Source organism: Pholcus phalangioides, unplaced genomic scaffold, assembly GCF_987345545.1.
Source record: "Pholcus phalangioides strain wild (caught in Gottingen) unplaced genomic scaffold, Ppha-v1.0 ptg000024l_1, whole genome shotgun sequence".
In the NCBI taxonomy this organism is placed as follows: Eukaryota; Metazoa; Arthropoda; class Arachnida; order Araneae; family Pholcidae; genus Pholcus; species Pholcus phalangioides.
Genome location: NW_028301616.1, coordinates 2,444,512 through 2,516,600, shown reverse-complemented (window position 1 = coordinate 2,516,600; position 72,089 = coordinate 2,444,512). Strand labels below are relative to the sequence as shown.

At 38.9% G+C, this 72,089-nt stretch overlaps 1 protein-coding gene across 1 annotated transcript; it reads right to left on the bottom strand.

The window, feature by feature from the left end:
* Positions 1 to 23,822: 23,822 nt before the first annotated feature.
* On the bottom strand, positions 23,823 to 68,772 carry knk (cytochrome and DOMON domain-containing protein knickkopf). Its single transcript, XM_089250812.1, has 16 exons — positions 68,557 to 68,772; positions 60,664 to 60,807; positions 57,640 to 57,712; positions 57,440 to 57,548; positions 55,354 to 55,519; positions 55,181 to 55,253; positions 46,063 to 46,237; positions 40,526 to 40,631; positions 39,251 to 39,387; positions 38,970 to 39,111; positions 36,725 to 36,835; positions 36,452 to 36,634; positions 35,450 to 35,643; positions 33,658 to 33,718; positions 26,488 to 26,657; positions 23,823 to 24,064 (listed from the first exon to the last, which is right to left on the bottom strand). The coding sequence occupies exons 1-16, from the start codon at positions 68,672 to 68,674 to the stop codon at positions 23,915 to 23,917; spliced, it is 2,112 nt and encodes a 703-aa protein (XP_089106938.1). The 5' UTR covers positions 68,675 to 68,772; the 3' UTR covers positions 23,823 to 23,914.
* Between the last annotated feature and the right edge of the window lie 3,317 nt (positions 68,773 to 72,089).

Below are 72,089 nucleotides of genomic sequence, written 5' to 3'. Positions count from 1 at the left end.
CTTCTGAAAAAAATTTTGGAAGGAAATTCTCCCGAAGAATTCTTAGATAAAAATTTCCTCTGAAAGAATTCTTCAGCAAAAATTTCCTGTCAAATAATAACTGGAACAAAATTTCCTATCAAATAATTACTGGAATAAAATTTCCTATCAAATAGTTACTGGAAGAAAATTTCCTGTCAAATAATTACTGGAAGAAAATTTCCTGTCGAAAACATACTACTACTAAGCCACACATGCACCTCGTTCATATTCCTCTGCGCAACTTCTTACGAATTGGAACATGTTGGAAACTTGCGTGCATGTGCTATGAACCTAACTGGAAGTTTGTTTGTGTGCAATGCTTGTTATGTTTGGTGCTGCCATCTGCCATCAATTTTTCTAACTATGAGGTAAGTGTAATAATTGAATGTCGAAAAATTAGTGAAAGAAAATTCCTTGTCGAGAAATTACTGGCAGAAAATTTCCGGTTGAATAATTACTGAAAGAAAATTTCCTCTGAAAACAACTTCAGAGAAATTTTTGCAAATAAGAATTTTCTCTGAAAAGTTTCTCTTTAAAGTTTCTTCTAAAGATATACTTGGAAGGAAATTTTCTCTAAAACTTATTGGAAGAAAATTTAATCTGAAGAAATTCTTAGAAAAATGTTTCCTATTGAATAATTACTGGAATAAAATACTATCTTGTATTCCTATCAAGTAATTACCGACAGAAAATTTTGCCGTCGAATAATTACTGAAAGAAAATTTTCCCTCAGAAGGAATTTTTCAAAGACAATTCTCTCTGGAAAACGTCTTCGGGCTGGAAGTTCATTTACAAAACTTGAAAAATTCAATCAATAAGGTTATCGATTACATTCGAGCAAATGCAACCAATGCCCTTATTGGGTGAATTTTTTATAAATGAACTTTTTCGTGAAACTTTTTATTGTGTAATCATGGCCTCGGAAAAATTCTGACTCAAACAATGCTCGGCAAAATCTAACGATGTTACTGCTTCATTTTCCGAAATTTCGAAGGTCATGAAAGCATCGCATTGGCTGTTCTGTGAAATTCCAAGAAGTACAATTGGGAGAAATCCGATTTTTCTCATCTGGAAAAGCCGCCTTCAAATGCTACTTGATACTGACGTCTGAAAATCTGTCAAGTTGTTTTATGTTTTGTGTCCATCACTCTTTTCCGGCTTCATTTTGTGTCAATAGATTCAGAGTTGGATGAGAAGACCCACTGTTTCATTCCTTTGTTATATGCAAGCGTGTATAACAGTGTTTCTTAACCTTTTTTGCCCGTGGCCCCCTTTGAACCATTTCTTTTCCTCGTGGCTCCCCGGTCTTACAGATTTTTCGACCCTCATCTAGAAGCAAGATCCTTTATACGTATTGAATTGATTTTTTTCAGTTAATTTATACTGAACGAAAATTTTGCCAATAAGATTGGCCTCCAGACCACTGGCCTAGAATTTATTGATCTCCCCGCTAGTCCGAGTTCTATTCAGGGCGTCTCAACATTATGGGCGCCTTAGGCAAAGTGATGCTATGGTAGTCCCATACTTAGCTGGAAATAAACAACCTACATATTTCCTCCTTATTTTCAAAATTTATTGTGCTATACAAAATATCATAAGGTGGGGTCACTTATGGACATGAGACCCCGGGCATGACCCCTCACAAGAGTGGGACTGACAGAGCTGCAGCCCGGGGCCTGATATGGTTTTCATCATTTTTTGTTTTTCACACTATAAATTTAATATAGAGGAGGGGGTCTGTAAAAAACCCCATTCTAGGGAACCTGCCCCAAAATGTAGGCGGTGAGGCCCAGGTAGGTCCATGCCCTAAGACGGTCCTGGTTTTATGGGTGTTTTTGTTGGATTCTGTATAAGTGTATAGTCTCTAATATAAAAGCTTCATATTTCTTCACACCTTAATTTTTCTTCTCAGCTCTTTGCAGCCCACCAAACCACCTGCCATAGCCCCTTTCTCCATTTTCTTCCGTGGCCCCCTTGAAATATCCCAGTACCACTAGGGGACCATATGGCCCCCGGTTGAGAACCACTGGTCTGTAACACCCCTATGAGATGATTTTTGGAAGAAGTCATTTTTTGGAATCGATCTAAAGTAGCAAATTTGAATTGGACCACAAAGGAAAAAAAATTAACCTCTTCTGAGAACTTTTTCTAGTTCTTATCTGTTAATCTCCCTATTCAGTGGATCACCCTGGTGTATGTGAACAGTGGTAAAGGCAGTTTATGTTTTGCACACTATTGTTGGACAAAGTGAGATAAAAAGAAAAAAAATGAGAATTATTATATGCCTAACCCTTGAAAAAAAAGAAAGAAACGTACTTTCAATCGATTCTTTATGCCGAAAAAAAACCCCGGCTTCCAAAGAGCCATAAAAGAGAAGTCCCACCTCTAGTTTTCACATAATAGTTAATCGCTAGCACACAAATAACCACCATTTTCGTTTCTTTACCTGTGAAAAAGGCGAAAAAGCACGGTTTTCAAGGGAGGAAAAAGCCCGATGTGAATTTTTCGAACGTTGTAAGCGGGAATAGCAAACTATTCAAACGTTGTATCCGGGAAAAGTTAACATTATCAATATAGGAAAAAATTTAAATTCTGAAAAAATTAGTCGTACTAATCGGGATCGACTGTGTATACAAAATAAGGAAGAAAAATTCTATGTGCTTCCATAGCTTGGGGGTAGAGCACTCGTCCGGCAAACGCGAGACCGGGATTCGAGTCTTCGTGGAGGCAGAAAGGAATTTTCCTCCCAAAGCCATCATCTCCGAATACAACCAGTCTTCCGTGGAATCTTGTATTAGGTTCACCATAACTCATCAAGGAAAATACGATCCTAAATACAGGATATCACTGATTGTAGCCAAAAGATGCAATTTGTGACATATTTGCTAATTACTGCAAAAATGGATGAATGGTGGGGGAAACAAAGAGCTGCTACAAATCGTAGTAAATAAAAGTGTATTTCAAGATTGCAGCATGGGCAAATGAATGGAGCATGACGTTTAGCGTAGATAAGTGCATGGTCGCTCATTTTGGTTCGAACAACCCACGGTTCTCTTACGAGTTGAATGGTGTCACTATCCCGGATGCAACTAGAGTCACCGATTTGGGAATTCTCATTGACGAGCGACTTAAGTTTTCTGAACATTGTTCAGCGGTTGTCAAAAAATCGAATAGAATGCTTGGTCTCATTTTCAGAAAGGTCTCTTCGCGTTCTCCTAAAGTCATTCTTCCGCTTTTTCGAGGCTTAGTTCGTCCTGGACTGGAGTATGCTGTAAGGTTTTGGAGACCATACCTACAGAGGGACATAGACTTGGTTGAAGGGGTGCAGAGAAGAGCTACGCGTGTCCTTATTGGCACACGGGGCTTGAGTTATGAAGAAAGACTTCATTTTTTGAATATGTTTACATTGGATGAACGCAGGTGTCGAGGAGATATGATCGAAGTGTTCAAAATTTTCAATGGGATGGATAGGATGGACCATGAACTTTTAGTACACCGCCAATCGACTGCTTTTACAAGGGGACACCAGTATCGATTGGTGAGGGACAATGCAAGGTTATGGTGTCGCAGGGAATTTTTCTCCAATAGGGTTGTTAATAAATGGAATAGCTTACCCCCGGAGGTAGTAAATTGTAACACAATTGACACGTTTAAAAAGAAATACGATAAACATGTTGGGGTAAATCGAGAAGCTATCCATTCTTAGAATAAGACAACCATAAGTATTCTTTATGGGCATTGTATATTATTTTATCATGTGTATATATTGTTTGTAATTTGTGTTAATTGCATTTTTAATTGGGTTGCTGTATTTTTGAAACATATGACAACCATATTTTTATGGGCATCTTTTTATCAGCCACCTCGTTGGGTATTTTGCCTGTTGTGGCGTTGTATTTGTATTTGTATTTGTATTTGTATTTGACGAAAGAAAAACATTCAAATGAATAGACGACCATATTTCATTGAGAAAAAATGTAAGGGGAACTCGAATCTATATATTACATATATATAGGCCTAATGTAAATTACGGGACGTCACCAATAATCATCAAAAGCATTGCCATAAGTGCGCAAAATCCTTAATTGCTGTTGAAATAGCTGTAAAATTGAAGAAAACCTTAAAACCTGGCAAATACGCAAGATGAATATTTACAGCCATAATTATATTAATTATGAAAACGCTGTTTATTCACGATTTTAGTAAATATTACAACTTGAAATAAGTATCGTTGAAACTAGACAAATGTATAAAACAATTTGAGCAACTGAAAATACTGGAATGTCCCGTAATACGGAACAAAAGTGGTCCGTCGAATCGTTTGAAATATTTTACTGGTCCTTGGTTTAGAAACTCTGGCATAAGTGACAGGAACCTGGGTGTACCTGGTTTTTCAGTTTCAGCAGGAAACGTTTCTCGCGTTCATGTATGTGTGAAAGACTTTTGTGTAACACCAAACTCCGCATTAACAAGAAAGAAAACCTGTAATTCCCATTAATTTCGAAATTCCCAGAACATGGACGAGATTAGAATGAGAGGCAAAAAAAAAGGCGGGTAGAGTGTTCGGGAATCGATTTCGGATTTTCGTTAACGGGAATCAGGAACCAGACACTCGTTACATTTGATTGAACAAGCCATCAGCATTTTGCACCTGCGCCGTGTCTAGAAACGTGATCTTAATTTACCTTTTAATCAGTGATGTTCGACTAAAATGTTGAAAAATAGCTAATGATTTCTGTCTGTTTTCAAAAAAATGCTATCACAAATGATACATTTTGTAGAACTTTCAAAATCATGAGTAAAACCATATTCCGAACTGTCACGGTACAATCTAAGAATGGTCGCTAATTTCACGATCGAATCAAACACTATGATGCAAAATATCGTGACCCAATCATATAGCCATAGTTCAAAATCTAATGATGAATTCAAACTATGAAGAAGAAAAAATTTCTGGATCAAACCTAACACTTTGGTGTTGTATCTCATGATCCAATCAAACCAGGGTCGATAATTTCACGATTCAAATCAAACACTATGGGTGCAGAATCTCGTGAACCCCGATCATAACCATGCTTCGAAATCGCGACATAATAAATTCAAACTATGGGAAAAATGCCTCGACCAAATCAGACACTTTAGTATAAAATCTCAAGATCCAAAATAATATCAGGGTTCAGAAATTTCACGATCCAATCAAACCAGGATCCTTAACTTCAATGATCTCACTTTTCAATTTAACATTAAATGATGATTTGATTTGTTCGTCATTAGTTTTCAATACGTAGTTTTAATGATCATCGTATTATCATATTTTCTTTCTTTTGATGATCACATGATTTATGGTTTTTAATTCAATATAATCACGGTTTTTCTATTTAAGATTTAAGAATCATCAGATTTTCAATTCAACATTTTATGATATCATCAAAGATTTAATCATCCATTTGATTTTGGAGTTAATGATCATAGATGATCGAATAAACCTAAACCAACTAATACAAGTATTTCTGCGTAAAATGAGCCTGGAAATTAAAATAAAAAAATTTACCAAACAAACAAACATCTATTAGTATCAGAAAAAAATAACTCATGATAAATACTGTATGCGTAAAGCGCTGCAACATGTTACTAATGCTGCAACAAATCTATTTTATTGCAGTATGGACATTTTTTTACTAACTGTCTGTGACCACATAACGTGATTTGTTTTGTTCACGAGTTGATAAAGGAAGGTGGACAAAAAACTATCTTCCGCGAGAGGACAAAGCGCAAGTTGAAATAGGGCTTCCGCCCTAGAAGCTTATGTTTTGTGAGGTGTGCAGTGAAGACACGTTTCATTGAGTTTCTTTGGTTATCTTGTGAGATATATACAGATAGAGATTTCATCCCCACCCCAACATTCAGTCACTAAAAGTCTTCCACCACCGAGCAGGAAATGACATTAGGGTGTGAACATAGTGCGTCCGTATTTCCGATTCTGGAAAACCGCGTCGTCTCCGATTGGCTAAACACCCGAATTTCAAGCTATAATAGGTGAAATTCAGGTTTTTGTAACAATCGGAAACGACGCGGGTTTCCAGAATCGGAAATACGGACGCACTATGTCCACACCTTTACTCTATAAAACTTATTTCTAACATACAGGGTGTCGCATAAATTCGTAAATAGTTAAAAAAATTCATAAAAACTGAAAGATTTTGTATTTTGAATGCGGTTTGCGAAAAAATTACTTTCACGAGAGGTCTTTTTCGTACAGAAAAAAATAGTTAATATTTTTGTCGATAGAAAGCGCTGCATGAAAGCAAATCATTGGAAATATTTAAATCAGTGTTCTTTCCAATGCTGGATTAACACCGCATTATTAACACCTCTGGTCCCATTAACACCTCATTTCTGAATTTCCCCGTTACTGCCACTTACATGAGGTTTTCATGGTGATTTTGACATTGGTGAATAAAGCACTATTTACGAATGTTTCGGACACAGAACAGATTGAAGAAGCTGTTTTCCATGGAATCCTGTGATTTCATTTTGTGCAGGGTCCACTATCGACAAAAATTTAAACTGAATTTTTTCCTAAACCAAAAAAATCTCCCCCCCCCCTTCGCGAGAATAAATTTTGTTTGCAAACCGCATGCAAATATACCAACTCCCCCAATTTTTAAACTATTCACGAATTTATTGGACACAATGTATTTAATTTGTATACTACACTGAAACAATGTGAATAAATATCGAAAAAAAAATCAGATTACGAAATTTTTTAAACTTAAAAGTAATATCGGCACAAACTAAAGCATCTGGAAACATAAACTCGCTAAAATATAGAAAAAAAAATCAAATTTTTTTAAATTTCATATTTTCGTTGAAAAAATTTCTCTATTTTCTATTATATTTACTTGGAAAAAAAATTGTCATTTCTGAAAATATATTTTAATATTAAATATATGTTCTTTACGTACCGAGTCGTGGAATGATTTAAGTAAATTTAAAATTAAATTCGCCCGAGTTGGAAACGTGAAACATTTTATAGATATCAAAGAACGCCCTTCACTTCAGATATCGCAAGTCGTTGGAGTTTGTTATTACTATATTACTATAGCGATATAATATAACGAGTACAATATACTTTGAGTTTAGTACAGTATATATATAAGAGGCTTTTCAATTTCGTGTCTCAAAGAATTCGACAATTTTTTTCGAATCAGAAATAAAGTGTTTCTTTCCAGTTTGTGATGAAATTGAAAACGAAAAAAGTTTTATATTCGAATCTAATGGGGAAAAGAAATAAGTTTTCTTCAAATAAATAAACTCCAGTTGAGAAGAGAGAGAAGCGAATGAATCCTCCCGTGTTTTCACGAAAGAATCCCTTTGATTTCTTAACACTTTCTTTCCATTTTTCCGAGGATTCATTCCCTCTCCGAAAGCGTTTTCTCGAATGAGAATCGTGAAATTCTTAAATTTTCGTGTTTCATAATGCGCTTCAAGTGCTTGTGAATAAACTCCAAAGTATTTCGAGAAGCTTCTTACTTTTGAAAAGAATCGTTTCAAAGAAATCTCAAATATTTGAGGAAGGGAACTCGATTCTTCAACGGAACGAAATTTTGAGTAGAAATGCAATATTTCTCAAAGTTATGCATTATTAAGGCCGGGATCACTCTATAAAAGTTTTGTAAAAGCTCTTTGATAAAACTCCAAAAATTCAACCAATATGATCACCTGTTGCATTTTCTCGAATGTAATCGATGCGTTGAATTTTTCCCGTTTTATAAAAGATATTTTATCGAAATTTTAGAGTGTAATCTCGGCCTAAGACATGTGAAAGGAAAAACGAATGCTTGAAGTAATCAGAAGAATCATATAAGAGTGTATATAAAATCGCACATATGAATCAAAGCACATTGCGCATTTGAACAAGGTATGTAGTAAGTATTTGTAGGTGAAAACGAAATAAGAGTTTGCGAGTGCCTTGCTGGTTTAAAGGCGCATATAACGGTTAGTATTGTAAAAATTTTAGTATGCCCTCATTAGGATTGCAATAGAGGTCTCAATAATTTTGTCACACATTGAGTGTTTGAAAACTTTCAATTTAAATATATCAGAGAATGTCTCAAACTTATAAAATGCCGTTTTTAAATGTTTGGATATACAACCTTATTATTAGTGTTTGACTGGTTTGGATATATAGCCTATAAATTAGTGTGAGTACATGTTTTAATTTTGTAACTTTGCAAGAAAGTTTTTTTACAGGAACTCTCAAAAGTAAATTTCTTCTGGAAGAATTCTTGCAAGAAAATTTTCTCTGGGAAAATTCTTGGAAGAAAATTTTCTCTAGACCAGTTCTTATAGGAGAAAAGTTTCTGTAGAACAATACTTGGGTGAAAATTTCTTCTAAAAGAATTCCTGATAGAAAATTCCTTCTGAAAAAAGTCGGTGCGGAGAAAATTTCCTTGGTAACAATTCGCCAAAGAAAATTTTCTCGGTACGAATTCTTTAAAGAAAATTTTCATTGGAAGAATTCGTGAAAGAAAGAGAAAAAAGTCTTTCTGGAACAAGTGGTCGAAGAAAATTTCCTTGGCAAGCATTCTCTAAGGAAAATTTCCTGTTTAAGAATGCTTGAAATGAAATTACCTTCCGTTGCTCGGAAGCTTGTTCTGAAATTTTCTTTCTCGATTTCTTACGCCTTACATTTACTAAAAAACGAATTAACGAAGTACGAAGAAAGCCCACCAAATACAATCGGCCTATGTTCGCGTTTCAGGATGACCAATCCTTGTACTTATACATATGATCCTAAAATCATCAAGCTCATATGATATCCTACCGTGGTGAATCACACCAGAAAGTACAGGGTGTCCCATAAATTCGTAAACAGTTGAAAAATTAAAGGAATTGGTGTATTTTAATGCGGTTTTTGCGGAAAAACTATTCACACGAAGAGGGATTTTTTGTGTTACGAAAAAAGAATTTAGTTCAAATTTTGAAGATAAAGATCGCTGCACGAAAACAAGTCACTGGAAATGCACAAATCAGTCCTATGAAATTCAGGGCGTGCGATTAACAGCTTATTTCGAATTTTCCTGCTACTGGCGCTTACATAAGGATCTTATTTGGATGTCGATATTGGTGGATAAAGCACTGTTAATGAAGTTGTTTTATCTCAGCCGCGAATCACCGGTTGAAGTTTTACGAACCTTTCGGACACCCATTAAATATTGAAGAAAGGTTCAGATGCAATCACTCCTGTCTCACTTCCGTGAAGCGCCGTCTATCAACAAAAATTTGAACTGATTTTTTTTTATGCACCAAACAAAAACCCCTCTTCGTGAAAATTACTTTTTCTCAAACCGTTTCAATTGTACCAATTCCTTCATTGTTTATGAATCTGTAAACCAGTGGTTCTCAACCGGTGCTCCACGTAGTCCTTGGGTCTCTTTGTGCACTCTCCAGGGGCTCCTCGGCCGGTCGAGGAAAATTAAAAAAAAAACAGTAAAATTTAAAAAAATAATTATAAATATTTTCAAGTAGTAAAAATAAATCTGTAACTTTGATGAATAATTAAAAAATTGGCCACCGGGGCTCCGCCATAGAATTTTTTTACTTGAAAGGGCTCCGTGAGTCAAAAAAGGGTTGAGAACCACTGCTCTAAACTATTTACGAATATATGGTACAGCGAGGATCCGGGTTCGAACCCCACCGTCACCTCAGTGGTGGTTGGCTGAAGTTGATTTTCTGTGGTTCCCAACTTCGAGGCGCAAATGCGAGCCGATCTCCCCATTAAAAAGTCTCGCCACAGAGAGCAACAGGCTTACAACGATAAATTATTCAATCATTACACTTCACTCATAGTTAGAAAAACTGGTGGCAGATGGCAGCACTACGCATCACAAGCATTACACAGAAACAAACTTCACGTCAGGTTTCAGTACACGCACATTCCCGCATGTACCAATTCGTTAGAGGTTCCGCAGAGGAATATGGACGAGGTACATATGTGGTTTAGTAGTAGCCACTAGATAAGTCAGTATCCTGTATCAACATGGTTACACAAACACTATACTATACTACTACTAAACCACACATGCACCTCGTCCATATTCCTCTGCGGAACCTCTAACGAATTGGTACATGCGGGAATGTGCGTGTACTGAAACCTGACGTGAAGTTTGTTTCTGTGTAATGCTTGTTATGTCTAGTGCTGCCATCTGCCACCAGTTTTTCTAACTATGAGTGAAGTGTAATGATTGAATAATTTATCGTTGTAGGCCTGTTGCTCTCTGTGGCGAGACTTTTTTTATGGGGAGATCGGCTCGCATTACTATACTACATGCAAATGGCCCAACGGGCCAGGTGAAGTGAAACTTATCAAATGCTTTTCCAAATTCTAAGAAGATAACGTCAAGTTTTCGTCCTTGAATATCAGATGATAGTGAAAGCAAAGGGGGTCAGTTCCACGTGTCTTTCCTTTAAAAAACCAAAGCCCTTTTATCCGACAATACGATATTATCTTCCATATATTGCACCAGTCACCGTTTGGTGACAATTTCGAGAGTGGAATCATTACACTTATTTGCCGACAATTTGACTCTCCTCTCCAGAAACTCTTTTTTTTTAAATTGTGTCGCGTCATCTATTTTACATTCATGGAAGATAATACTCTCGGCAATATTATTCCTGTATTTTGGATTAGTACGTGGTACTGATTCAATGGAAAATAATCTATGCATGGAATAGCTTACCGTCTGTTGTCTTGAATTCCCAAGACAACAGACGGTATTAAAGATTGATAAGCACCTTCGGGAAGAAATATAATGAGTTTTGTGGAAGAGAAATCGAGAAGCTATCGATACTTACACAAATGACATGATATTTTTATGGGCTTATTTTTCAATTATATATATATATTATTTCTTTATTTTTCTTGAATTTTATATTTTCTTATATTTCTTAATTTTCACTTTTTTTTTCTTTCTTTCTTTTTAGCTACTTCTACTTCTATAACGATTTGTTTGTTCAGGCTTCAGATATTGTATTTGCATTTCAAGCTTAGGTCACAGCTGAAGAAACTTGTCATAAAAAGAGTTCAATTAGTGGCAAAAAATTTCAGCATTCAGAATATTCCACATGATTAGATTGAAGTAACTAATGTTCAACATTAAAATTGTTGTTCTAAAAACCAACACATATGCGAATTAGTTCTAATCTTGATCCAGACAAACATTTCGCTGTAGATTCGTTCAAGTCTCGCCACAAAGATCAACAGGCCTACAACAATACAATTATTTAATCATTACACTGCACCCATAGTTAGAAAAAATTGGTGGCAGATGGCAGCGCTACACATAAAAAGAACGCAGAAACAAACTTCACGTCAAGTTCAGTTCACTACACATACACACCCATTCCAACATGTACCGATTCGTTAGAAGCTCCGCAGAGGAATATGGACGAGGTGCATGTCTGGTTCAGTAGTAGTAGTAGTAATATTAGATTCGTTCAAAAACAGCTTTCAACTGTAGACTATAATATTCCTATGAGCTCGTTTCTTCGACAAAAGATGACAGAATCTTGTGAAATTCAATCCTCTCAGTGGCAGTGACCAGCCTAACTTAATATCTTTGGAAGAATTCTAAAAATAAAATTTTCTCTAGAAAATTTCTTATAAAAAAATATTTTCTGGTAGAACTTGTCAGAGAAAATTTCCTTAAGCCGGGATCACTCTATAAAAGTTTGATAACAGTACTTTTATGAAACTTGAAAAATGCCACCAATAAGATTATTGGTTACATTCTAGAGAAAATGCAAACGATTATCTTATTGGTAGCATTTTTCAAGCTTCATTAAAGTACTTTCATCAAAATTTTTTAGTGTAATCCCGGCCTTAGTAAGAATTCTTCAAACAAAATTTTGTGTAGAATAATTTTTGAAAGACTTCTCTCTGAAAAAATTGGCCTGAGAAAATTTCCTTTGTATGAATTCTCCAAAGAAAATTTTCTCTGTTGCCCGGAAGCTTGTTGTGAAATTTATTTTTGGTTTTTTGCTTAACACATTCACTAAAGCATGAATTGTATTTCGGCAATTACGGGATGTCTCGCCTCCTTAAAAAACACCTTTTATTTTGACAATGCGAAGCCCAGAGATCTTTCCTAAAGCTGGTTTTTTTTCGTGACATTATGTTTTCCATTCCCCTTAACTTATCAGATCAACTGCCAATAGGTTAAGTCAGATTTTATTCAAAGTTTGATAACAAAAGCAAAGAGAGGTGTTCTTCCTGCCCTGCTGGAAGAAATTTTATGAAAATGCATACAGTATAAATAATAGCCGCTGTGGTGGTCGAGTGGCCACAGTGACAGACTCGCATAGTTTGGACCCGGATTCGAACACCAGCGTTGCCACAGTGGCGGTCGGTTGAAGTTTGTTTTCTGTGGTCCCTAACTTCGAGGCACGAATGCGAGCCGATCTTTTCGATAAAAAGTCTCACCACAGAGACCTACAACGGTACAAATAATATTGGCCTACAACGTTACAGGTCTTCAATCTATTACACTTCGCTCATAGTTGGAAAAATAGATGGCAGCGCTATAACATGCACTACACACAAACTTCACATCAGGTTCAGAACACGTACAAGCACATTCCAACGTGTACCAATTCGTTAGTAGTTCCGCAGATGAATATAGACGATTTACATGTTGGGTTTAGTAGTAGTATAACGAGAACATACAGACTATTCCTCTGTGTCTTCATTATTCTAGGAATTGGAGGGGAAGCACTATCACCTGCACAAAATCAAAAAAATATATATTCCTCTTGAAGAAAAAAAGTTTGGCATTTTACATAATTTGGCATTTTCATAAAAAATTTTAAATAAATTTTTAGAGGATTCTCAAATAAAAATCACGAAGAAAACAAATATTCAATTTTTCTTCACGAATGTATCGATAAACTGATTTATTCTTCGATTTCAATCCACTCTATACATAACGTGCATTTTCGGAATATAACGAGATAATCTCTCTCGAAAGAGCTTTCCTTGTATGTATACATACATACGCATTCCACAGAAGATTCTTCGGAGAGATGTCTTAGATGGAGCGTGTCTTTATACGAACCACGTATCCATTGAAGCAGGTAAAAGTTCCCCGAATCGTTTTGCTGAAGGTTTTTTTTTGACAAAAGACATCGCAGTTGAGAGGAATCCAGGGAATAACCATGAATATGCCGATATAATACCGTGCCGTGTATTGAAAAGATGTCGTCGCAAAAAAAAACTCTGTCCCTCCCTTTTGTTATTATCTTTTCCATTTTATTTCTGTTGCACATGTTTTTCATCTTGTATATATACATCTTTTTTTTTTCTGTCAGTAGAGTTCAAAATTCCCTTGAGGAGCTCTCAAAAAAAGCTTTCTCTCCCCACCCCCCTTTCTGAACGCTGGATATATCGTGTATCCATGAGATACAGCGGAATTTTTCCAACCAGAAAAAGAATTTATGGCTTTTTTATTGGCTTTGGTGGAAGGAAATATACATTCGCTTTTTGTGTCCAAATTTCGTTGAATAATTAAAAGTTCCACGAAATTTCTACATTGAAAATGTTTTTTTTTACTGTAAAGTCTGACCGTTTGGTATATCAATGTTCTTGATTTCTAGGGGAGAATGTGGGGACTTGTGTTACTTAGATCAATGTTCTCCAACCCTGGTCATATCGCTATTTACTTCCATTAATGAGATGGGTTGGAAATGAAGGCGTTGTCTATCGGTGGTCGCTTGAAGCTCGTTAGAGAAAATACCTTAACTATATCCTCTCCCGGATTCGAACCCGGGACGTGACAGCAACCTTCACGGTGGTAGATGCGCATCTTACCACCACGCCACTCGAGCGAAAAGCGACGCCAACAGCACGTGGTATTCCCCTTCCCAAATACTAACCGCACCCGATGCTGCTTAACTTCGGTGATCGGACGAGAACTGGTGTTTTCAGCATGTTAGGGGGTCATTCAAGTATTTCGTCAGCATCGAGGGGGGTTTCGGATTTGCTGACTTTTGATGACGGTGGGGGGGGGGGGGTTTGAAGGTTGCTTACGTCATCAACTACCCCTTTTGAAGATATGATATATATTCTAAGCTGCTGACGAAATTTTTCTGATGGGGGAGTGGGGATCAGTGTTGTGCTGACTTTTGCTGACACGGGGGGGGGGGTCGAAAATGGCTGAAAATCTTCTTACGTAATACTTGAATTGGCCCCTTATGGCCGTTGGTTTCTCCAACCAATGGTTCGTGAGGATTTCCTGCCGGTCCGCAAAAAATTTCGCCCAATTCATGCAGCCGCTACATAATTTTAGTTTGAATAAATAAAATGCAGGTCACATACATTATGTATTTCGTGCCGTGCGGTCCGCAAATTATTTCTACTATTTCCTTATTTTTTTCCTGTCCTCAAATTGTTCTTATTCATCAATAAATTTCCAGTCCGTAAAATGTTTCTTCGATTTATGTATTTTTTGCAGGTCCGGAAAATATTTGTCCTATTTACGTATTTTGTGCCGGTGTCGGCGAAATGTCTCTCTGTTTATTCCTTTTTTGCCTGTCCGCAAATCATTCTTCCTATATGTAAATAAATTGCCGGTCCGCAAAATATTTTTCCCGTTTATGTGATTTGCCTGAAACTAACGCAAGAAATAATTTAAGAATTGGTGAAAGCATCCGATAATTTACGGCAAGTGCGGGGTGGGGGGCTCACAAAGCGTGGGGCCCGGTGCTACCACAACTGTCGTAACCGCTAAGGGCTGCTCTACTCGTGACAGACAGCTAATGAATAGTAAAATACATTGTGAGGGTGTCGAAACAATTCAAAAATGTATCCGTTAACGATAGGTATCCGCTAACTGGGAGTGTCTGTTATGGGTATCTAGCACTATATCTTTCTTTTCAAGCCTCGCACAACTTCGGTCTATCGCCATGGGCAATTTACGAAAAAGTTGTCACCGAAGATTGTGCACGTGTACTTAACGGTCTGAGGATTCTAACATTTTGTCATTTGTTTCCGAGGGTCAAATGTGGCCCGCATTAAAATCACCCAAGTCTCCCACGAAAGATTATCGCATCACTTTAGTGGCCCGCGAAATATTTCCAGATCACTTAAGTGACCTGTGGTTGGTTCCACATCAATTACGTGGCCCGCGACACATTCCCAAGTACCTCAAGTGACCCACAGCGTATTCACAGATAACTTGAGTGACCCTATTGCACAGTTCCAGAGCGCTGAAGGGACCGGCGGCACAGTTCCAGTTCACTAAAGTGGCTCGCGACACATTTCCATTTCCAGATCAATTAAGTGACAGGCACCATATTTACAAATAACTTGAGTTCCAGAGCACTTTAGGGTCAGCGGCACATTCACATATCACTTAAGTAACCCACGGCATAGTTTCGGATTTCTCTGGTGGCCCGTGGCACATTTTCATTTCACTTGAGTTACTTGTGACAGCACTGTTCCAGACCACTTATTAAGCCAGCGACACGTTTCCAAACCAATGAAGTGGCCCGCACTCTCTAAAAGGTTGAGCACTCTTGCCTTAGAACACTTTGTTTTCCTCACTTTTTTGGTGGTAATTAAATTGCATGTTAGAGTTATGCGATGAATAAGAAATTCATTTGTAACCCTACGTTTCATTGCAAAAATTATTTGTCTTGACATGTACTTGCTACTGCCAAAGCCCGAAATTATTGCTAGTTGACTTTGCCAATGTCCGCGTTTCGGGCTTTCACCGTCCCCAGATACCGCGATCCCTGGAAATCCCCGTAAATCGTTCCCTAAGATATCCATGTGAAGATTCCTTAGATCGTTAGGGTTTACATGGCTAACCATAATTAATAACGGCTATAACTATCGTAAGAAAATACTCCAACGTGGTTATGACCCCGAATCATAAGCATCGATATACAGGGTGTCCTGTAAGTCCTAGTTCGGTCTTTGTCTCATCAAACATCCGTCGTAGAGGAGTGATTCGAGTCTAAAAAATGTTCAAAGCGTGTTCAGAAATTACACTGTACTAGTTTTAAGAGTGAAAATACAGTGTGTCACAAAATAAACAAAATCAAAATTTTTATACGGTTCTTCCCCCCCCCCCCTTCCATCCTCTAACTTCCAATTGCAAAGTTGTTGCCCTGTCTTTTCTGAGTCTAACAAAAGATATCCTATGTTTTCAAGAGCAATATGAGATATTCGAATTTAAAAATCGGAGAAAAGTTACTAAAGGACAGCATAAATGATGGAAAGGAGCGTCGCGTGTGTCCGTTAGTTTTTGCTGTTCTTTTTCAACTTTTCTCCGTTTTTGAATTTAAATATCTCAGTGACTATTGCAGTTGACACATGAAGTTTTTTTCGTTAGGCTCAGAAAAGGCAGGGCAACAACTCTCCAATTTGAAGTTAGAGGATGGGGGACCATATAAAAATTCAGATTTTTTTTTATTTTGTTGCACACTGTATTTTCACTCTGGTACAGAGTGATTTTTTAAAGCCTTTTGAACATTTTTTAAATTCGATTTATGCCTCCAAGACGGACGGTTGATGAGATAAAAGCCGCATTAGCACTTACAGGACATCCTGTATAGATTGTTCTGATATATAGGGGCCGGCGAAAGCCCGAAATTCGGAAATTGTCCGGAACAACTAGGCCGGCCAATTCCTGAACTAGACAATTTCGGGCTTTTGCAGTAATATACTCACACCTCTCTAATTTTGGGAGCAAACGCCTTATCGAAGGAAGCTTAAGCATATTGTATGCTTAAATATAGAAATTTCTTTGAAACGATCCAAACACGATGATCATCGCCCACAGGTGTATTTCTTTATGGCGATTGATTAGTTACGTGACTAAAGATGAATCAGCCAAATGGCCAACTGGAGTAAACAAAATAAAAGCGGATTTAACGGCTTCATTTTTGTTCCCCCTTTTTTGCCAAGAAAAGACATTGCATAATTTGTTTACGTAATCAATCATAGTTTTCCTTGAAGTAATAATCGTAGAGCCTCGGAGGAGCCCGTCGTTATCGCAAAAAAAAAAACCGAGGCGACATCGTCAGTCGAAGGTGATAACGATAACAACTAACACGTCCCTCGAGTGAAAGGCCCGGGTAATATTTATCGACGGATCAATGACCGGGTAATTACGTTACCTCGGAAAGAGGGACGGCACATTAACGCGCATTGGCTTTGTAAACTAAAAAAATACACTATGGAAATTATTTGCAAAAAGTTGTTGCGATAATCTATATTTTTACATGATGCTCCAGGCTTGGAAAAAAAAGCATTAATAGACTGGATCTAAAAGATTTATTACCTCCCGATTTAAGTCTCTTCGTTCTAAAGTAGACTAGAACTCATTCATGTTACGAATGCGCATCATTAATATTCTAAATATAATAAGCGTGGTGGCCTAGGGATAGGCCTGGCGTTTGTCGTAAGAAGTCTGCAGGTTCGAAGACTCGGAGGATATTTATGGATCGAAAACTGATTCTGTGAACTCGAGAAACGTTGGTTCGTCCTCTGGAGATGATCGATGGCATCCGCACCACCAAACAAATTTAATACAAAGGAATGAGAGTGTTGTGGAGATTAGAGGAACTCCTGTAAGGTAAACGTTTTAAATGGGCCCGAGAAGAGCGTTTGGGCCCCTTCGTTGCTGTCCAGTGACTCTAATTACAGTGAACCCCTTGATACTAACAAAACATGAAAAATTCGAGCATTTGCGATTTTCATTTCAAAATATAGAAGACACCGGACATCAACTGCATAATCCGCTGTGGTGGTCGAGTGGTCGTACTGACGGTCTCGCATCGTGAGGAACCTGGATTCGAACCTCACCGTCGCCACAGTGGTGGTCAGCTGAAGTCGGTTTTCTGTGAGTTCCCAACTTCAAGGCGTGAATGCGAGCCGATCTTCCCTTTAAACCATAGTTTTCCGACCTTTTTTGTGTCCCCCATCGCCCCTTCTTCAGAAATTTTTTTCTGCGATCGCCCCCAACGCAATCCAACCCAACTCGTATCTTCTACCGCTCCCCTGAAACATTACATCGCCCCCAGGGAGCGTTAACGCCCACGTTGGAAATCACTGCTTTAAACAGTCTCGCCACAGAGAGCAAAAGGCCTACAATGGTACAGATATACAATCATTACACTTCACTTCTGGAATATAGATAACAGCACTGAAAAATCAGGCATAACACTATATACGCAGTCAGACTGTTAGGTACTCACACTTCTGGCACAACTCACTCGGTAGTAAATAGCCCATGGCGATAGACCGGAGTTGTGTCAACACCATCTATAGTAGAATTCATCCGAGCGAAGATCGTGACGACGCATGCGATGTTCTTATATTTATTTTCAGTGGCGTCGCGAGCTCCGCAAGGAGGCCTCCCGCTATAGATGGTGTTGGTTGTATTCGGTTTGAAAGGAAGCACCAGCGTATAACACGGGACAAGCATAACTGTTACAACACTAGCACCTTGGAGCCACGCTTATATACACAACACGCTCATGCATGTAACCAATTCGTAAGAAATTCCTGAGGGTAATATTTACGAGTTGAATGTACAGTTAAGTAGTGTGTAGGCATTATTGATTGTTGGAGCACTGGCTGTGCGATTCCGTGCGCTGCATGTGACGTCACAAATCTTGTTTAACAATCAAGAGGAGGAACAATCCTAAAGAGTTAACAATCTTTAAGAAATCATTTTGTCTGCTGGGATTCTTGTTTCACAGAATCAAGCGGTCTATTTACTCTGCGCAAGTTCTCGGAATAACAGGTGTTATACGATGTGAACAAAGAGACAGTACGCTTTTAAAAAAATCATAAAAATTGCATCAAGCTGTCGCACGACTGTGCATTTCACACTAACATTTATATCATGAATCCAGTTCGTCAGAAATTAACTTGAATTCGCTTTTGGAGGCGCCACTTCAGAAGAAGCATAGACATGCACAAATGAGGGTTATCCACATCCACAAAACTTATTTTTTTTGTTCTAGTTTGTATTCGCGGATTTTGAAGGAATTCGTGTGAGTTGAGGATGAATGATAAAAGGAGCACCGCTGTTAAAGTTAGTGTTTCGAATCAGCTTTTTCGCAGTTTATTGTAATGCATTAAAACGTCATGTGAATGTCAGAATGGCAGTAGCAACGCCACATACAGGCAAAATTTTTAAACCTTTTTTTTTTAACCGTATAGCCGCACTACGTGTTTTGTAATTTTTGAAAAGTACTAGGGCTTTTTTTTTGTGTCACAGCCACCCTTAGGCCCCTTTCACACGGAGCGGATGCTGACGCGGGTTCGCATACCCTTTCAAACGAGCACTGAAGATGCATCTTTAGTTCGAAATTCGTGCATAAAAACTGTTTTTTCGCAATTTTTGTAATTATTTTTCTCCTTCACCCCTGATTCAGTGGCCATAGGCAGCCTAGAGGCATTCTTTGGTGGTTTTTATCATTGAGCCTAAAGATGCCTCCATTCCGATCCTCACAAGTAGTCGATGGGAGAAAATATCTTAAAATATTTTCAAAAAATTTTGCAAAAAAATCTGTCTTTTCGGAAAAATATGAAAGAAAATTCCAAAAACACATCCAATGTTCGAAAAATCCAATCCAAAAACATCCAAAACATTCGATGTTCCAAAAAAAAAAAAAAAAATTCAGCAAATATCAAAGAATTTGCAAATATAAAAAAAGGGAGGGGTTGGGACTTTCAAAATGTCTGTGCTTAGAAATATTCACATCACAATTCTGTCTTAGGCCGGGATTACACTATAAAAGTTTTGTAAAAGCTCTTTGATAAAACGTGAAAAATTCAACCATTAAGATCACCGGTTGCATTTGCTTGAATGCAACCGATGCGCCTATTGGTTGAATTTTTCAACTTTTATAAAAGATCTTTTACAAAACCTTATAGTATAATCTCGGCCTCAAGTACGGATTACACTATAAAAATTTTATAATAATTCTTTTAAAAAAGCAACTAATATATTTATCGGTTGCACTTGCAATTCATTAGTTGCTTTTTTCAAGTTTTATAAAATAACTTTCATAAACCTTTTATAGTGAAATCCCATCCTTAGATTAGTCACTTCTGAAATATAAAATTTCATTTTTTAAGTTTACAGACTAAATATTGAGTAAAATATACTTGTAGGTATCCGGGGAACCACCAAAAATATTCAAGTGCTAGGGTCTTCAAACGACTTAATCCGGCCCTGAGTGAACCCCGTACGTGGATAACGTTGTTTAATAAAAGTATTTTTTTTTTAAGTTTAAAAAAATTAACAGATTAAAAATTTAAAAAAATAACAAATATTTAAAATAATCTTTCAGATATTTATATTTTAAAAATTTAAAAAGAAAAAAATTATTATTTTTAAATTAAATTTGAAAGTTATTAAAGTATGTAGTCAATTAAATATTCTTAATGAACAGAACGGCTTATAATTTGGTCCCGTCAGTGGCCGTTGTTGACAGGTTTTATTGTATAAAATTGTGAAATATGGACAAAAGGCAGTTAAAGTTGCTATATCTCAATCTCAGAAGGAAACGGAGGGATAGACGTATGTAGGTACATTATATTAATGAGCAGGGACCATCATATGGTGTTTTTAAGTGTATTTATGGCAAATAATTAAAAAAATTCCGTGAAAAATCACCTTCAAAAAGTAGCCAAAGATGCGGACGAATTCGCTCCGCATCCGCATCGTGTGAATAGCTCCGAATAAACCTATTGTCAAAACTTCTATGTGCGGATGCGGAGCCCGCACTTAGGTTTTGACACATGCGGACGACGTCCGGACCCGCATGAACATTTCCTAGGTGCGGAGATTTTTCGGCTCGTCTAGGGGTGTGAGACAGTTGCGGTCGCGTCGGGCCCCGCGTTTTGGGGGACCTCTCATTTTGAGAGAAACAAACGAAAAAAAGAAACGTAGAAATTTTTTTTTCTTCTTTTTGATGGGTGCTAGGTATTTCGATTTTTTTTTAAAGAAACGTAGAAATGAATATTTTTTCCCCTTTTTTAAATGGTGCTAGTTATTTCGATATTTGCCTCTCTCCCCCCCCCCCCCCCGAACTTCAAGTTATTGTTGTTGTCAAGTTGTCTCCGTATTGTCTTTTAATTATTCAAATGCATAAATTTATATAGTTTAGGTTGTTTTAAAATGCATATGCACGTCTGAAACTCATTACTGGGGAACCACGGTAACCAAAGTGAACGCTCCGAAAGTGATTGTTGAGGCCCGAAAACCATTGTTGCGCGACAGTTTTTCGCCCGTTTCGGGCATTTGCCTTGCTCACTTGCGGACGAATCTCCTGCAGAAGCTTTCGAACTTTTCAGGTGCAGAAGAGATTGAAGAAAGATTCAAGTCCAATCACTCTTGTCTGATTTACAGCACCCTCAATCGACAAAAATGTAAACTAAATTTTTTCTGTACCAACAGAAAAAATTATTCCCCTTCGTAAAAATTACTTTTTCTCAAATTACTTCAATTCCTTTATGAATTTTCAAACCATTTACGAATTCATGGGACACTATTCCTCAAGCAGGAGGAAAAAGCAAACTCCAATTTCGTGGATAAATAACGTCAAACCTCATGAAGATAAAAACGTCCAGTATTTTTAAATATATCACCGAAATGTTGATCCGGGTTGTTGAACCTCCCTCATCCAAAGGCAAAATGGATGACGGAGGAGTAGAAGAAAGAGTATGTGTGAGTGAAATTTCTCAATTAGCGAACAGATGGTAGAGCATTACAAGTAAACAAGATGTCGCTATCAACTGCTAAAGCATACATATTAAAGTCTGGCAAAAAAAAACGGCTCACTTCCGTGCATGGCAATGGCCATAACAGTAACAGTCAACAGCTCACTCACTCAGTGCATTTGATGGCGTTTCTTCATTACTCGCATCTGTTGCCACTTTACTCACCTTTTTTTTTTACGTTTGAGACGGTGCTTATTTTTTTTGTGGGATAATGAAAAAAACCTTTTCTTTTCAATTAGTGTCACGTGATTTTCGAAGAAAATTAAACATCCTCTGCGCTTGTCAACGTTTAAGCTCCTTTTTCTCCCTAGCCAGGTAAATTTATCCACAAACACATTTCGATGTGAACGTACTTCAATTATTATTTATCAGCGTTCGTGAGAAAAACGCCACTGGAACATAAAAAGATAATTTCTTTAGTTGTTTTTCGTCTAACAACCTTCAAATACAGATTGAATTTTTCTTAAGGATGGGTTTCGCAGAAAAATTTTCAAGAAAATTGAAAATCTGAGTGCATGTGGTGTCCCCAATAAATTCATAGTTTAAAAATTAGATTGAAATAGATTTAGGGAATCGGTATGTTTGAATGTTGGTTTGCGAAAAAGTTATTCTCACGATAAGGGGTTTCTTATTGGTACAGAAAACGAATTTGTTTCCTACGATTAGCCCCTTTACGATCAGGGACGTAATATTGCGTCCCAACGCCAGTGGAATAAATTCAATCCCCTCTGACTTTCCTCATGGCGAAGGTTTATTGTAGCCATATGAAACAGTTATGTTGATTAACACCTTTTATTTAACACACCTATAGTGTGTGCAAATACGTTAGTGGCCAAATAAGTAAACTATACGGGGGCTAGGTCAGTGATGGACCTAAAGAGTGTAAACGCATGAGATTGACCAAAAGAGTGACCTAGAGGGTGTCAAAGTATGTGACAAAAATAGTGACTTAGTTGACGGAGGCATATTTGCGGGAGGGGCCGACCTATAGCCCAATCTGACAAATATGAGGAATGGGTAAAGAGCAGCAAAATTTGAAAAAAACAAATCTGCCCACTGAGTGAAATTATGTCATCGAAATAATTTTAATCAACTTTCCCTTGTGAGAATTTTCCATAGTGTGTTTATGAATTCCAAGTTATCAAAATTCCAAACATAAGCTACGTATAGCTGGTTTTAATTTTCTTCGATCTGATTCGTGGCCGATGCATTTCTTGAAACATGGGGATGAAATCGTAATGACGAGAGAGAACAAACCTCGTATCTTCGTGAAAAACAAGCCGAGGTGTCTGACGGACCACCCATGCAGAAATTGGTCTCGCTCCAACACATCCCTGGCAAAACTCAACATCTCTTTCCAACTTAATGGAGATATAATGTGAAGGATGAGGACACTAACGTGAAAGAAATGTTTGTTTACAAAACACTCTTCCATGAACAACATACCACTGGGATTGTACACGAGCCCATCACAGAGAGAGAGGTTCAATGCCCACAAATGAATGATTCCGTTTGAATTCGAGCTTCTTTTGACTCTTCCGACACGCGCCCCTAGACTGGGTTTGGCGATTTTTCACGATGCCCAATGCTTCACATTTCAGTCGCACAGTTTTAGAACTGTAAGGCAAATTGAACTAGGGACCGATAAAATGAGCGATACGACCTGCAACATGCTTTGTTTTTCGACACGGATTGGTCAAAAAACCTCGTGTCGAGTTGCAGGTTATATCACTTATCATATCGGGCCAATAAATCGTGAAACACACCGATAAGTGACCACTGTGTTATGACCACAACCCAGGTCTGCGTGTAGGACATGGGCTCATAGTGTAGGGCATTCGAAAGTCTTATCGAACTGCAGCAACTGAAATTGACGAACTATGATTCTGTGAGCGATGCCTTACAGTCACCGCTGCTCATCGAGCATCAATGCGTTGCGGGCGACTGAGATTTCTTCCAACCTTCTTTACGTTTCTCAAAAGATTCAAGAAATGGAAAATTTTGTTTAAAAAATTGTTTTATTAAAAATAAATTAATTCCACGCACATTTAAAAATGTCTATTTACAGTTTCATAGAAGATGTATAGAGAGTCACCTATTGTGCAATAAATTGTGTAAAACTAAAATCAAAAGGCAGACGTGAAGAAATGTCTCAGTCATTCGATTAATCGATGATGCTCCGGAACTGATGAATTCGTCCACTACAAAGATTTTCCAGCCCATGTTCCTCTGGGTGTAACTCTGCAAAAAAAAATCCGTGCGATTGTATACACATTAAATCATATTCTCATTGCCAAAGATATTAGTCACGATCGAAAAAAAAAACACTTATGGTTCATAGGAATGCGTCAATTCATATCCAATTAATCGTTTCATTGCTGACATATTTTCGGTTTCGTGGTGCTCCAGCCGTGTTTTGATCCTCGGATCGAAGCACGGTCCACGAAACATTTCGACCAATTCAATAGGCACTAAGCAATTTTTGATTTATAAAATACTGTATATTGGTTATTTCTCTCCCACTGATGGCCCTCGGCAGCTCTGCGAGTTACATTTTTCCCGGCCCACAAATCATATCCAATGCACTGTATCCGTTTTGTGCTGGTCCGCAAAATCTATCAAATTTACAGTATTTTTTTTGTCGACTCGCAAATCATTTATTTTTGCCAACCCGCAAATTAATTCTCCTATCTGTTAATTTTTTCCGGTCCGCAAATTATTTCTCATTCATTTTATTTATTTTGTAAATTCAATTCTTTTTTTTTTGCCGGTCTGCAAATAATTTTTTTTGTTTGTCCTAAAATTATTTCTAGTTATTTTTTTCTTCAGTTCAGAAATTGATTCTATTTATTCATTTTTTGCCGGTCTCTCCTCAAATTTCTCATTTATTCATTTTTTGAGGAGAGATCCGCAAACTATTTCTATTTATTTTTTTGCCATTCCACAAATAATTTCTTCTATTTATTAATTTTTAGCCGAAAACCCGCAAATTACTTTTCCCATTTTTGTTTTTCCTGTCCACAAATTATTTCTCTCGGTTATTTCCTAATCGGTCCGTAAATTATTTCACAGATTATTTTTAGTTATTTTCCTTTTCTGTCTAATTTTCCAGAATGTTTGCTTGTCCGCAAATTATTTTTCATTTATTTTCTCGTCAGTCCGCAAAATATTTCTGCCATTTAATAATTTCCGCCCAAATTATTTCTCCCATTATTTTATTTTTTTACCTGTCCGCAAATTATTTCTCAGGTTTCCGCCAGTCCGTGAAATTGCCCAACTACTTCCACCGGTTCGCAACTGCGAAAAGGTTCAAGAGTACTGCTCTAGCCTGTTTTTTTTTGGCGCCAAACCCAAGTCCGGGTTTCCATTTCTGATCGAAAGTGCGCCAAATCGTTTTGAAATTTTTCATTTCGTGAGGAAATATGAACGATCACCAAATAACAAGTGATTGGAAACTCGCTTCGTGATTGGTGACATTTGCGTGCAATCACCCACGTCAAAAACAAAACAGGGTTAATTTAGCTAACCATTTCTCCGATTCGGGAAAAAACATTTCTGTGAATATCCGTATTGCTATGAGGCTGGTGGGAACCGTGCCCAGAGTAGAAATGGTGGTAGATGAATACAGTGTGGCACTTTTGAGCATGTCTCAAATGACAACACAGGGTCAGGAAGTAGATATTCGACGAAAATTCCGATATTCATCTATGGTAACCGATTTTGGTGACAATTTGATTTCGGAGAAAAAATCCTTTTAGGTGAAGCTACCTCTATCTACAGGATATCTGTATTCAATAGCGAGCTTCAAACGCTGAGAGATTGGTGAAATGAAAAATGGAATTGTCACCAAAACCTACTAAAGTTACTTCGACGAACGCCGATTGTCTGTACTGCAAACAAAAGACTAAATTTCTCTTGAACCCGAACACCTATATGATGTGCTGCAGACTATTTCGGAAGCTGGTGCAATGGACAAGTTTTTGGTGAATTTTACCCATTGTAGTTGGAAGGATGTTTTCGTAATTGGCGATGAAAAATCTTGGTGCCAATGCGATTCTGAACTTTGTTAATATTTCAGCGCTTGTAACTCGCCATTAAATTCAGATAATGTTTTGAAATGAAATTTATATGAAAATCGTGTCACCTAATCGGTTTTTCTGCTCATTTCAATTATGTGCTTAGTTTGTGCGTCTTTCAGAAGCTTCACAAATTCGGCTTTTTTTTTCAGACCTGACGATAATCGATTATCCAGCATAATTCGAAAACGGTTCGGGATAAGACAGGGTTGGTGGGGCACTTCATGTTCCATTTGGGATCGTCTGTCATCCCCTTTTGTTTGGCAGAACATGTCTCACGTTCATCCTGTATATGTATTCCAAATGGTTACCGAGTGTAATTTCGGGCTTAAACCAAAAAACGAGACACTGGGGAAACGAGAAACAAAAAAAAAAAAAAATGCCTGCCAAAGGGACGTAGACAAAGTAAACGCCAACTAGGCAAATTTTCGGTAACTTTAGTAACATAGTAATATTATAAGAAACCAACAAGAGCGGAGGTGAATTATATCAAATTGGGTGTTTTGATTGTTTCAAATCAGACCCTGTATGATCCCGTATGAAACTCAAACGGTCAAAGAGATGACCATCTGCGAAATCAATACTCACCTGATAGTATAACAGATCGGGAACACTGGCGTTCGGTGTCCATTCGAGTCTCGCAGGTTGACCGTCTTTACAGTCCAATTTCAGGGTGTTCCTGAACTTCGGGAAAGTCTGGAAATAATCGATTTTGTAATGGTTCGACGAATCGTACACCCAAGAGCACAAGCGACCAGCTGTGGGGGGAAGAGAAAAATACAGTCTATGAAAAATGAACTGCGGTGTCTGTGCAAATAGACATTAGTGTGACATGGGTAAAGTAAACATTCAAAAGTCATTTCCCACGTTCTTTTTTTGAAAGGACATTGCACATTCTCGATTCTGGCATTACGCGGAGCCGATATATTGGTTATTGTACAAGTAGAATTTCATAAAATTACATTGAATGACACATGGTAATTAGTTCGGCTGAATGAAGGCATTCGTTAGTTTTGACATTCTTTTTAAACAAAAATGAATTTTTTTTGGTTGCGCACCACTGTCTTACACATATTAGGCTACTTTTTTTTTTGCTTGGGTGATAGATAATTTCACGCCAATACGCTAAATATGCCAAAAGTGTCATTCGGAAAATCACGTTATTTTCTTAGTATACACTAGCTATAATACCCGGCGTTGCCCGGGTTTTCTTCAATGATGCTTTTTTAGATCACGTGATATCTCCCTCTTTCTTTGAGGGAATTGCAAACCGTGTCCAAGTTCACCAATATGGCGACTTCCTGCGCGACTCATGAAACAAACAAATCTAGATTTAAAGAAACTTAAAAAAAAAGTAAATATATATATTTTTCTTTTTTTAAAGGGTGCTAGGTATTTCGATTCCCCCCTTTGAACTTCAAGTTATTCATCTCTGCCTGTTTCTGCTTCAAAAAATGCTTAATTAAAGCTGTGGAATTTTTACTTTTTACGGGCCCATAATTAATTTTAAAACAACCTAAACTATATGTGAATTTATGCAGTTGATATTAAAAGACAATACGGAGACATTAATTTTCATGCTTGAGAAGATATAAAAAGTTGAAATCAATGTTATTGCTTGAATATCCAACGCAAAAGTAGATCCTGCTAATTACTTCATTTTTAATCTCCTGGGCTTCGTATATCTCAAAGCGAACTCAATATTTCAAAAATCGGAGTATTTAATACAATTTTTAAAATTATTGATGTGACAGAAAACCCCACCAAATTTCCGCATTTCTACATTAAAATCGGCAATTTTAACACTCACTTCTATGAGGATCACCCTTTTCGTGACCCTCAAAGCAATACTGATGATTATGACGCCATTCAAAAAACCTCATTACTGGGAGTATTGACGTCTGAAACGCATTTCTAGGGAACCACGGTAACCAAAGTAAACGTTCGGAAAGTGATTGTTGAGGCCCAAAAACCATTGTTGCCCGACAGTTTTTTGCCCATTTGGGGCATTTGCCCTGCTCTGACGAAATTTTAAAGTAGCCTATCGTTCAAGTCGGGTCCCATTTGGTATATATGCAAAATTTCCGCTGTATGCCTCTAGGGGCGGGACAGCAATATATATGATTGATATATGCAAAATTTGGCGACGATCGGTCTAAAATTTCAGATTTGTTTAAAGAACATATATACACACAGACAGAAAATAAATTTTATATATATAGATTTGTATACTTAGATTCCATTACTCCACAACTTAAGTTCATTAATCATGACGTAGTTTTTAGTGCTTTATCAATTGCATTTATTGCAACTTCACACTAATAAATTGTTTGCCTGATCGCTTTAGAATACTTTCTAAGTTGGTTTTATGGCCAGATATACTATATTCCCTGCGCATGTACGATTATCAAATGTTTTGTCAGAAACCTCATGCGGCAGGTCTCTAACCTCCCCATTTCTATTCATTGAGGAAGAAAAAGGTTTCCTCTGTCCCAAATGTGCTCTTAATAAACTTGAAAATTTTTAATTTTTGGACTCATTATTCTAATGTTAGCTTTATTTTACAAAATTTATTTTCTGAAAGGAATATATTTCTCTTCGTATTTAATTTTCAGTTAAATTTTTGAGTCAGTTGAATAACTTTTTTTCAATTAATAAGTTCTTAAAAAAATTCACATTGATTTGTTGAAATAAGTACATTGGGGTCGTTGGCCATATGGGTACACATAGTCAATGGGGTGCATTGGCTTAGGTTAGCCATATACCTTTACCTGTTGGGAATACAGCCAAGAGGTACTCTTCGAAAAAAAACCTTTTTTTCATATTTTTAATTGAACCATACAGTATAGACCATTATTTCACCATAAAACGTGAACACCAACGACTAAGCCTGTCCAAAGCTGCCCCGTCTCGTGTAACCGGTGTGCGCCCAGCCTCTTTGACACTACTCATTTCCCCGCCCGTCCTCCCTTAATATGACTGCAAATTCACAAATTTTTTTTAACCGAACACAACTCGGGTCAATTGCCTATGGCGATAGACCCGAGTTGTGCTCGGTTGAAAAAAAAAGTATAGACCATTATTGTTTTTCCTTTTAACAACATTTCAAACTAGTTTTTAAATATATCAAGCAAGTCTCAGCAAAAATCATTGAAGCTTAGCATGGCCACATTACCCTCACTAACCTTATCACTTTATAAAATGCACTATTTATCGTAACCATTAAAATAATTTTTAACGATTTCAGCAAGAATTTTTTTGGCGATGGAATATGGTCACCACATTCATATAATTTTAGCTCGCGCGCAAAAACAGATAGGTGGACAGTTTCTGATCACATGAAACTGAAAAATCTCGCCAATTCTCACCAAATATTTAGTTACTATAGCTATAATACCCGGCGTTGCCCGGGTTTTTTTCAATGAGGCTTCTTTGGATCACCTGATATCTCCCTCTTCTCTTTCTTTGAGGGACATGCAAACCGTGTCCAAGTTCACCAATATGGCGACTTCCTACGCGCCCCATGAAAAAAACAAATCTAGATTTAAAGAAACGTAAAAAAATATATATAAATACTATATGAATTTATGCAGTTGATATTAAAAGACAATACGGAGACCTTAATTTTCATGCTTGAGAAGATATAAATAAAAAGTTTAAATCAATGTTATTGCATGAATATCCAGCTCGAAAGAAGGTCCGGGGCTAATTACTTCATATTTAATCGTATATCTATCTCTAAGCGAACTCATTATTTCAAAAATCGAGTATTTAATAGAATTTTTAAAATTATTGATGTGACAGAAAAAACTCCAAATTTCAGCATTTCTACATTAAAATCGGCATTTCAACACTGATTTCTATGAGGGATCATCCTTTGCCTTACCCTCAAAGTGATGCTGATGATGGTGTCTATTCAAAAAGCTCTCATTACTGGGAGGATTGAATAAAGTGGCAAACCATTATAAAAGCATAAATATTATACATATACTGACAGCGTTGAAGAAATGACAAACCATTTGGCATAAAACACGTCTTAAACGCATTGCTAGGGAACCACGGTAACCAAAGTAAACGTTCGGAAAGTGATTGTTGAGGCCGAGAAAGCATTGTTGCCCGACAGTTTTCTGCCCATTTTGGGCACTTACCCTGCTCTGACGAAATTTTAAAGTAGCCTATCGTTCAAGTCGGGTCCCATTTGGTATATATGCAAAATTTGGCGACGATCGATCTAAAATTGTAGATTTGTATAGAGAACATACATACACACACACAGACAGAAAATCAATTTTATATATATAGATTGCGTATTTACGATCAGTAGTCAACCTTAAAATTGGTGGTGATAGTGTTTCTCAAACTGTGTTCCGCGGAGCATCAAGTGCTCCACCAAAGATTGCTTAGTGCCCCGTAAAGATATTGGTGATTGAATGCCATAACCTTTTCATCTGCATGATTGAATGGAGCACAGAAAGACTACGAACCGACGTATTTATGCAAAACACTTGTTGGTGCTTCTAAAAACACAGCGTAACTATAGTCTTTTTTAAAGTTTACTTATGTATTCCAGAGAAATTTCACTTTTTTTCTAAGAATCAATGCAATTTTGCATCCCCTCCCCACCAATTTCTGCAAGCATCTTGGAGCTCTTCAAGTGATATGCAGTTCAAAATGCCATTCAGCCCGTAAACCGCTGCTTTTGCGTCCCCAAATTTCTTGCCAGGAAGGTCCTACTTGATTTTCCAAAAATTTTAAAAGTTCTTAGAATAGCTGTGCCATGTTTTGTCACAATGCAAAAAAAAACACTTCGTAAGCTTGCCTGATGCGGGATCGCAGAGGATAACAATTTTCTTTGCAGTTTTTAAGATTTGACTCTTTTCTGTAGGAGATTGTTGATCTTCATGAACTCAAAGCAGAAGACAAGCAGACCCTTCAACATGATACTTACATAAAAGCAACTTGCAAACATTCAACAATTTAGAAAGGCTGAATGAGCAGAATCATTAACAGGCATGAATAAGCAGAAAAGCACCGAATAGTGATAGCGCCCGACTTCGGTACACTGTATTTTTCGATGTCTTTATATTCATTATTCATAATAAAGTATGTCCTCATTAACTAAATGCCTTTCTACGACTTGGTTATTGGAATCTTGTCTATCCTGGTTAGATAGCGTGAAAAGTTCCTAAATCTTCCACCGGGTGGTGTTCTAACCTTCTTTATTATTTGGCACGTACTCGTACCACTATGCCACTTCCATGATTTCAACTGCAATATTTCAGGAGTAATTCAACATTATGTGGAAATTTCCAATGTTCTTTACTTTCCTAAACATTTATTCTTTTTGCTCCCGAGCATCCCAAAATGATTCTTAGAGGTAGAAAGTGATTGTAAGAGTCTGTGCATGTTATTGTATACGCGATCAAGTGGTCATAACTTTTGAATGGATGAGGATAAAGCGATGGAAGAAGTGTCTGGGTGTACTAAATCAGCTATGCGCTACACGACCGAAACATAAAACGCCATCTGGTAGAAAATTCTTGAATTTTTTTTCTTGTCTTTACAAATAGGGATGCTTTGAACAAAATTATACCTTAAATTTGTGAACGTCTATTTAATAGATGATAATACATCATTTTAACTCTGAATGTGGACAGCGATTTTAGAAGTTTCCAACATTTTTAATACCAAGGCACGACTATATGTTACCCTCTAAATTATTTTGCAATAATGCAAACATATTTCACCTTAAATATAATTGAAAATAAATTATGTTTATCTTATTTCCCATTTATTGTCGCTTTGCATCAAATTTGTCAACAGCTGATTTTTTTAAGCTTCTCGCGTGAAAATAGTGGTAGGTTATGAAGATTTTTTCACAATCGGCCGTTTTAGAACATGCAAAGTGGCAAAATCAATTACTTCAATCATCTGTTTCTGAGTGTTTTCTTTTAATGTCATGGATGTGAATTTCTTTCCGTATAAAATAGTTTCCCCTTTACCCCAGTATTATTTTCTTATCTACTCTCTAGCTTCGTTGTGACGAAGAAAAATATATACAGCAACACATACAAAGGAGAATGGTGGCTGGGTAACAGAAAAAACCTGCTCTTTTCATCTTTTTCCCCCTTTATTTCTTAAATGTTAATAAAGATACCGGTTTTCTGAGATTTATTTTAGTGGTATTTAAACCACAGGGTAGACATAAAATAACTTTGCCGATATGCGAGCCTCTAGCGTCTACAAAAATCAACTAACACAAATGAGAAGAGAAACAAAACTAGATCTCGCGGCTACGGTAGCAAAATTCCGAAAAAAATCATGTAGCAACACACTTTTATGCATTGCAAATTGATCTGCGAAGAAAAAGACCATGAATGGCGATAAATTGGTACCTGTAGCACCATAAGCGCAGGAAGCAGACAAAGGAAGATCTCATCAATGGCTTGGTGAGCAGTGATCAGTCGGGAACTTCCTGCAGAGCTGACCTAGCGGTTAGCACACCAAGCCATTGGTTGGATCTTTACGTCCTGCGCCGGCGTTTTATGATGCTACCGGTACCGTTTCAACGCCATTCATGATTTTTTTTACTGCGCGGCAATGCACAAGTTGGTACTTGGATTTTTCGAAATTTTGTTGAGTAACCGCGAGTTTTGTTTTTCTTTTTATTCTCAAGCGCATACTCAATCACCTGTACCTCGAACTTCATTTGCATTAGTAGGTTTTTGCGGCCGCTAGAGGCTCGTATATCGGCAAAGTTATTTTATGACAAATACAACGCCACAACAGGCAAAATGCCCAACGAGGTGGCTGATAAAAAGATGCCCATAAAAATATGGATGTCATATATTTCAAAAATACAGCAACCCAATTAAAGATGCAATTAACACAAATGATAAACAATATATACACATGATAAAATATTATACAACGCCCATAAAGAATACTTATGGTTGTCTTATTCTAAGAATGGATAGCTTCTCGATTTGCCCCAACATGTTTATCGTATTTCTTTTTAAACGTGTCAATTGTGTTACAATTTACTACCTCCGGGGGTAAGCTATTCCATTTATTAACAACCCTATTAGAGAAAAATTCCCTGCGACACCATAACCTTGCATTGCCCCTCACCAATCGATACTGGTGTCCCCTTGTAAAAGCAGTCGATTGGCGGTGTACTAAAAGTTCATGGTCCATCCTATCCATCCCATTGAAAATTTTGAACACTTCGATCATATTTCCTCGACACCTGCGTTCATCCAATGTAAACATATTCAAGAAATGAAGCCTCTCTTCATAACTCAAGCCCTGTGTGCCAATAAGGACACGCGTAGCTCTTCTCTGCACCCCTTCAATCAAGTCTATGTCTCTCTGTAGGTATGGTCTCCAAAACCTTACAGCATACTCCAGTCCAGGACGAACTAAGCCTCGAAAAAGCGGAAGAATGACTTTACGAGAACGCGAAGAGACAACCCTGTACATCTTTCAAATTTGTTGCAAAAAGCCTGCAAGTAAAGGGAAGAGGGTTAAAATGTGAGTGAGTAGGGCTACAACATACGCATGTTGTTGCCTATCCCTAATTCCGGGGAATGTGAGTGTATTAAGATCGTGTTTCCAAAATTAGTGTTCTCTCTCTGCGGTGAATTTTTTCCTAAAAATTGCTTCGTGATGTGAAAAGTTTTTGAATCACTTTGGTATAGATTAAAATTGAGGTTACAATAAATATATAATAATTAAAATGAGATTATAAAAATTCACCTGCAGTTGGATGTGGTCTTCCACGGCGATCGAACTCGACACCAGCGTAGACCTTGATGTCCTGAAAAGAAAACGACACTGCAGTTTTGCTTCAACAATGACGCACAAGTTCTCGAAGGTGTATTCAAATCTGATGATTTGAAAGTTTGATGCGTTTCATTATTAATTAATCAGGGAATTGCGATTCCATTGTTGTTTTTGAATGCCAAGCTCATAACTAGGAACCTAAATTAGTGCCTGTGATGTATGATAAGTGAGGGCTCTTTTCAAAAAGACATTTTCAGACTGTGCTGCTCCTTACAAATCGTCGTGTACGGGTACCTATCAATATTGTAAAATGGTAAATCCTTGTAAGATGCCACTCGGCATGGTCCTCTTCGCTTCCTAGGTCATTCACGTACCTGCAAATAATTTAGATCACCCTTTTGGTAAAACAGGTCTGGTCCCTCGCTATCCAGATCACATTTATAGTCACTCACTGAACTGCTCATTCTTTCTCTAGGTCACTCTTTGGAAAACTGACTGTATCTCTCGATCTCTAATACACCCTTATGATCACTCATTCATTATGTCCCATGTTTTCTTGGTCACTTTTTTTTTATCACTCATTCACTGAGTGTCCCTCGATCTCTGGGTCAGTCAGTGATAAAATAACAAGCTAAGTAACCATTTTGGCCATCCACTGACTGAATCCCTTGCTCTTTAGTTCACGCTTTTGGTCGTTTTACCTACATTGCTGCTGACCTTGTCCGTAATAATTCTCATCCCCTCTTTGGTCTACTCTTTCGGTCGCACACTAGCCTTGTCTCTTGCTGTCTAGGTCCTTCACTAACCTGTTCATTTGCTCTCTAGGTCACTTGTTTGGTTCACTCAATCTCTTGGCAGAGGCGCATTTATGGTTTTACTGTCTGTAGGCTACACAAATTTAGCCGCCTTTCCAAACTTACCGCCTTGGGATATAGCCCACTAAGCTCTCCAGTAAACTCACCTCTGCTCAGTACTAATGTTATTAGATGTACCAGGACTAATTTGTTAGTGAGAACCGTTAAAAAAATTCGCTTGCGGTCCTCAAACTTTTGTCACTCGCAGCTCCCTTGCCTTGTTCATGGTTAATCTGCGACCTTATTCATAGTCGCTCACTAGCCGGTCCCTCGCTCTCTATCGTTCTCTCGTTTCTGGCGCAAAGAGTAAGATGTCATTAACAATATTTCATATTTTCATAAAGGGTGGTCGATGACGTAAGCATCATCCAAACTTGTCCATCATCAATCCCCCTCGTCATCAAAAGTCAGCAAATCGGAAACCCCTCCTCTCATCGATGCTGACGTAATACTTGAATGACCCCTAATTTCACGTATAGCTAATTTTGTAAGCAATGTCCTTTTTTCTTCTGCAGCTCTTGCTTTTAATTGTGGATGTATTTTTCGACACTCTGTTCCTAACACATCGTCTTGACACTCTCTGCCACTGTCCGAAATTCTTCGGAATATGGACTGGGTCACCGTTTCGGTAAGTAAGTCTACTATAATATTCTTGACCATTTGTTCCACAACTTCGCCACCTTAAACTGTGGCCCGCTCTATAAATGCATTAAGTTTGTGGGACAAAAACTAGAGAGTACTCGTCGTCCATCTGCAAGCAAAAACTTTTTTGCCGCTCCAGGGGATGTCCGAAAAATCATTAAAAAAGCAGGATAGGGAACAGCGATTAGCTAAAGTGATAATGTCAAATTTTTTCTCAAAGATAGCAGTTGAGTCAGCCTGGTTTTTCAAAGAGTTCTACATTCACGTACCTGTCTTTCTTCTTGCGTGTACCTCCCATAACCTCCCGATGGGTCATCCGTGATGTAAAATGGATGATAGAACCTGGCGTTGTATGGGTCGTTACCAGTCTCGACCTGGAACACGTATTTCCGGCCTCGTCGCACGTATATTTCCGGGGTAAGCAAACCATTGACGTACATGGCGACTCCCGGAGATGGTGACCCTGTAAATAAAAACACAGACGTTTATCTTCTGAATGGATTTGACATAAAACAATCGAAACGAGGCGTCAATTGATAATGTCTGTGGCGGGGATGCACAACGTTTTTAGCGTAGGCCAGAAACTCGTATAGTTATATAGAGTGGCCTATATTTTACGGGATAATGTCGTAATGTTGGTCGTCCCAACTTTTTCCTGATGTCGAAAATGTCCCGTTTCCCCCCCCCCCTCCTTCACGAGGCCTCAATTTTTGAAATCAAGAATTAAGACTATTTTCATGACAAATTATATCTTTAACAATTATTTTCGCTGAAGTTGACGAATTTACTTGCCATTGAAATTTTCTTGGTTGTAATTTGGCAACTTTACTTGCCTTTGACAATAATTTAGGCTGTAATATGGGATTTCACTTGTCTTTGACAATTTTTCGAGCTGTATTTAGCGATTTTACTTGCTTCCGACAATTTTTCTTTTTTTTCTGAAGCTGACGAATTTACTTGCCTTTGAAAATTTCTTGGCTAATTAACAACTTTGCATGCCTTTGGTAATTTTTTGAGCAGCATTTGGCAAACTTTACTTGCATCTGATAATTTTTTTGTCGACGACTGGTGATAAACCGTATGGATCGCAATTTTCCGTATTTTTACGAAGGATATAACACGGTCAGCCTAGGCACTTATCATATTGTCTGTATTGATAATTTTCTACAGGTACACCTTTCGCGGGTCGGGTGTAACCTCTTGATGGGCCGTAGATTGTGCATCCCTGGTCTATGGTGTTAATGCGGCTTCTAGAGACTTACGACCAATACCTGTTATTCCATGGTAGCCTTTCTGACCACCTGGTAGACCGACCCTGACGGTGAAGGTCGAAATTTGCGGATCTTTGATTCGAAGAGTCCCCCAGTGTTTTGGTTTCGGGATCGATTTCTGACGAGTGAACGGATAGCAGTTTTTGACACCAGGTTTCCTGCCAAGTTGAAATTTGATGGTTCCTGTAAAATAATGGCGAAGGATTAGTGACTGTTGAAACGACCCTTCATTCGGCGAACGCGGATCCATCAACACAGCGCAGTCTCACTCACCTCTCGGATGCAAGTAATGGAAAGCTGGTTCCCTGTATTTATTGTATTTACCGACGGCCCACACCATGTACGTGTCGCCTTCTTGGTTGTAGTTTTTGTCACCATGATCACCTGAAATGAACATAAGATGGACTTAAAACAAGTATGCTCAACCTTTAGGAGAGTGCGGCCCAATTCAATGGTTTAAAAACTTGTCACTTAACCACGTTCACCCATGAAGTCATACAAATACAAAAACAACGCCACAACAGGCAAAATGCCCAACGAGGTGGCTGAGAGAAAGATTCCCATAACAAATATGGATGTCACATATTTCAAAAATACAGCAACTCAATTAAAAATTAAAATTATAAACAATATATACACATGGTAAAATATTATACAATGCCCATAAAGAATACTTATGGTTGTCTTATTCTAAGAATGGATAGCTTCTCGATTTATCCCAACATGTTTATCGTATTTCTTTTTAAACGTGTCAATTGTGTTACAATTTACTACCTCCGGGGGTAAGCTATTCCATTTATTGACAACCCTATTGGAGAAAAATTCCCTGCGACACCATACATGCTCACCCTGCGGCCCGCGACATACGCCTAACTTTGTAAAAATTAAATTTTGATTTATTTTAAAACAAATTAAATTTTACCGACACATTTACAGATAGATCATTCAATTGAACCTATGCATGGCTCAAAAGCACGTAAGCAGCTCGTGGCACATTTACAGATCTTTTAGGCTTAATTGACCCGTAGCATTACATACAGATCACTTAAGTGGCTCGCGGGGCATTTACAGATCATTGACTAACGCACGACACAGTTCCTGAGCACTTAGGTGGCCCGTGGGACAGTTCCAGATCTCTCAAGTGCCTCGCGACACATTTACAAAATCACAAGTGGCCCGCGACTCATTTCAAAACCAATGAAACGGCCCCACTCTCTTAAAGGTTGAGCACCCTTAAGTGACCTGGAACAGCGCTACAGGTCATTTGATCCGGAACTGTGCCGCGGATAACATGAGTGACGTGGAACTGCTCGGAGAGTCTCTCAAATGCTCTAAAACTGCGCAGCAAGTGACTTGAGTGTGCGTTCATTAAGATCCCCAAACTTGTCTTCCACGGCTCCCTTGCCCTACTTCTACTTAGCCGTACATGCGACTCGTACACATTCCTAAAAATCCCTAGGTCTCCTTTGCCCTTGTGGACATGTATCCGCGGCTCCCCAACATTAGGTTAACAAAGGACCACTTCATATTGAATGTAAACACATTAATAGAATAACAGCTCACCGTGGTGCCTCCAACAACGGTAGGCAGATTCCCCAAGGAGTCGCGGCACACACTTTGAGAACCACTAGTGATCTTCAAATATGTAGCGGTACCTTAAGTGATGCATCTATAAATCTGTCATCAGCTACTTGAATGCCGTTGCTTAACCTTTGTGGAAATGTGCCACGGGTAACTTGAGTGATGTGGATTTGCACCACGAATCGCTTAAGTGTTGTGTAATTGTGTTGAGGTTTACTTAAGTGATCTGTAAATATCTCACTGGTCAAGTGAAGTGAAACTGCCCCGGAGCAGTTTCACTTAAATGAACCCCGGAGCAGTTTCACTTAAATGAACCCCGGAGCAGTTTCACTTAAATGAACCCCGGAGCAGTTTCACTTAAATGAACCCCGGAGCAGTTTCACTTAAATGAACCCCGGAGCAGTTTCACTTAAATGAACCCCGGAGCAGTTTCACTTAAAGTGAAACTGCTCCGGGGTTCATTTAAGTGTTCTGTAAATGTGCCGCTTTAGTGCTCTGGAATTATGCCACGGGTCACTCAAGTGATCGGAAAATGTTCCGCAAATCTCTTAAGTAATATGAAACTTCACTGTGGGTCACTCAAGTCATCTGTAAATGTGCTGCTTGGTTCATTTTTAGAAAATCAGGTTCGAGGGCCATATCAGATGAGTCCGCGGGTTATGGGTTGGGCATGTATGATTTAGGAAAACAGTGCTCAACCTTTAGGAGTGTGGGCCACTTTATTGGTTTGAAAACGTGCAGCGGGTAACTTAACTGATCTGGGAATGTACCTCTGGTCACTTAAATAATCTGTAAATAAGTCCGCATAGTTCATTTCTACAAAATTAGATTTGGGATCACGGGCCACATCAGATGACTCCAGCGGTCCGCGGGTTGAGCATTTATGACATATTACGTAAGCAATAAAAAAAGGAAAGACACGAAATTCTTCACAAACCTGTATTGAGCAAACTCCTCCTATAGGTAATGGTGGTGATGCCGTTGTTCCTGATGAAAGTATGGATCTGATACCCGCTCGGGACACCCCCGACTTTTTCGTCAGGACACACGCCTTGGTTTTTACCCAGAACATTCGTGCACTGAAATGGAAGAAACGGTGAACGCTCAATTGTGTTATTTCAAGCAGCAAATACCATGTGCATTTGTTGTCGCAAAAAATACTTAAATTGCTGAATAAATTATTGTTCGCGTTCTTTTGCAGTTACCAGAAATACTCACGGGATACTTTCCGGTGATGTTGTAGTCCACGGTGACTCCTAGTAGGCCGTCCATGTACGAAACGGCGACGTCCGATCCAACCATCTGCGATGAGTTTTCGGAACCGCTCACGCCAAGGGCCATGTAATCGTCTTCGGCTGAAACGCATTTCGAATCATAAAAGTGTTTTTCAACCCGTGGTCCGAGGACCATAGGTGGTCTGCAGGCAGACTTGATAAAATTATTCACCATTTGTAATTTGTTTTATAGTTTTATCCATATGGGTTCAAGTAAAATTATAACTTCATACTTATGCATCTTGCATCGAGAGAAATGCAGAAAATTGCGATCCTAAATACTAAATTTTGCCAAAAATTTCAATTTATTGCTTTAAATGCAATTTGCTAATTACTACTAAATTTTTTACTAAAAATCGCAGCAAACAGAAATTTGCTTCATGAAAAAGATATATGATTTGATGACCATATTTTGAGAAAAAATAAAATTCGCCAAACTAGAACCTTAAATAATAAATCCGTAAAATACGGGACATCGGCGGTCGTCATCAAAGACATTGTCAGAAGTAGGCACAATCACCAATCATAATTAAAATTCGAAAAAACAATGAGGGCAAAACCGTCTAACCTGACAAATATATGAAATGAATGTGCAGTCGAATCCCGTTTTTACGCATACCGTTATAGCGAAAAAAATCTCGTTTTAACGAAAATTTTTCTAATTCCTCAGATAAGTTTACATAGAAACAATGCTAAAACCTGGAATCCCTTTATAACAAAATTTCGTTATAACGAAGTGATTTCTCCGGTCTCTTGAAGTTCGCTAAAACGGACTCGACTGTATAACTTTTGTCATAATTTTAATATACAAATACATAGGCAACAATACACAAAATACCCAACGAGGTGGTTGAAAAAAAGATGCCCATAGAAACTATGGATGTCGAATATATATATCTAAACTATAACAAAAATACAGCAACCCAATATAAGAATATAATTCATATCATGAAAACACTATGTATGTGTATTCATGATTTTAATAAGGATTACAAATTCAAATAAGTATCGTTAGGAAAAGCGGGACAAATCCATAAAAAAAATCGTAACGAAAACTAATGGAATGTCCCGTAATACGGGACACAAGTGATCAGTCAAATTGTTTCAGACATTTTACTGGTCCCCGTTTCCAGAAAGTTTGAGAAACATCGGTATAAAAGAAGCTACTCGTACATGATATTACTTGATAATCGATATAGTACGGGCTCATTTGACCTACCGATCTGTCCTGCAAGCTCGAACGTGATGGCCGGCCCAAAGATCTCCCAACTTACTTGAAGATCTCTATGCAGCTGCTCGCAGTTTGGCAACGGTGACTCGTGGTCCTAGAAAAATATAAATCAAAAATCGACATCATTCAAGTTTTGTCGTATCTTGCGCTGAACCTAATTTATTTGCAATTGATTTGGGGGAAGTGAAGCAGTGCCGCCAAATTTAATAGTCCCCACTAGTTTAAACACATATCCACAGACTATTGAAATATCTTAGATGTACAGGGTGATTATAAAAAAACTATCCCGACATATGGGCCCCTAACTATCATACTATTCACAGAAACTGAATGAAATTTTGGCATAAGGTATTTTGATGTATGCGCTCAAGAATGATATGGAAAACAACAGTGTCACTCTAACAGTTACGGTTACAGTGAGAAAATTTCGAAAATATCAAATGGCAACACCAAGTTTTTTGTATTGGAATGTGATCTCCATTGTGAAAACCCGTAATAGTTGGTTAACCTTGTAAATAGCGTTCGAACGGCAACTGTAGCATGAAAATCACCGGCGGTAGATAGACTAAAAGTGAGGACAACCAATAAGGACAGAGAAGCAGCATAAAATAAAGCATTTTATTGTGTTTCACAAATTTTCCACATGACCTTGTGAAGGACTAATCAGGCTGGGAAACTTATCAGCCGAAGAAACGGTGTGACGAATGAAACGAACATTAATGCTCTGGTGCACGGCAAAGTCCTTTTTACTTTTTCCTTGCCTAGCTCCGGGGATTTTCGTGCTACAGGTGCCATTCCAACGCTATTTAGTGTTTTTCAGTATGGAGATTGCATTCCAATACAAAAAACTTGGTGTTGCCATTTGATATTTTCGAAATTTTCTCACTGTAACCGTAACTGTTAGAGTGACACTGTTGTTTTCCATATCATTCTTGAGCGCATACCTCAAAATACCTTATGCCAAAATTTCATTCAGTTTCTGCGAATGGTATGATAGTTAGGGGCCCATATGTCGGGATAGTTTTTTTATAATCACCCTGTATAACTCAGCAGGCCTTAGGGGTGTGCTAAAGGTGCGGTCGCACCGGGCCGTGTTTTTGGGAGCCCCGCACAGACGGTAATAATTTCTTTCTCAAATTCTGGATTTTCATCAATTCTGAAATTTCATCACTTGTGGAAAGGTATATACAAATACAACGCCACAACAGGCAAAATTCCCAACGAGGTGGCTGAGAAAAAGATTCCCATAAAAATATGGATGTCATATTTCAAAAATACAGCAACCCAATTAAAAATGCAATTCATAAACATTATAATTATTTCTTTCATTTCTTCTGTTTATTCTGGTTTTTCATCAGGTCTGGAAATTATTTCCTTCATTTATTCCGAATTTTCATCAATTCTAAAAGTATTTCTCTCATTTATCATTCCAACAAATGAAAGAAATTCAGGATCAAAATGAAAATCATTTGAAATCAATCAAATCAAAATGATAAAAATCAATTTCTGGAATTATTTCTTCGATTTATTCAGTATTTCCATCAATTCTAGAAGTTCCTGAATTTTCGTCAATTTGGAGAAGTATTTCTTTCATTTATTATGTTTATTCTGAATTTGCATCTAGTCTCTTTCGCTGTCAGGAATTATTTCTTTCAATTATTCAGAATTTTCATGGGTGCCGGGATTATATCTAATTATTTTTCTCATTTTTGATTCATCGATTCTGAACTTGCATTACTTTCCGGACAGTTTCTTTCATTAGGTTTCAATCTTAATTGGTTTCGAAATAATTCTTTCATCAATTTAAACTTTTTTCTGCAAAAAATTCTCACTAAATTTTTCTGTTAGTTAAAATCTAATTTTGTTTGTATTTTTTGTGTAAGGTTTTTTCAACATTCCTATATATTTTCTTATAATGTATGAATTTTCGGATGTGCCGATTCCCCTTCTCACAGAATATATAAAATCGGGGCTAAGGGGACCCGACATTATCAAGACGACTCTGGCCCCGCTATTATTTTCGCAGCGGGCCACGCGTGTCGCAAGGGTGGCCGCTGGTATGACTAACCAGATATAGGGACTCCTAATTCTTGCTTTGCTCAGAGCCTCTCCCAAGTCAAAACCTGGAACTCGTCGTCTGCTATGCTTACGACCCAATCCAAACTTGTTGATTAGCCATGACTAGGTCTCGGATTTTTATGACCTAAATGACCGAAACAACTTCGAAATATGACCTTACAATTTTCCGCATTATATTATACCGTATCCTCTTTTTCAGTAAATGCTGCTCATCTTAATAAATTAAAAATAAACAGAGTAAAAGCGTCAATTTACCCAATTAAAAAAATTGTTTTGATTTAAAATTAACTCAAAAAAGCCCACTTACCTTAAGGGTCATTCAAGTATTACGTCAGCATCGATGGGGGGGCGGGGGTTCAGATTTTATGGACTGACTTTTCATGACAATGATCTGGAAATGTGTCCGGGACGCTTAAGTACTCTGGAACTACGCCACGCATCACTCAAGTGATCCGTAATTATGACGCGGATCACAGGTAATCTGAAAATGTGCCGCCGGTAACTTTTGTGATGTAGAGACACACTGGGGGCCGCTTAAGTGCTCTAAAACGGTGCCTCGTGTCAAAGGATCTCTAAATGTGCCACGGATCGCTCAAGTGTTCTGGAACTGCGTCGCGGTTCACTTAAGTGATCTGTTAATGTGCCACGGGCCCACTTGAGTGATCTGAAAATGTGGCACGAGCCGCTTAAATGCTCTGGAATTGTGCCATAGGTCACCTAAGCGATCTGTAAATGTGCCGCTTAGGCAATTTTTACAAAATTAGGTTGGAGGAGACAAGCCACATAAGATAACCCCCAGGACCACATTTGCTCCGCGGGCCAAGGGTTTATCATACATGGCTTGGAGGGAGAGTCGCAATAAATTTGCCCTATGAATTATAACATCACATAAAAGGTATTTTCTTTCGAAATTTTAATTTAATATTTTTTGCATTAAAAAAATAAATTTTTGATAGTCTTGGGGGGCACGAATCCCCTTATCCCATGTGTCTGATCCCACCAATACGTGTAAGAAAGTCAGTTTTGCTGACGTAATACTTGAACAGCCTCTTACGCACAATTACTATTCTTTTAGAACGTTCTAGAATTGCACTAACTTATGAAATGATCAAAAAACGGAATGAAAAACTTCTATGCATGTATATAATTTAGTTTCTTCTCAAAATTATTCGAAGAAACCAGCGAAATTTTATTTAAAAAATCAGAGCAATATCTGAAGAAGCCTTTTCATTAAAGCTGAAGTCTTATTTTTGCAGTCTCGCTGACTCTCACTTCAACTGAATAGCAATGTTGCTTCAAGTTAAATTGCTTTTGTGCTGGAATTTTTAAAAATAGTACCATCGGTACCGAACATATTCTCACTGAACTCCTGTTGGAATAAAATTCTTAGCTCAAGCACTCAAATTTGTGCAGGGCCAGAACTGGCGGAGAGGAGGGGGACTATTACCCTAATCGGCAATCTTGAGGGGACGGGGATGACAAATTTTAAAGATAAAAAATGGTATTCACTTCAAATGCAAGGCCACAACAGGCAAAATGCCCAACGAGGAAACAATGAAAAAAAAAACTATTATAGAGCTTTGGAGTTGGTACAGTGACAGGGGTGCTACGACTTAGTTGCACATGCACCTCGTAAGCATTCTTCTACTGAGAAATTTCTAACGAATTGGTGCATGTCGGAATGGGCCATGTATGTGTTGTGTATCTAACGTGGTTTGTTCCTGTGGGAATGCACACTGTTTTTTCTCCCACATAATTGGTTGCAAAATATTCAATCGTTCCATTTTTTTAGAAATTCTATTGCAGAACGGGACATTTTTTTGCCCTTTGAGCTAAAATCCTGAAATTTTGTTATTCAGCCGTTGGGAGGCGTTAGAATGGAACTGTCTAATGCATATCCGGAATTACGATACTTTTCTCTCAAATGTACAATACGCTGTACCCTTCATTGAGAAATTCTCTCCGGAAAAAAGACATTCGAATCTGATCAACTGGAAGAAAGTGGTGAAAATCCAAAACGGAAAGGGTTGTTTAATCATACATTTGCCATCACTATAGAAAGACCATTGCAAAAAAAAGGCTCTACATCACATGGATGGGTGTATAACAAGCATACACGGATCACAGCGAATAACGGACTGATTTCGATATTAAATACAGAAATGTTTGTCTCCAAGGAAGGGGGGAAGAACACCTTCTAGCCTCCTACATAGTATTCTTGGAACCTGATAACTAGAGCCCGTATTATATGCACTAAAAAAGTTGCGAAATATGCTCGAAAAAATATGCAACTATGCACTTATTACTGCCAAAACATGCACTTAAAAATGCACTCAAAATATGCCCTAAAAAATCCTGAAAAATTTAAAAATTCCAAAAATATACCAAAAATGAGAAAATATGGGTTAATAAAAGTCACCATGCAAAAAAAGGCAAATATACATTTTTTTAAATGCATATTGTCTATTTCTTAGTGCATATTCATTTACAAACAAAATATGCCCTTATATGCACATATATCGCAGATGCAAATAACTTCTACATATTTTTCATTTAGGCATCTTTAATTACTAATTAGACTTGGCTGCTCAGTAACGAAATACCTGCAGCGAAAGGATTTCAACGCCATTTCTAAAAAAATTGAACACTTTTGACAACATCTCTAGAAATAGCGTTACAATCAGATTTTTGATATTTGGAAAAAATTACAAACATCTGTTAATTCACTAAATATCACTTTATATGCATATGTGAATTTGCATATAATCCGGGCTCTACTGATAACGATAACTTGCAGGGGAAAAAATTAAGTTCGGTTAAACCTTAGCTTCAGAATGCGCAAAAAAAAACTCTGGATAATGTCAGCATTTTTTTTCCGTCGAAAGTCCCGATAACTACAAACGAACCCATGTTATATTTGACCGTTCCGTCTTTTGCAAAAGTGATAATACCGAATGATAACATTATACATGATTCTAATAAGCGGTGTCAACTGTAGTTTTCATTTCATTTTGGTGTCCGATTTATTCCAGAAAATTTATTATTAAATCATCCATCAGATTTCAATATAAATTTGTCATCAACTTCCATCAGTTTTGCAACGATAAATTATTCAATCATTACACTTCACTCATAGTTAGAAAAACTAGTGGCAGATGGCAGCACTACACATAACAAGCATTGCACAGAAACAAACTTCATGTCACAACACGTACATTCCAACATGTACCAATTCGTTAAAGATTCCACAGGGGAATATGAACGAGGTGCATGTGTGGTTTAGTAGTAGTTTTCAATATACAAACTAAACTAACGGTGTTCAACGGCAATTGAATTTTTCTCTCGCTTAATCGGATAGTGGGTGCTTTAATCGTTAATATCCGTTTAAGCGGGGCCGACTGTATATTAACAGTTATAACAATAAACAATTTGTGATGTCTGCTTACCGTAATGGTGATCAAAGACGGTGGTATATTCAGCTTATCCGGGATCAAAGTCGCTGCGTAATTCTCCTTCTCGGCGACGCTCCAGATGCTGATCCAGTCGATGTCGTCGACCGTCATCTTGCCTGGTAGGATCAGTGTGACGTCTTCTCCGTTGTAAGCCGTCAGGGGATCGAGGCTAATTTAATGATAACGGCAAAATATCATTCGTCTGGTCAACACCTTCTATAGCAGAAAGCCTCCGCGCGAAGCTCGTGGCGTCACTGAAGTCGTCCATTTCACCTATAGTCATTGGATATTCTGCAAAAAAAGGTAAAGATTACGCATACGGGGGCCTGCTATATCCAATGGCTACAGGTGAAATGTGGACGACTTCAGTGACGTCAAAGTTTCTGCTATAGCAGGTGTTGGTCTGGTTAGGTTCAGGTTCTCACGACCGTCGTATTATGTTTGAGTACTTACTCGATGTTTCGTCTAAGGTGCCTTGATAGCCGGGCAGTCATCGACCTCCATCTTGGAGCGGCAAAAAATCAGTTTTATACTCAAAGTGGCGTCTAATCATTAAAAAAAAGTGGAATAGGCAAAAGCGATTGGCTATAGCGATAATAATGACTTCGCATAAAGATGGAGGATAAGTCAGCCTAGGTTTTTCAGGAATCCTAGTTTCTCCTAATGCAGTTTCATCACAAAAATTGTTTCATGCTGATTTTTGATGGTCTTAAAAAAAAATTTTGCACGATGGTTTTGCGACGCCGTATAAGAGCGAAAATATTGGGGTTCAATTCCGATCATCAACACGGTCGTTGATGAACCCTTCTCTCTGGAACAGCGAAAGAGAGGTAAATAAAAGGCGTGCTCATGAAAACGATATGTTGGCAGATTTATAATATTGGAGCGCCAAACACCTGCGTACACTTGCCGACAGCGCCGCCACAAATCTTAAAATTTATCATTCTGGATGTCATCGATCAAGTCATAAATAACTGGATGTAAAATCACCTTCCAAACCTGTTTGATTGCTGCCAAGGGGTCCTGTTTGTTTTCGTACTGCGTACCACTTCTATACATTTCTCGTGCCAAAATGACCGGCCCACAAGAATTCTCTACAGGGCTGGCCAGTCAACGAGTGTTTTCCACCGAATTGACTTCAAACCAAGATTTTGTAGACTTTGAAACAGAAGTATCGTGTTGTTGAAACAAAAACTAAACTATACGGAAGTAATAAGAGGTGCCTCGGGTGGTAGATTTTCTGCCAAAATGTCTTGATACGTATCCGAGTTCATTTTGCAGGTTATGAAACGCGATTGGAATTTTTCTTTGGGTTGCAAACCTCACCAAACCATCACCGATTCACCTCCGAATTGGCGTTTCGAAAATATGGCTCTGTCACGGCGTAGGTCATGGACAGTATTATTTAAAACCACCAGGTCCATCTAAATTGAACTTCTCATCAAAGAAAACATCATTATTCCACTTGACACCAAAAGATACATGCTTTTTTGGCGAATTGAATTCATTTTTGTCTGTGCTGTTTTATAAGGGGGAAGTTTGCACTTCATTTTGCATACATGCGGATTGCTTTTTAACATATTACGCACGGTTCAGCTTGTGCAAGGCAGGTTGTGTTTCTTCTGAATTGCACAGAGAATTTTTCTTTTTGACGAATGGTAAGAGAAAGCTTTGTGTAAGTTTTCAGTCCATAATTCTCGGGCCCATTTATAAAACTAACCGACAGTCGTCAATCTTTTAATTCTTCTTGCCATTTCATGATCAGACATGTTTTCGCTGAGAGCAAGGTTTTCACCCCTTCAGTGTCCAATCACTATGTTGTCTTTGGCATCTCTTCACACTTTCAAAAAAAAAACTGATTTGACAGTGCATGACTGATCAAAACAGTCTCGACTGTTACGCCAATGCAAATTTCTTTCTTCAATGTCAGAAAAACCACATGTATCCTCATACTTTCATCCAGGTTTTTGGCCTTTACTATAATGTTTTTTTTGGAGCAGTGCAGTACTCGTTCTGGAGCAGTGCAGTATACATTATTGGACGACTTTCATAAAATATAAAAAGAACCAAGCGTCATTTTTAACATTTATGAGATATACCGACATCTGAACTATTGAAAGAGATGGGATTTTTTATCCAAATAGAACCAGGTGACACAGGCTGTGATGCCGTCTGTGAACACTTAAACCAACTACTGAACTGAAGAGATAACTGAATCGGAGATAACTTTAAATAGCTTTTTCCCCAGTTTTGATTTAATGGCGCTTGGTTCCTTTTATACAAAAGCCGTCCTGTCATCGCTCTAAAATTTTCATACACTTGCATCAACAGGTTTTCGAGGTATGGTAATTTTTCGGCTGTCCTTTTTCCTCCAGAACGTTATTAAGGCCGCAACTAGGCCGGGGCAATCGGGGCACTACTCCGGGATGAATTAGCCTCACAAAAAATTTATACTTATTCTGTATAGTTTTTCCTTTTGAAGGAGAAGAAAGAAATTGTCTGCCCCGAGAAGGTACGCTACGGCCCTGGCTTTACTACCGAAGATGTAGGCTGTGTTGGAATCGTGCTTTGCATACAAGCACTGTTAAGGGTGAATTCACATCTACAGACACTCGCCGTGTCATGCCGAACACAGCAACCATAAATGTCTGCCTGCCACGATAGGATATGAATGTGTTCATTGGTTTTATACGATGTGATTCAGAAAAGGGAAAACTTTAAGAGGTGATAGTACACACCAATACGAACAATTGTCAAAGAATGCATGGGCTAACATGAAATGCGAATGCGCGTTTCGAAACGGCCGCTCCGCAGTCGCTAAAACGGCATTCCTGTTGAAATTTATCGGGACTTTAAAGAACACCATGCATGCAAATGTAACACAGCAAAACACAGGAAGAAGAAACCGTATGCAAATCTGCGTCAAAATGAATAGAAGGCGTGGAAGTCATCTTTGTGAAGTTATTCCAGCGTGCAACTGTTCTAACAGTTGTAACGTAAGGGATTATGGCGCACTTTAGTAATACTGAGTCCGCGTCTTTTATACACTGTAACGCAGATTTGCATACGGTTTCTTCTTCCCCAGGTTACATTTGCATGCATGGTGTTCTTTTAGTCCCGATAAATTTCAACAGGAATGCCGTTTTAACGTTTGCGGAGCGGCCGTTTCACGTTGCACCATGCATTCTTTGATGGCAATTGCTTGTATTGGTATGCAATATCTTTTAAAAGTTTTCCCTTTTCTGAATCACCCTATATTAAAGAATGTTTTCCGTGTCTGAAACGACACAGTGAGTGCCTGTAAATGTGAATCCACCCTAAGGGTTCATAGAAAGTTACGTCGTTGTATACGTTTGAATGCTGCCATCTATCGCCCAATTCGGAAACTGACAATGAATGAAAATTCTCGCGCGTGTATTTAAATGATGTTAAGACCTGCTAATGAGATTTCCTGGCCAAGATTCCGAGGTCATAAGCATAACGAAGATATTCGCCGATCGAACCACCACAAAATCGAGATGATTCAAAATATGTATGGCTTTGTTTATGAATTTCTTCTTTCCCCCAACCAATGAAATCATTCGAAAGAAATTCAAGACCTGATTATATTAACCACTGGAGTCGGACAAACATCATGTAAGTACTCAAACATACGGTGGCCTTTTAGCCTAAAAATTATCATTCATTTCATCTTTATGCTTCAAAAAAAAAAAAATCGCCTGGAAATAGACTTGACTTACAAAGGTTTTAACAGATGACGAAAATGCATTCAGGAAAGAGAATTCAATTGCCTCCACTGCGGGGAATCGAACCACCATCCTTTTCGCAATCCGGGAGAGGGTGCTAGACCACTACGTTTCAGAGGCAACGAACCCGTTTCCTAAAACTCATATACGCTGAACGTGTCCATAGTACATGGCCAACCAGCTTACATCTCTTTCGCCATGATCTAGTAATAAGGACCGTACATGGATAGTCAGACCTAACTCGGCCAATGATATTCGCCAGGCCACGTAGCGGAGAATGACACTCTCTTCAAATAGGCTTGGCTTATCTACAACCGGATGTTATTTCTGTATGATTCGAACCACGAAGCTGATCATTATCTAGTCTGGAAGCTTAAAAACGGGACTTTTATTTGATATACAACAGTAATTCCATATTAAGTGTTTGCCAGTTTCTGAAAGTTCTCGAATGAAAAACAAAACCATATATAAAGACATAATTCAATTTCCGTATCGTCAGACGCCACGGTGTATTATGGATCCAACAGCTATTGCTGTGATGGCATATCGAATTAAAATTGCAGGTCGCTTCGATTACGACTTAAATGATAAATTTTGGAACATTGGCACCAAAGGAAAAATACGCAGTTTTTCTTTCTGCGTCTGGAATTTGTCTAGACGTTATAGTGTTTTTGTTTCCCTTGATACAATCAAATATAAAACATCTGGCCGTGACTCGTCAATAAAGGAACCGTCATCTAGGTGATCGGCCTATTATTATATTCACACGTGGCTTTTCGGATGTCAAATATGCTTCAAGCTGTCAACTGCCATTCAATTTTCTTGAAAGAATCTTCTTTACGATAAAGTCCGATTCGCTTAGTTCCCAAAGTGAGCTATAGAATGGTCCAGTGAGGCGATAGAAGCTATGGGTATGATATAGGATTCCATGGGTTTGTTCAAGTCGGGGGGGGGGGGGTTGATAGGACAAAAAGTTTGGGGAACTATGGCTTGGAGCACACATGTTCAACCCGTGGCCGACGGAGTAATTTGATGTGGCCCGAGGCCTCAAACCTAATTTTATATCAGTGAACTAAACGGCACGTTTAGAAATCACTCAAGTGAACCGTTGCATATTTACAGAATAATTGGGTGATCCACAGCGCAGTTTCAGAGTACTTGAAGGTGGCCCGCGGCACATTTGTAGATCCCTCAATCAGTGCCGTAACTAGACAGGTGCAACAGGTGCACCCGAACAGGGCCCACTTTGAAGGGGGGCCTAAATGGGCCATTCGCTGGTCCCAAGAATATGGCAGAAGGGAGCCTAAACGCAAATTCTTGCACAGGGCACAGGAATGGCTAGTTGCGGTATTGCCGCCTATACACAAAGTTTTTTGCTGAGCAGAGAAAAATTCAATATATCGTGTAAAGGATGTACTGTTTAACAATTACAGTCGTAACCTGTGCCACTTGAACTTGAACTACCAGACAGATACCCACGTTAATATTCCTTACGGAACCTCTAACGTAAAGGGTATCTGTTGGAAAAGTAGCAACACCTTCCTCAGCCCATCAAATCCATCCACCCTACCTGATCAAACATGAGAACACTTTTTCAAAGTATATGGCGGGAGGGGGAATTAAAAAATATATATAGTAACCACAAAATAATGTAAAAATTAAACATTTGTGGAAGCACAATGCACGTCACAGTCCAGGTACATATGTATGAAAAGGGTGGGGGAAAACATCAGTTATATATACTATATATCAGTTATGCAACACTGGAAAACACAGAACAATGAAAAATAAACATCTGTGGTAAGCACAATGCAGGTCACAGTTCGAGAAAAAAAAAAGGGGGGAACAACAGAAATGCAAATATGAAGAACACGAAAATGCTAATGGGGTAAACACAAGAAATATTCAAATTTTAAGCATCTGTGGTAAGCACAATGCACGTCACAGTCCGAGAGAAGGAAAAAAATGTGAACACATTTTTACAATTTCAGCGTAGTCATTAGATTTGGGGGTGTCGATGCTGATCTGGTCATCGATCTAGTCACCATGGTGAAGACAGGGATGTCCTCACTACTCTCATCAGATTCAGAGAGATCTTCATTTTTTCTGTGCAGTAACAACAGATTTTCCTCTAGAAAGTTGATAAGCTTAATGATGTCAGCCCAGTTTTTAGTTTTTATTGCTTGACGTTTCCAGACGTGGAAATGTTTTAGATTAATCGGGGGCTGATGGTAGGATGCAGTGCTAGGACACGACCAAATATAGGGAGGAAATGTTCCGATTTCCCCACAAGTACATAATTTATTTTTAGATATTTTAAATCTCCTTAGGTAATACGGAACAGGGCCATGCTCACTATATAGGATTGTCCTTTCTTTAATCCATGGTTGGTTGAAGATTTTGGTCTTATTTATGATTTGGAAGACCTTTCTGCCCCCCGTTGTTCACCATCAATCCATCTGTACTGCCAAGTTTCTTTCGCAAAGTATATTTACTTTGTACAAAGTAAAATACTTTCTACACAAACTATCTTGTGTTTGGCATGAGACCAGGGAGGAAAACCTGTGCCACTGCATCGATTTGTCTAAGTCACTCTTTTGGTCGTTCACATGTTTTCACATTCTCTAGGTCACGCGTTTTCGTCCCTCACTCACCTGGTCATTCTTTTGTTTACTCACATACTTGCACACTGTTTTGGTCCCCACGTGCTTGCACTCTCTAGGTCAGGTGTTTCCGACGCAAAACCTCTCGCGGAACCGTTTATAATGAGGCTGTTCCACGGAACTCGAAAAAATTTTCAAGAACTTATCAAAAAAAAAAACTGCCTTCCTACTACTGCCTCCATAGGTCCAGGACAAAATAAAAGAGGGCTTAGGCACCAACTCTTAATAATTTCTCAAAACCCACCCCATTTTTACATTTTATAATTTGATAATGAACAGAAAATGGAATTCATGAACTTGTTGAGATTGTTTGAAAATTCGATGTGGAAGAAACATGTTATGCTCTACTGTGTTTCTAAGTTATTTTGTCATTCAAGAGAGAGTGATCTGTATCTTTTTTATTAAAGGTCTATCTCTAAAAAAAATCACTATCTCGTTAAAATTAAAAATAAATAACAGCTTTGCGAGTATTAGTAACAACAAAGTTTTCTTCTTTGAAAGCTCTCTGGGTTCCAGGATTTATAAGGGTTCCGTGGCGTTTGATCTTGTGGAGCCCCATGCCCTAGAATGGCGCTTGTGTTGGAGTGTATACCCCTAGAAAAATGTATGGAACTCCAAATGCGTGGTTTGTACACTCGTAAAAAAATGGGGAGGTGTGTATAGTCCTAAAAAAAAATTGTGGTTTGCATACTCATAGAAAAATGTGTTTATACTGCTAAAAATGCATAGTTAGCCTGTTTACCCATAAGTACATGGCCATAAATCCATTAACCCCTTTAGTACATTCCTAACGTTACGCGATTTTTTACTTCTTTACTGGTTATTTGCAGAATTATTTTTTCACAAACCCCGGAATGCCTTGTCACGTGTTAAACAGCCACTGACTTGGAGTATCAGTGGCCCGAACCGAAGTTGAAATGTCAAAAAATTAGTCCCGGTTTTAAATGATAATGATAATTCACGGTGGGTCGTCATCTTCACGTGCTGCCACCGGGAAATGAATATCGTTTCGCGTTAATTGACACGCCTGCAAAAAATTATCGCGAAAGTGAAGTCGAAGGAATAGCCGAAACATTGTGGACGATTATCATACCTCCCCGGAAAATTCTGAAAATCGTTTCAAGCCCATTAGTGTTGCACCAAACTGATTAGGTCCCGGAAAATTAATTCGAACGGCTCCTTTTGGATTTGAACCCTAGGTTCTAGATCAAGGGAGCTTAAACTTCAGCAGAGTGCGGGTCATTTCATTGGCTTGGAAACGTCGTGAGCCTAGCTAACGTCGAGAGTTATACTAGATGGTAGCTCCAATGAGAAGTGGTAAAATAGCTTATCGTGGGCATTTAAAAATTGATGAATTTGGTGGGAATCCTTCGGCCTTAGAAAGGGTTAATGAATCTGTAAATGTGCCGCGGATCACTCAATTTGCACGTGGCACATTCCCAAATCATGGGGAGCGATGTGGAAACATCCCACGACTCCCGGGTATTCACCGACATGGTTTAAACTGGCCACAATTTTTTGATTAGAGATCAACACGGATTGGTTAAATTCAGGTTTTCAACCAATCTATATTGATCTCTTATCCAAAAATTGTGACTACAGTTTAAACCATGTCCGTGAATACGGCCCTAAGCGATCCGGAAATGTGCCGTGAATCACTCAAGTGATCTGCAATGTCTTAGTTCATTTTTACAAAATTAGGTTTGAGGTCGCAAATCTCAGATGACTCCGAGGGTCACATTTGGCCCGAGAGCCATGGGTTGAGAAATTTTTAACGCCATGGTTGGGTAGTTATAAATCCCACCCCAATCCATTTTAACCATACAGTTTCCTGTCTCTCTTATAGATACAAAAAAAATTCCGAAAAATCGTGCATTTTTGAATCGATCACGTGGTGATCAATCAATGCATATTAATCACAAAGCACTGCCAATATCAAACTGAATGGATTCCCTCTTTTAGGCCGAACGGGGTTCCCAGTGGAATGAAAAATCATTAAAATGATTAAGCAGATTTTGCTGGGAACAATGCTAAAACAAGATTGAAAATGATTTAGATCACATGACCGGCCACGCCTCACCAGTCTCATCATTTTATTCATGTTGCTGATACAACTTAACGATCGGTAGTAATCTCGTGACGATTTCGTCAAGTTTCGAATTGAAGTCTATTCCATATTCGACACGACAAAATAGCACTGACGACGCCAAACTGGGATAAATTCAATATTTTCCTATCCCTTCCCTCCCCCCAAGAGGCAAGGTTGCCAATTCGTCCAATTCACGTAACAAGCGTGGCCAAGCATCACCTCCTAGAGATAGAAGGCCTCTGCAGTGTTTGCCATAAACGTCATTCAGACTACCTAGCAAGTTTGCCACACAGCATCGTATTTCGTTTCTTATTATTTTGGCGTCGAATCTTCGCTGATTGCCTCACAAAAGCCGCATAGTGATTGGATGCGAGGCATAGAAATCGCCAATTCTGAGCTCGATCATTTCTTTTCCTCACAACATTGATACTGGCACGGGCAGGGAATTTTTTTCCCCTGAATATTCTGAGGGAAAATAGACTACTTACTGACGTCACAGGCAGAGTGCGGAGGGCTATCTCTAGGAGATGATGGGCCAAGTCACATCTCGTGATGGATGTGGGCGTTTGATGAATGTTTTGCACGAATAAAAAATATATTAGATTGATACTCACTATCCATTCTCATCGGGTATTTTCTGTCCATAAGGCGACGGTTGAGGTCCGACACCGACCCAGAAATAGACATCTGCGAATACAGAAATGATACATATTGAATATTTGAAAGTTAATATTTTCATTGAGAAAAATTCATGTCTAGAGAAATGGCATTTTGTCTCTTGCCTTACCTGTACCGTTCCCATCGTAATGGAGGTTGAGTATCGATATCGTTTTAGAATCGACAACTATGACGGCATCAGATTTGACGCCGTGGGAGTAGGCAGACAGCTCAGATATCTTTTGCGGTGACGGTGGCTCCAGGCCTTCGGGGATGTAGATATCGGCGAAGTTGGACTGCGATTAGAAAAGATATCGATTATACATCATGTTACATCGATCATGCTACAGGATGAGCGCGAAATCGACGACGATTCTAGACACCCAGGCTCTATGACACAAATTGGGGTTTTAGCACAAAGTCCCATGGGGACTCGGGGTGCCTCTCCGGAGATTTATTATTAAAATTGCATCACCAGCCATCAGTAGCAGCAAATACAAATTTTTATACATGGGCAGGTGCACATCGCCAGTGAGTTCCAGCTAATTTAATAAAATAAAACTAAAATTTGTCGAATAAAACTAATCACATGTATAAAATCGGTAATAAACCAATAAAAATCACCAGTAATCCACCTGACGATTCCAGACCAAGTAAACATTTCATGCATATGGTGCCGATACCGACAGCTAATCCAAGAAAACTTAAATATGGATAATTATTTGGCATCTGCACATGGCTCTCACATTCTCTACGATAACAATCATACGATAATTGTGCTAATCTCCAAAAAGGCGTGGATTTTGTGTATTTCACGGGGGTCAATCTTCATTGAGCACAGTTCATATGGTGTATCGTTTTAAGTAATTTAAAGCCCCTCCCCTCATTCGAGGGGGGCGGAAAGGAGCAGTGCTGAAAAGATCTCGGTTGACTGATCAGGCTTATACAAGTGGACGATCATTAATCAACTCTCGGTCATTATACAATGTATATCTACAATATGCCTACAACTAGAGCTTCCCTATAATATCCCCGTCTGCCACCAGGAACATATAGACCCCCACCCCCTTCCTTCCCAACAGCATTTATAAAAGAAAAAGATTTAAATCAATGTCTAGTTAAATACGGGGCGAGTGGTGTTTAACATAGCTGATCCTTCTATTCCACTAAATTACCATCTGACACATCACCCGGGAATCATGGATTGCCTAGAACCGCTGTCTACATTTATGGAAAAACTTTCTTGGAAATGAAATCACAATTAAAATCGGGAGTGTACTACCTCCGGCCGAAGAGGGTATTCCTCAAGGTACGTTTTACAGTTTGTACCAAGGGTGTTTAACCTTTTGGAGGGGTTTGGGGTCACTTCATTGGTTTGAAAACATGTCGCGGGCCACTTAATTGATTTGAAATTGTCCTTGAGTGACCTGATCACTCAAGTGCTCTGGAAATGTGTCGCAGGCCATTGAAGTTATGAAGAACTAACTGCACCGTGGACTGATTGAGTGAAGAATTAATTGCACCGTGGGTCACTTAAGTGATCTGGAACTGCACCGCGAAACGCTCGAGTGATCTGGGAATGCGCGTTGGGCCACCTAAGTGATGTGGAACTGCACCACAAAAGTTAGGCATATTTAGTATCACACAGCGGGGCCGTAACAATGATTTTTGCCGCCCGGGGCAAACATGAGATATTTTGCCTCACCTCCCACAACATTAAAATTCGATATTTCTATAACGGTGTCCTAGACAGCGCCTTCACTTCCAACCCATCTCACTAATGACAGTAAATTGCAATATAGCGATATGGCCAGAGTTGGTGTTTGGTGAAGTAGTAGTATAACGGTGTCCTTTGTTCCCACCTAAAACTGCCACCACCTAAATTTTGCCACCCGGGGCAGTTCCCCCCTTCAGTTCCGGCCCTGTCCCACAGTGAAGGTGAGTGGGATAGTCAAACATGGGAAAAATTTTTGCATGAAAAGACCTTAAGAAAATACCAATGCATGCAACACGATACATGCATCAGTTTGAGGCCAGCGAGCTGTAGCTATCTTTTGTACACGGCCAGCAGACGGAAAATGTTGTGCGCCAATGATTCAGATCTAGGAGTCTTAAAGCAGTGAAGGGTTTAAAAAGCATGGAAATGCACCAATAGGAAAAAAAACTAAATGCGATTCATAGAAGAGTTAAAATAGTTCAATATGTATGTCATTTACATGCTCTCTCAGATCCCAGATAGCCAACCATTTGATGCTGGTGATTTTTCTCCTGTCCGGAAGCCGTAGCGTTATATCCGAATTGACGTAACGTTGAAGCTTGTTCGTCCTGAAAAGAAATGTTAAAGACCATGAAATTTCTCGTTAAAATATGCATCTGTACCAATAAAAATGAATAAATAAAATTGCTTCAGACTCACTTTCCCTCTTCGTCAGGAACAATGAAGCCAATGTTGCTTGGTCTGACCGTGGATCCAGCCCAGAAAAACGTGTCTGAGGATAAGAAAAAAATACTTCCAACTTAATAAAGAAATTTGAACTTGGCTCTTTTCTAACATTGGGAACTACTTCTGCCATCTAACGGTTAAAAACTGGGAACTATAAACATGATCGACGAATGAGACAGCATCAATACCTTATACGTATTTTTTACAGTATTGTATAGGGTGACCATACGTCCCGTATTTCCCGCGACAGTCCCGGTATTTTCTGTATTTTTGGTCATCCCGACTTTTTCGCAAAAGTGTCCCGGTTTTTCCCGTATTTTACACGACGCTTACTTGAATTTTTATTTTTTATTGAAGTCAAAGATTGAAATTATTTTTCAACTAATAAACTACACTGCTGGCCACCCAAATTGCAACACCAAGAAAGACAAGAGATATCGCAACAATATTTATTTTGTAGATAACATGTCGACCAAGCATCGAATGATTAAATTTATAGACTTTTGTGAAGTGTGGTTCCTGCCAAAATCAGTAGCCAGAGTAGCCGCCATTGTTGGAGATCACCGCTGCCACACGCCTCGGCATTGATTCAAAGAGACTTTGGATGTGTTCTTGGGGGTACAGCAGACCAAGCAGCTTCCACGCGTTGCCAAAGTTGATCTGGTGTGGCAGCTGGGGATGTAATCTGGGTCAATCGTAGAGCAACCATGGACCACATGTTTTCTATCGGCGAAAAATCCGGAGAGCGAGCTGGCCAGGGAAGCAATTCAATCTGGCGATTGACGAAGAACCTTTGGACAGTGCGTGCCACGTGTGGTCGCGCATTATACTGTTGAAATATGGCTGTGGGCAAGCCCTGAAGGTAAGGAAGGACAACTGGCTCCAACACCTCGGAGATGTGGCGCTGGCTTTTTAAAGTACCAGCAATGCGTACTAGAGGAGTGCGAGAGTGATATCCAATACCGCCCCATACCATAATACCCGGTGCAGGACCAGTGTGGCGGTGCATAACGCAGCTGTTCAGCATCCTCTCTCCACGGTGTCTCCAGACTCGAATCCGACTATTGTGGTGTTGCAGACAGAAGCGTGACTCGTCAGTAAAGACAATTTCATTCCATTGTGCCGTCCACATCCTTCTTTCATCGCACCATTGGCGGCGGAGACGTCTGTGGTTCTGCGTCAAAGGTAGACGAAGCAATGGGCGTCTTGCGGACAGACCATTCTGCTGTAAACGGCGTCGAATGGTACGCGCAGACACTGGATGATGCGGTACAGACTGAATGTGCTGTGCTATGGTTCGTGATGTGGCTGAGCGATCCGTCACTGCCATACGCACAATACGTCTGTCATCACGTGAAGTGGTGCACTGAGGTGGATGCGATCGAACACGTCGGTCCGTCGTACCCTCCTGCATCCAACGATCACATATCCGCATTACAGTTGTTTGGTTTCGTCCAACACGACTACCGATTTCCCTGAAAGATAATCCACAATCTCGGTAGGCCACTATCCTTCCTCTGTCGAACTCGGATACTTGATCAAAAGATGATCGCTGTTTTCTACGAGGCATAATTGATCGTTTTTTTGAAAAAACCACAAGAAAAACACAATTGCCGTACTTCAAATCGTCGAATTCTCCAAGCCTTAAATAGCGCTTTGAAGTGGCGCCACAGGCGCGCGTGATGTGCGTCTGCGCTGAAATTCTAATCATTTGCATATCTCACCTCCGCTAATGCATGTTGTAAATTTCATATTATTTGCATGCTTCCTTCAGGGTGTTGCATTTACGGTGGCCAGCAGTGTATATTATGATAATTACAACTATAAATGAGAATATTTATCTCCCACATTTGTCTTGGTGAACATTTTTTTCGTGAAATTCATTTTAATCCACTGCAATTTGCAGTAACGTTTCATTTTCCGCCATTGTGATTTTACCGTAATTTTAAGAATATTTGGCAACTTTGCTCGGTTTTGGCGATAATTGGCGATGTCCCGTATTTTCCCGTATTTGGAATCTTAGTGTCCCGTATTTCTCTCAAGGAAATATGGTCAGCTCAGATTTATCCGTAATTTCAACAATATTTGGCAACTTTGTGTGATTTTGGTGTTTTTGGCAGCAATTGGCGATGTCCCGTATTTTCCCGTATTTGGAATCCCAATGTCCCGTATTTCTCTCGAGGAAATATGGTCAGCCTAGTATTGTATGAAAACATAAGGCCCGGACTTTACCAGACACATTCGTGTTTTCCCGTAATTTTGGTAGACCATATTGAAAAAACGCCAATGGCGGAAATGAAGCACTACTGCAAAATGCAGTGGATTAAAATGAATTCCACAAAATGAAACGTTTAATGTAAATAAGAATATTCATCTCATATTTACCACATTTGGAATAATCATAATTATTGGGTGTAAAGGTGGTAAACACTAAGTGTCAAAAGGGAAAAATGTTGGGAATATCGCAAAAAACTTTTTGCAGCCCTACGTACGTTCACATTTGGAAATTCCGTTGTTGCAGTAACGCCATCTGTAGCGGACAGAAGCAAGTAACTTTTTTGCTGACTCGTTAACATTATTACTGCCATCTACCTTTCAAGTCGATAACTTAAAGAGAAAACTGTATCCCGTATTTTGGTTTTTTCACCCGGCAACCCTAGTTGAGAGATGGGGGACTTCTGGTCATGCTTTCATTTAAGATTTGTCATGAAACCAAGTTTCTAGCAGAGTTTTGATAATACTTTCTTTAAAAATTAGCACTACTCTTTTCCTATATCGCCATAGACAATTAACTAGGAAGCGAGTTGTGCTGAAAAACGCGTACAGCCCGAGTGCGTATCTAGTGCTGTGATTTTTCAGTGCCGCCATCTATGTTTCAAATTCTGAGTGAAGTGTAATGATTGAAAATTAGTACTATTGTAGGCCTGTTGCTCTGTGGCCAGACGTTTTAACTGGGAGATCGGCTCGTTTTGATGATACCGATGGCGATTGACTTACCTTGACCGAGGCCATCATAGAAGAAATTCTTGATCAGTATCGTGTATTCATCGACGGCAAACACTTCACCGGTGACTTGATGAGCGTAAGTATTGAGTTTACCCAGGGGCAATCCCTCGTATTCCTCGCCAGACACAACATGCCCTGAAAAAAAAAAAACAATGCACGTGAAAAAGCAAAAAAACTATTCTCCGTCCGTTGGGACATAGTCGTGTTAGAATCCATGACCGCCGGAGATAAACTATTCCATTTATTGACAACCCAATTCGAGAAAAATTCCCTGTTAGAGCACACAACCTAGAATTGCACATTAACAATCGATACTAGTGTCCCCTTGTTGAAGATATGGTCCCTTTGCAAATACGGTCTCCAAAACCTAACGGTATACTTCAATCCAGGACCATTTAAGCCCCGGAAAAGTGGAAGAAGCGAGAACGCGGAGACCTTTTTGAGAATGAAACCGAGCATTCTGAACATTTTTTTTTTAACCACTGCTGAACAATGTTCAGAGCACGTAAGCCGCTAGTCAATGAGGGTTCCCATATCGGTGATCTTAGTTGCATCCGGAATAACACCACCATTCAACTTGTGATACATAGGCTGTTCGAATCAAAATGAGAGACCATGCGCTTATCAACGCTACTACTATAACACAAATGTACCTCGTCCATATTCCTCGGCGGAACCTGTAACGAATCTGCGTGTACGAGTAGTGCAACCTGACATGAAGTTTGTTTCTATCTAATGCTTGTTATGTGTAGTGCGGCCATCTGCCACCAGTTTTCCTAACTATGAGTGAAGTGTAATGACTGAATAATTTATCGTAAGAGGCCTGTTGCTCTCTGTGGCGATACTTTTTAATGGGGAGATCGGCTCGCATTTGCGCTCCGAAGTTGGGAACCACAAGAAACCAACTTCAGCCGACCACCACTGTGGTGACGGTGGGGGTTGAACCCGGATCCTCGCGTGACCCCACTATGACCCCACTCGACCACCACACCGGCCACTTGCCAACGCTATAAGACATGCTCCATTCATTTGCCCACGCTGCATTCCTATTTAGGAAGGTCTGGAACAACTTTCTTATTGCTTTGATTCCCGACTACCCCATTAGATTCACGTAACCAGCGAATTCGCTAGCAATTCCATCTATACCCTGATCGAGTTTATCGATAAAAAGTGAAAAAAGTCTGATATGGAGCCAAGGACACTTCCTCGAGGGACTGCACCTTCACCAACCGGTTGCGACTTATCTCTTCACCACGATTCTACCCAATTCAGCAAGTTGCCCCCAATTCCAATCTCGTGTAAACGCTTCAAGAGTTTGCCATGTTGGACCCGATCGAATGCCTTCTGGAAATCAAGGTAAACATCATCGACATTTTTGGTCTTACCCAAAGCCTTAGTCACGTGAGCATAGAAGCAAAGGAGGTTAGTTACACATGACTTCCCCTTCCTGAACCCATGCTGATGATCCGACAATACACTATTCTCGTCTAGCTACTTCATCAATTCCTTTTTGGTAATAATATCCAAAATTTTCGAGTCAAACTCACTGGATGATAATTGGACACATCCTCTCTACTACCCTTTTTAAATATTGGAACAACATTGGAAGCTTGCTAATCTCTTGGGACGATACCCTCAGCAACACTACTTCTGTAAATCTTCGCGACTGGCCCCAACAATTCATTAGCGCATTCCTTGAGGACCCTGGGATAGATATCATCTGGTCTTGGTCTTTTGCTAGCACATACATTTTTTAGAAGTTTTAGGACTTCACTTGAATTTCGTTGAGGACTTTATCACCCCATGACACACTGGTACTTCGAAATAACGTTGGAAAAACTTTTTTTCAACGTTAGGTATAACGTATAAAAAAGTTCTAACGAACATTCCCTGCATATGATTAACTCAAACATTTGAGGAATTTCTTGGGGAAAACGTCACTACAACGCAAACAAAAATGACGAAAAAAGTGTCGTTATATCCGAGTAGATTGCTTTTCATTGACGTTATTAGTAAGATTCGTAAACATTCTATATCAGAATAAGTACGGACTTCAGACTAAATTCATATTTTGTAAAATGATTAACTATGAAAAATGGTGCCTTTCTTATATACTTTTGTCTATGACCAATAAGCAGGCCAGAATAAAATTTTATCAGCAAAAATATGCCTTCTAGAAAATAGAAACAGACCTGAAAATACAGCTTACATGTATATATGAAAAACATCATTTAAATCAGAACCTCTGCCACCTATCAAATAAAAAAGCACAACTGCTATAATTCTGTATGGACTCCTTATGCTTCCCTGAAGAAAGCTGCTCCGTACGAGCTGAAAGGACAGACGTTGCAAATTTTTGCTAATGTTATTTTACAATATCTAAACAACTGGTAAAATTTCGAGGTAAACTTTGATTCAACCATTGTTACTTATAAATCATTTACTAGTATCATACTATATCGTTTTTTTAATGCGGCACATTAAGAACCGGCCACCAATTTCAATCCAAGAATTATAATAGTTGTGTTTTTTATTTGATAGGTGGCAGTAGAGGTTTCAGTTTAAATTATGTTTCTTATAAGCACAGGAGCATAGCTAACAGCACAAACCTCAAATTACTGGCGATATATTGATCCTAGCGGCGTACTTTCAATTACAAAAATTATCCGAATAACGTGTATATAGAACTCGGATAAGTCATTCATATTGCAAGGGGGTTGTATACTTATTAAAATAAGAAAAAAATAGCATTTTATGTGGACACCCTGTGTTTAAAACCCAATTACAAAGTTGTTGCCATCTTTCCTCAGTTCAACAAAAAAATTCCACGTTTCTAAGTTCAATATTTGCTGAGATATTTGAATTAAAAACTGAAAAAAGGTTGGTGAACAAACAGCATAAATCCGAGTAAGACGCGTTTTAACAACACCACCCATAGAACAAGGCCATGGCCCCCCACATAAGGGGGGGCTGACAGGGCTCCGGGACGGTTATCATTTCTTTACTTTTTCACGCTATAAATTAACTACAGAAGGGGCCCGTCAAAAGTCTGACCGTGGGGGCCCGCACAAGATCCCAGCCTAGGGGCCCCGCTACAGGATGTGGGGCCATGAACAAGGCCTCCGCACGAAGCTTGTTACGTCAATGAAGACGGCCATTTCTGTTATTGCCATTGGATATACTGCAAAAAAGGTAAAAAGATATCGCATGCGTCGGCCTGCTATATCCAATGGCAATAGGTGAAATGGCCTTCAGTGACGCGACGAGCTTCATGCGAAGGCCTTGTTCTGTAGGTGGGGGTGTTGGTTTTACCCCCATTTATCTATGACGAGTCCCACTCGAGCATGGCAGATGCAATAGGGTTCCTAGGCTGTTATCTTTAGCAGGCCTCCTAGTCAGACTGTTCGCGGGGCCCCTCTATCGTGAATTTGTGGGTGTAAAAACAAACTTATGAAAACCATCTCTGCCCCACTCCCTTGGGGGGGACATGTGGGGCCTCAGTTGCATAGGTGGCTTCCAGATAAGATTGGCGCAATGATTTATGACAAATATAATTATACATATCAAAAGGTAATGCTAAGCCCTCTTTCATTTTGGGCTACAGTGCTGTGAAGAACAACGGTAGGGACAATTTAGATAAATATTCAAAAATATGTCTTGATTCCGTAGAACAGCCTCATCATCATCATCAAGGATTTCTCGAAAAACTTGTTGGAAACCCCTGATGCATGGGAATCGGCTTACGGAGATTTAGAGTCGGTCATTTCGCCCCGGCAATTTTGGCCATGACATTTCACCTACTCTGACCGTGTGAGTGATGGAGTGATCACATGCTACACTCACGCTCATACGGCCATTCACTTAATCATTAATATGGTCAATCATACGATCACTCATTCACTTGGTTACTTTTCTTAAAGGGACGAGAGATCACTCACTTAGAGGCCTTTCACACGGAGCGGATGCGGGTCCGGAATAAGTTTTAACAATTGGAATATACTGAGCCTTTCAGACGAGCCGAAATTTCCCCGCACCTAGGAAATGTTCATGCGGGTCCGGACGTCGTCCGCATGTGTCAAAACCAAAGTGCGGGCTCCGCATCCGCTCATAGAAGTTTTGACAATAGGTTTATTCGGCGCTATTCACACGATGCGGATGCGGAGCGAATTCGTCCGCATCTTTGGCTACTGTTATAACACTAAACGTCATGGAGTCACTAAGCGTCACTATCCCGGATGCAACTACGGTCCCCGATTTGGGAATTCTCATTGACGAGCGGCTTAGGTTTTCTGAACATTGTTCAGCGGTGGTCAAAAAAGTGAATAGAATGCTTGGTCTCATTTTCAAAAAGGTCTCTTCGCGTTCTCCTAAAGTAATTCTTCCGCTTTTTCGAGGCTTAGTTCGTCCTGGACTGGAGTATGCTGTAAGGTTTTGGAGACCATACCTACAGAGGGACATAGACTTGGTTGAAGGGGTGCAGAGAAGAGCTACGCGTGTCCTTATTGGCACACAGGGCTTGAGTTATGAAGATAGACTTCATTTTTTGAATATGTTTACATTGGATGAACGCAGGTGTCGAGGAGATATGATCGAAGTGTTCAAAATTTTCAATGGGATGGACAGGATGGACCATGAACTTTTAGTACACCGCTAATCGACTGCTTTTACAAGGGGACATTAGTATCGATTGGTGAGGGACAATACAAGGTTATGGTGTCGCAGGGAAGAATTTTTCTCTAATAGGGGGTTGTTAATAAATGGAATAGCTTACCCCCATAGGTAGTAAATTGTAACACAATTGATACGTTTAAAAAGAAATACAAATACAACGCCACAACAGGCAAATTGCCCAACGAGGTGGCTGACTTGAGAACATCATGGATCTCCGAGCCATTTTTTGGAGGCCCTACCTACTACTGCTACACCACACATGCCCCCCCCCCCACGGAACTCCCAACGAATCGGTACATGCGGGAATGGGCGTGTACATGTAGTGAAACCTGACGAAGTTTTGTTGTTTCTCTGTAATGCTTGTTATGTGTAGTGCTGCCATCTGCCACCAGTTTTTCTAACTATGAGTGAAGTGTTATGATTGAATGATTTATCGTTGTAGGACTGTTGCTCTCTGTGGCGAGACTTTTTAACGGGGAGATCGGCTCGCATTTGCGCCTTGAAGTTGGGAACCACAGAAAACCAACTTCAGCCGACCACCACTGTGGGGTTCGAACCCGGATCTTCGCATCGCGAGTCCGTCACTATAACCACTCGACCACCACAGCGGCGATAAACATGTTGGGGTAAATCGAGAAGCTATTCATACCGTAAGTATTCTTTATGGGCATTGTATAGTATAGTTACCCCCGGAGGTAGTAAATTGTAACACAATTGACACGTTTAAAAAGAAATACGATAAACATGTTGGGGTAAATCGAGAAGCTATCCATTCTTAGAATCAGACAACCATAAGTATTCTTTATGGGCGTTGTATAATATTTTATCATGTGTATATATTGATTATAATTTTTGTTAATTGCATTTTTAATTGGGTTGCTGTATTTTTGAAATATATGACATCCATATTTTTCTGGGCATCTTTTTATCAGCCACCTCGTTGAGCATTTTGCCTGTTGTCGCGTTGTATTTTTAAAGACTATTTTGCATAAAATTTTTTTAATTATTTGCCTTAAAAACACCATGTGAGGGTCCCTGTTCATCAAATATGGTGTACCCACATGTCTATCAGTTTCCTTCTGAGATGGAGATATAGCAACTTCAACGGCCTTTTGTCCATACTTTACAATTTTATACAATAAAACTTGTCAACAACGATCACTGCCGGGACCAAAATTATAAGCCGTTCTGTTCATTAAAAGTATGTAGCCAATTGAATATTCGTAAACCACTACATAACTTTTAAATTTAATTTTTTTCTTTTTAAATATGTGAAATTATTAAAAATTTAAAAAAACAATAAATATTTTAAATCTTAATTTTTTTAAACTTTAAAAAAAAATACTTTTATTAAACAATGTTATCCACGTACGGTGTTCACTCAGGGCCGGATTAAGACGTTTGAAGGCTCTAAACTCTTGAATATTTTTGATGGTTATACAAATACAACGCCACAATAGGCAAAATGCCCAACGAGGTGGCTGAAAAAAAGATGCCCATAAAAATATGGATGTCATATTTCTAAAATACAGCAACCCAATTAAAAATGCAATTAATAAAAATTATAAACAATATATACACGTGATAAAATATTATACAAATTCCCCCGATACCTACAAGTATACTTTAAACTGATATAGTATATCTGATATAGATATATAGTCTATAAACTGAAAAAAAAATGAAATTTTATATTTCAGAAGTGACTAATCTAAGGATGGGATTTCACTCTAAAAGGTTTATGAAAGTTATTTTATAAAACTTGAAAAAAGCAACCAATAAATTTATCGATTGCATTCGAGCAAATGCAACCGATCAGCTTATTGGTTGCATTTTTAAAAGAATTATTATAAAATTTTTACAGTGTAATCTGGGCTTAAGGCCGGGATCACACTATAAAGTTTTATAGAAGTTGACAATTCAACCAATAGGCGCATCGGTTTCATTCAAGCAAATGCAACCGGTGGTCTTATTGCTTGAATTTTTCACGTTTTATCAAAGAGCTTCTACAAAACTTTTAGAATGTAAGCCCAGCCTAAGGCTGGTATTACACTATAAAACTTTGATAAAATCCCTTTTATAAAACTTGAAAAATGTAACCAATAAACACGTTACATTCGAGCGAATTTTTCAAGTTTTATAAACGAACTTTTATCAAACCTTCTTATAGTGTAATCCTGGCCTAAGACAATTGTGATGTGAATATTTCTAAGTAGATATTTTGAAAGTCTCCAACCCTCCCCTTTTATTCTACTTGCAAAGTCTGATATCTCCTGATTTTTTTTTTTTGGAACATCGAATATTTTGGATTGGATTTTTCGAACATTGGATGTTTTTGGAATTTTTCCAAAAAGACAAAATATTTTCAAAATATTTTGAAAAAAAAAATCTAAGACATTTTCTCCCATTGGCTACTTGTGAGGATCGGAATGAAGACATCTTTATACCCATATTCTATGGGGGCTCTAGACTAAACCACCAAAGGCTGCCTATGGGCACTGAATCAGGGGTGAAGGAGAAAAATTACAAAAATTGCGAAAAAATAGTTTTTACGCATGAATTTCAAACTAAAGATGCGGGCGAAACAACCGCATCTTTAGTGCTCGTGTGAAAGGGTATGCGGACCTGCGTCCGCATCCGCTCCGTGTGAAAGGGGCCTTATGATGGTTACTTACCCAGTCACTTGATCACTCACACAATCGCCCACACGGTCAGGGCAGGCGAAATTTCCGGATCCCATGGGAATCGACTAGGGCCGCTATTTATTGACGTTGTAACCGAGGTATAGCGAGAACCAGGCGTGAATCCAAGTAGGGGCGATCGCCCTTCCCCAGAGTCAAATAATATGAAGGGAAATTTATTTGTCCCGTAAAAAATACGGGATAATTCAACGAACCTACGCAATAAGTCTCACCTCCCGATCATTGCCTTGAATTCGTGCCTGTCGAGAACCTGTTCTTTCATTGTATTAACCATGTTCGCGAGTTACTATTTGAGAAATAACCGATTTCGAAGAAAATTATTTGTCAAGCGGGCAAAATAAACTGATAATTTTGGTATATAATGATAACAACGATAACTGTTGTTTTCAATAGAACGTTATCGAGAGGCCGCTGCCCCGTCGAGTGTACGCAACCTTGGCATGCTTGTTGTACATTCCACGTAAAAAGCAACGTAGTCTTTATAATACGAAATAACCAGGAAATAACTTACCAAGGAAAAACACTATTAAAACATGTAATAGTGAACAGTGTATGCGATGGTAACTCCTGGATTTGGCGTCCGTAAAATCACGTTTTAACCAGGATTTTCGGACCATCTGTAAACACATAATAATAATCAAAGAGTTCGGGCATTTGAACAAGGCATTATTATTCTATGAATGGCTGTCAGGTGGGTTCGAGGTGGAAGGAGTTTGTTTCAAAGACACAAACCGGTTCGTAAGCCGAAAGTAAAAGAAAACTCTTGTGAAAGTAGGTCGGAAGACAAAAAAACACACAAGAAATGTTTGATGCATGACAAACAATGCCGCCACATCAAACGTGACGTCAACCGAATCAAAACCCCAACACATTTAAACGTTCCCGGATGCTTGCGGATTCACACTTTTTCATGGTGTGAAGGGTGTCCCAAAAATATTCCCGCACCAGCAAGTGAATGGTGAAAACAAGGCTGTAACTATAGAAACAAAAATTTACTCTGATCACTTTCGGCTACACAGTGTGCCCTCTTTATGGTCGTACGGGCACTGTGGTGAATTCAGACCCGAAGGCGGCACTATGATAGTCGGCCGGAGTTAATTTTCTGTGGTTTTCCAATATGAGGCATAAATGCGGGACAGTCATGTCCCTCCCTCCCACAAAGATGGGGCTGCCAGGGCTCAGCCTGGGGACCAAGGATAATTCTCGTCATTTTTCTGTTTTTTCACCCTGTGAATTCACTATGGGGGGGGGGAGCCTGAAGAGATTCTGGCAAGTTACTGTCTAAGAACCCAGCCTGGTGGCATGTCTTCCATTTCACGTCTACCCCTACCTTCAAGTCCGCGGGTTCGAACACACACACACACACATACACACGTGTTCTTACAAGAATACAAGTTCTTTCTTTCCCGATCCGACCACCGATAGATGGCACCTTCATTTCCGACCCAACTCAATTGGTGAATGGTGATATGACCGACGTTGGTGTGCAGTAAAATTAGTAATCTTCTACTTAAAAAACTGTTGGCAGACTAGGCAGACCTTCGACACCATTATTACATAATATAAGAATTCAGGCATTTGCCATTTTCAATTCAAAATATCAAAGGCAGATGGCAGAGGCACCAGAACACGCAGTTACGTTTGATATCTCTTCTGATATCATAAATACGTTAGGAGTCACACACATCTCCACACACTCAACACGTACCAACATCAACCAATTCATTAGAAATTCCACGGAGGAATATTTACTAGGGGGCCGTTCAAGTATTACGTAAGCAAATTTTTAGCCATTTTTGACCTCCCCTTCCCCCCCCCCCCGTTAGCAAAATTTCGTCATCAGCTCTGCCCCTCTGAATCGTAATTCATTTTCATCCTCAAATTTTCATAAAGGGTGGTTTATGACGTAAGCATTATCCAACCCTCCCCCCCTTGCCATCAAAAGTCAGCAAATCGGAAACCCCCCCCCATGATGACGTAATACTTGAACAGCCCCTAGGTGAATGTACGGCGCAGTAGTGATAGCTATGTAGAGGCCTCAGAAAATCGCTTTACCCAAAGGATCCCGTGGTATTGTTGAGACGGCCCAGACGAGCACGATTTTTAATCACTTACTGCACTCAATGAAACGTTAAGTGCAGGCATATAAGTAGCACCTTTACTCACATCACACACCTCCCTGTTCGAAGGAACAAAGTGTCTTGAACCGTTCGTCCACTGGAAGCGACAACACGCGGCAAGCAACGCAGGCGACAACGGCCGCCTGTCTGACGTTGTCCACTGACAGCGGACATCATCATAAGACTTACATGCCACTCAGTTCGTGGCTTACTCCGTGCACGCAGGAAAGGAGGGAGAGCGAGATCAAGGGAGAAATAAAACGGATCGAGTGTCAGGAAAAAAATAAACAATCGTACTGCGCCTGCGCTGATAAGGCAAGACGCGTTAAGTACCACACCATTCGGGTTTTTCAGTCGTCTGCTGCTGTTGCCGGAAGGCACTCACGATCGTTTCTAGTGGACGACATTTTCATTCTCTGCAATAAGACGTCTTGCAAACACAAACAACTGCGCGCGACTTGCTTACTGCTTCAAGTCTCTTCCAGCAGACTACCGGCCTCATACACCTGCAAGTACTGAGGTGAAGTGTTCTCCTAAAAAGGGGGCATACCCTCCACACGCGATAGTTTTGAATAGCTCGCGCATTCCTCTCAACATACTTTGTTACCCACTCGAGAAGATATTAAATGAGGTTTGGAGGAAAAGATTTATCCCGATTAATGACGTAATCACAGTAGAAAGAAATACATAAAAATTTGTTTTACAATAGTTATTAAATAAAATAACAGAGCGGCAAGATGGTGAACGGGAGGAGGATTTACGAGTTTGCACCATTCTGCCACCATTTTCTTCATCACCCATTCACAAAAAAATGTGCAGCCCTGGGCTATATATAGCACTTCTTTCCCCCACCCCCCCCCCCCATAAATACGATCTTAGGGTGGGATTATACTATAAAGTTCAAACCGGTTACTTAATCTTTTACAAAACTTGGAAAAAACACCAATAAGCGCTGATAGATACACTTATTGATTACATTTTTCAAGTTTTATATAAAAATTTTTTACTTTTGTAGCGTATTCGCGGCCTTAGATCAATCAGCACAAAATTTTCTTTTAAATTCAATAAGACGTGTTTATGCTTGTCAGATCAATGGGGAAAAAAATTGTTTTCAAATAAACGAGTTTATTGAATTTCACAAGGGTAGTTTCAACAATGCACAGTTTTCAGTAAAAAAAAACAAAGATCAACAATCTGTTAGCACAATGAAAAAACATTGCAAAAAAGACATCTTTTAAAAACAAAATTAACAGCTGTATAGCACACTCATATACATGTTATTTCATCTAAATTTTTATTTAAACTACTACAAAATAATTCGCTCAGATTTTTGTGCGAATATTTGGTGATAAAGCCACATCTAACTCTGCAACATTTTCATAATGTTAATATCAGTTTGGTAAAAGAAAATTATGAAACCCCATGATCATCGCCATCAGTACAAAAAATAGCATTCTTTCCTTTTTCAACACAAATAACTTGTTTAATGTTCGATTCAATTTTGAGAAATATCAGAGCTAAATAAAAATAATTTTATGCTGTAAGAACAATATGGGAAGGAGGAGTTACGATTTGCCCGAAACAACTGGTCATTAACTAAGGTTTCAACTCAAGTGTTTTAATTGACAAATGATGGAGTATTATTTAATCACGTTTTCTTTTTTCAAACAATTACAATAGAACCTCTCTTATCCGGCTTGAATGGGACAGAGTCAGCAAGAAAATCTGAATTACTGACAGAGATATCACAAAATAGTGTAAAAGTATATACTGTATACAGAATCTGTTAATGTACTATACAAGTAAAATACTGTACTACATAAATACTTTTAAAAACTTGGGGTTAATTAATTACAATCAAATACAAGCAGGTTGTGCTTTACAGAGACAAGAACCTATGCACTACAGGGATTTTACTCTACAT

Excerpts from the sequence above, each read along its gene's own strand:
- knk (XM_089250812.1), bottom strand. The coding sequence starts at position 68,674 with ATGTGTTTACAGATGGTCCGAAAATCCTGGTTAAAACGTGATTTTACG. Across the intron at positions 57,549-57,639 it reads GTTCCTGACGAAGAGGGAAA|GACGAACAAGCTTCAACGTT; the intron begins GTGAGTCTGAAG and ends ATTTCTTTTCAG. Across the intron at positions 26,658-33,657 it reads AAGACCACATCCAACTGCAG|CTGGTCGCTTGTGCTCTTGG; the intron begins GTGAATTTTTAT and ends TTCCCCCCACAG.